Raw genomic sequence first — 72,089 nt, forward strand, 5'->3', positions numbered from 1 at the left:
TTCTCAGCTACAAATGTACATGTCGTTCAGGGTTCTTGTGAGGATCAGGAATATATACATAAATTATCTAGTTTAATTCCTGGTACATAATAGATGCTCAAATGATGGTGTTACTACTCTCATTATTGCTATAATTTTTAGTACATATTTGGCAAATAAACTTATGTTGTCTTAATTTTAGCAAATCACTATCATTTAATACAATTAATTTTGTTTTTAAAAATATCGTTTTATAGTTTTATTTGAATGTCAATCTAATAGAAAAGCCTCATTCTTTAAAAATTTTTTTTTATTGAAATGTATTCAGTTTACAATGTTGTGTTAGTTTCTAGTGTGCAGCACAGTGTAGACATACATATGTTCCTTTTCATATTCTTTTTCATTATAAGCTATCACAAGATAGAGAAGCCTCATTCTTAAAACTTTATTTTTATTCAAAGACTCTTTCTTTTCTAAAATCCCATATTACATAATGATTATCCATACCTATCAGGAGAGTAGAATCAATACTTCTAATATCAAATGCGCTGGCTCAGAGATCACTTACAACTCACTGATTTATATCTAAACTTGGGGAAAAAATTTCCCACTATGATTCTGTTATTTATAGAACTGGCTAAGATTGCAGTGTAACAGAATTTTACCACTATGCCTCAGTAAAATTCTACACTCAATATTTACTTGAATAAGTGGAAGTAAACAAGGTTTTTATATTATCTCAGGTTATGAAAAAGCTTAAGGGACATATATTAGATTTATAGAAAAACAGATGGTATTAGAAATGCATATGGATATCAAATATTGAATATTTGCTTCATTGCCTTGTTTGCACATGTTGATGTTTACTTGTGATGTGATTTACAGAGTTGCATACTCAACAACAATAGTTGTAAAAGTTGCTTTTACAATATGCTTTCAAACTGGAAGAAAAAATCTTACTGATTCTACGATTGATTTGTAAAGAATCATACAAGATATTCATGAGAAATGGAAAAGAAAACTTTAATACATTTGTTCCTATGAAGAGTAAAATTGTAAAGGGATGACTTTTTATAAGTATTTTATAAGTTTAATGCACTTTGAATCAATACACTCTGGATCCAGACAGAGCACACATTTCCCACCTATATGCTTGGCTTTTTAATGGGTGTTTGAAAAATAATATGTGTGATGTTGTAGCTTCCTTTTTTCTGGCCTCACAAAACCTTAATCTTCTCAATTTTTAATTTCCATGAATTATATTATTGTCTACCAACTAGCCAAGCCAGCAGCCAAAGCAGAATCTGTACCTGTTTTGTGTTCCTCACGGTGCCTTCTAAGGAGTCACCAAGTCTCACTGTACTTGATTCTGCATTGTTCCCTAACCCATCAATTTCTTTCTGTCTCCATGGCCAATACATGAGGCCAATTCAGCATCATTTTTCCTAGATTACTGCTACATTTTGGTAATCTCTTTGCCTCTTGTCTTAGTTTTCTCTAATCTATTTTCTTTAATGCCAGCCTTAATGACCTTTCTAGAAAAAAAAAATGATCATGTCATGTTCCTAGTTCATAAAACTTAATTATTCTGAGTGCTAAAATAAAATCCAAACTTCTTAATATGTCTTGTAAGTCCAGAACTATCTGAGCGTTGTTTATATCTCTAGTAGGATCACTTAGCATTCTTCTCCACATACTCTAGTTTTAACTATACCGGATTTCTCTGTTTCTTGAAGGTCTTATGCTTTTTCCTGCGTCCCAGGCTTTACAGTCGTTTCAACAGCTTTATTGAGATGGTCAAACAATTCACCCATTGAAATTGTACAGTTCAGTGGCTTCTAGTGTATTCATAGAATTGTGCAGTCATCAACACAATCAATTTAAGAACATCTTCATCACTCTTAAAAGAACCCCCACATCCATTAGTGGTCGCTCCCTCTCCCCTACTAGTCCCCTCCTCTCCACACCCCCCTGCAGCCACTAATCAACTTTCTATTTAGATTTGCCAACTGTGGACATGTCATAGATGGACTCAAATGTTTATGCTTTGTGTCTGTGTTCTTTCACTTAACATAGTAGTTTCTGTGCTCATCTGCGTTGTTGCAATGAATAAGTACTTCATTTCTTTTTGTTGCCAAATAATATTCCATTGTATGGATATCATAGCACTTTTATTTATCTTTATCAATTGGTGGACTTTCGGATTGTTTCCACTTTTTAGCTCTCATGAAGTATGTTTTTGTGTGGATGTGTATTTTCAGTTCTCTTGAACATACCATTTTCAGTGAAACTGCTGAGTCATACGATAACTCTCCTTCCTCTTTTCAAAAAACTGCCAGGCACTTTTCCAAAGCTGCTGCATCATTTTACATTTCCACCAGAAGTGAAGGATTCCAGGTCTTCCACATCCTTGTCGATACTGATTATTTTTTGTCTTTGCAGTAGTTTCTTTTTTTTCCTGGAAAACGTCTTCTTTTGTGCTAGCCTCCTTGTCTCTTTTCCAGAGGGCTGTACTTCATCCCTTAATTCTTAGTGTGAATGTTACTTCCTCAGAAATTTGTCCCTGACATGCTCAAATATTAGGTGTCTTAAATTGCCGGTTGGCATGACATCATATATTACCAACATTTATTATAACAGTTAGTCCAATCAGATGTCATACCAGTCACATTCTAGCCTTTGTGAGGCACTAGGACTTTTTTTTTTTGCTACTGAATCTGAGCATCTTGAAAAATACCTAATATCTAATCAATGCCCCAAATATTTGCTAAATGATTGATGGAATAAAAATCTGACTCTAAAATCTATTTTTCAAAAAAAAAACTTCTGTAACCAAACTTTTAAACATCAGTTTATTAAAGAGGATCACAATTCCTCCCGTCAGTTACTAATACCTACATTGTTTCGAATTCCTTAAAGGGAAGTTCTAAACATTCCATAGAGCATTCTTATGCATTAGCTTCTGCAGTGTTTTTTTCAGCAAAAGAGCCAAGATAACCCCAACTGTCCTTTCTTCACTCTTGGAGCTGTACAAATTATGCTTTTCAGTATTGTTGGACAAGATCTGGTACCAAGCAGCAGATGCTCTGGTCCCCTCTGAGGGCTCGCCGAAACTTCGTGGATGAGATGTCATTGGTGATCCACTTAATCACCAGGTGAATGTTGTTCTGATGTTTACACAGCACGTCAGCTTCATAGATGAAACCACTGAATCCTTTTACAATCAGGGCCTAAGTCTCTTTCTAGTGACACCGTCTACAAAGCTCCCCTCGCAAGTTCCCACCTCCATCCTCTGATTCGTGGACCATTGTGATCCAAGGTAGTAGCCGTTTTCAGAATGGGACCAGGACTTTCATACATTGAGACTGGCTGTCTTTTCCTCACTCTCATCTACATATTCTGCTTGTTGTACAAGAGGGGTGTCGGTGCCACCTTGCTTTTGAAGCAGTCTTGAAAGTTTCTTAGACTTCTCGTATTCAAGCAATGATGATGCTTGAATATCCAGACGCTGTTCAAGACGAATTTTAAAATGTCACTTTGTACAAGTGTCTTATAGAGAATTTTCATGTTACTGTGTCAAGGGATTAGTTGTGATTACCATAGTAAAGAGAGATGGCAAGAGCAGATACTGTGAACCACGAACAAGGAAGGCGGGCAGCTTAGCAGTGATCTGTAATCCATCCCAGCGATAATTTGCGCCTTTACTTTTTGCTGTCGTTACAAAGCCCTTTATCCATGATGATGATCTAAAAACGGAAGGTGGTCGCCTGTTCTCATCGCTTTTCCTTGACTCTGCTCTGTTATGCATCCTGTTACCCTCTTGGTAGTTTTAATTTATAATGGTTTTCTGCTATCACCTGGGTTTTGAAATATTGAAACTTTTATGACAGAAATACAATTACTCTCAGTGCACGTAGTAAACAGTAAGAATAGAGACTGATGCAAAAGAGTCCACGGATAAAAGAAGACAGAAACAAAACAAAAATTGCCACCTCCTACATCCTGAAGGCCGATACAGCCCAACCTCTGTTCTGTTTGGGACCCAGCATGTTGAGAATGCTCTGTGAATTTTTTTACGACAGCAGTCTCATAAGTGCACAGTGCCTATGCTTTAAATATTCCTGGTTTAGTCATTCTTATCATATTTTATGGCTAAAATTACTTCCCCTTAGATTAAAAGTAAATCTTCTTTGATTGAAAAACTATTAAATCTTTATTTTTCAGCAGTTTGTACTTACTGGCACATTGAAAATGAAAGAAAACAGTGTGTTCCTTCCTTTGCTCTCATAAATGGTAATTAGATTATTTGCTAAGAAATTACTTTTCAGAATTAGCTCTCTTCGTGGTTATTATTTTTCCCTTTGACGGGACTTAACTGATTTAATGTGCTTCCCACTACCTTTGGCAACCATATAGAAATTCCATGGTGGGATGAGTCAATGTTTGCACGAGGAGAACTTTCAGAATTATAGACAGATAGATGAATGTCAGAAGATTGGAAGTCTAGGGGAACAAAGCTTCCTCTTAAATTACCTTTGTTCTTCCTATAGTGCTACAGTTTCATTCTGCAGTGCGACAGGAAGTGGAGTTCTGTGAGCTGCCTAAACTGCAGGTGGGATGCCACGGGTATGGGGACAGTGACAGCGCAGTACTGATGTGTCTCTTTGTCAGCGGTAAAGCTGAATCAGGGCAGCCTGTGTGCTGGGCCACCTAGCTCTTCCCTGCTGCTACTTGCCCTCGGGGGAAATTGTGAGTATAAAGTATATTCTTACAGAAATCTGAAACTTATGTAGGCTTTGTGTGTGTACGTGTGGCTGTGAAAATAAATTGCCTCTGTGTCTTCCACACGGAGCCTTCTTGACCTGACCACCTTTTGTCCTTTTTATCTCCCAGACACGTGAAGTCCCTTGAAGAGCTGCCAGTGTCGTAACCATGAAAGAGCAACGAGTCCCTCTGTGCTCCTGAAAACGCTCGCTCTTCGTCCTGGGACCGAGCAGCCACGCTGGGCCCGGCGCCCGCACGGCCCTGCCTCGCCCCAGCCCTGCGCCGGCTGACGGAGGCCCCCGGCTTGTCCCCGAGCAGCTGGCGCTGCAGAAGTGTCCAGGTGCTCGCAGGCACGCCTGCTTTTGCTGCGCTTTGCTTTACTGCATTTCGCAGACTTTTGTTTTGTTTTTTAATTTTTTGTTGAAGTGTAGTTGATTTACAATGTTGGTTTCAGGTGTCCAGCAAACTGATTCAGTCACACATATGCACACATGTATGTATTTTTTCTTCTCAGATTATTTTCCATTATATATTATTACAAGAAATTATAGTTCCCTATGCTATAGAGTAGGTCCTTGTTTGCTTTATATGTAGTAACGTGTGTCTGTGAATCCCAAACCCCTAATTTATCCCTCCCTGGCATTTCCCCTTTGGTAGCCACAGTTTGTTTTCCATGTCTGTGAGTCTGTTTTGGGTTTGTAAATAGAATTTGTATCATTTTTTTTTTAGATTCCACATGTAAGTGATATCATGTGATATTTATCTTTCTCTGACTTCACTCACTGTGATCATCTCTAGGTCCATCCACGTTGCAGATACTGCATTTTTTACCAATTGAAGGTTTGTCACCAACAGCAATCCACCAGCGCTGTTTTCTCAGCCATCTCACATTTTAACTAAGGTGTGTACATTGTTTTCTTAGACATAATGCTACTGCACACTTTATCGACTACAATATAGAGTAAACATAACTTTTATACACACCAGGAAACCAGAAAATTGTGACTTGCTTTATGGTGATACTCACTTCACTGTGGTGTCTGGACCTGACCCACAGTATCTCCAAGGTCTGCTTGTGTAGGAATGTAAGTATAAAGCCGGCTCCAGCAGTGCAGGCAGCGTGAAGCTGTGAGCACCGGGTCTCCTCCTCAGAGCTGGCGGCAGTCCCCAAATTCTGATCTTTTTCATGTCTTCTGTGGATTAACAACTTGGCTTGCAGATAGACAGGGCTATAAAAATACAGATAACTTCTTGTACACGTTCTCCTCCTGTGCCCATTTCACTCTCTAACTCTTCAGCATAACTCAAAATATATTACGCTAGCGTGTGAAAGATTTTGTGGGTTTGGATGGGAGTAAGAAGTAAATCTTAGTGTTATTTACCTTCTCGCTGTGATACTTTTTTTTGACTGCCAAGGAAAGGTGTGGGTGACATTTGAAGTACGGGTGGCTGATTTGGAAGAAGCCTTCTTTTACATAATTCTAGCGGCTTTTAAAAGTACGAGTGGGTTTTGCACAGCAGGTGGTGAATGGCAGCTGTTTGGGCAGAATACGGATGAGAATACAGACACCTCCACATTATAAAAGTTTCAAAAACAAAACATGTTGGGTCTGATAGATGACAGTGCATATGAAATTACCTGTCCTTTTTTTTTTTTCTTTCTGCTTTTTTTTTTTTAAGTGTTGGTTACATTTCTTCTGTAGTTTTAATTTAAGACAATGTATTTTAGGTAAAATTAACAATTTAAATTTTACCTAAATAAACGCTTTCATCAATGGTAGGATTGTAGCTTTAAATGTTTTAAACTTCGTATTTCTCATTTGTCAGTTTGGTTAGGAAAGTAATGAGAAGGGGACATTGTAGTTGGAAAAACTCTGAATCTTAGTCTGGATCTGACTTCTAATCCAATTTCAACCACTATCACCTTAACATAGTTAAAATAGGAGTGGATATTTAAAATAATTTTGAAGATAAAGTCTTGAAAAAGTCAATTTCTGCTTTTCAGCCCAGACATTCATTCATTTACTCATTCATTGAAACTTTTTTCAGTTTCTACTGTGTGAGACCCTATCCTGGATACAAAAGAGAATAAACCATACTTGGAATCTTCAATGAGGCTTTTATATGGGAGGATGACAGAATAATATAAATAATCATGGATATAGAGAGAGAGAGGATAATTGCATCAGAATGTTATCTCTGTGTTTTCAGAATTTAGAGGATGTCTGTCAGGACTTGGAAATATGAAGAAGGGAGAGGTCACTGTATTGATCTTGACAAATGTCTACTGTTACTACAAAAGAAAAGAGATGAGGAGACTCAAGGAATGATATGAGAAAAACTTTGGAGAATAAGAAGTACTGAGTATGTGCAGAGGACCACATAATTTTCAGCTCAGAGTCAGGGAGTATTTAGCAGAGAGCAATGTTGAGATACGGCTGGAAAAGAATTTAAGGGCTCCACCAACACACAGAGAAACAAAAATCAAGAGATGTCGAGTAGGCTAGGCAAAAAATTTTCTTGACAATAAAATAAAAGAGCTTCCCTGTTCTAAGTACTATGAACCTCGAACATAGTGGATATTAAGCAAACGTTGCTGGTATAAAGGTCTTATCTCATTTTGTTCCCCAAGCAATTAAATGAAGTAAGAATATTTCTCAAACAACCAAAAATAGAACCACCATGTGATCCAGCAGCTCCACTCTTGGGTATATATCAGAAGTTAAAAAAACACTAATTCAAAAAGATAGTGCACCCCAGTGTTCATAGCAGCATTGTTTACAATTGCCAAGAAATGGAAGCAACCTGTGTCCCATCAACAGACGAATAGATGAAGATGTGGTAAATACATATGCGATGGAATATTAGCCGTAAAAAAGAATGAAATTTTGCAACAACGTGAATGGACATGGATGTTTTTTGCTTGATGAAATAAGTCAGAGAAGGACAGACACTCTGCTATCAATTATATGTGGAATCTTAAAAAAAAAGCACAAAAAGTGTGTATAACAAAATGGAAACAGACTCACAAATATAGAGAACTGGTTATGAGTGCAGAGAGGGATGTCTGCTGACATAGTTCAAGTATATTTTATGTTAAATAGAAGTGTGCGTATTTTGTATTAAATAGGCTACTCAATGAACTATGTGACTCGGGAAAATCTCTTGTTAGGTCTAAGCACTCGGCTTACAAATGAAATACTGAAATGCAGACCAACATACCTTACCCAACACGTCCACCTTCACCCATGAAAAGAACCCCAGTGCTTCCGTAAAGTTTTTTATTTCTAAATAAATGAATTCTGTGTTCATGCAGTTGATATTCATTGAGTGTCAGCATGTCAGGCACTGTGACAAGCTTTTCACATATGTTGTATCATTTAAATGTGATTCATGCTAAAATGATACAGTCGAAATGGCAGTGTCTGTACGCTAGCTGCGGCCAGGGAGCACGGCGGGCGCAGTCGGGCCGAAGTCCTTTAGGAGGGTGTCTCCCTTCCCTGGGAAGAGGCCCTTTGCAGTCTTCCATCTGTCCTTCTGTTCTTTCGATCAGGCAAGCAGACATCAAGCCAGCAGCTGCTGCGGCACACTGCAGTCACGGGGACGAAGGCATACACGAAGAAAACAGAGCATTAAAAAGACCGAAGGAGCCTTGCCCACAGATGTCCTCTTCAGCCTCCCGAGTAGCCTGCTGATCAAGAGAGAGAAATGAAGCTGGTTTAGCCACTGTTAATTTTTGACAAATAATACCATCACACACAGAGAACACAGTGAAGGGCTAGCACAAAACATGAGCGGCTCGCAACGCTAGTGTGTGCTGCTGTTTGGCCAAACTGTGTTCATGCCCTTCAGGAAGTCAGGTGTCGTGGAGAGACAGGCGGGCAGGATGTTACGACTGTGATTACTGTCAGCAGAGTTTCACATACACGTTTTTTTCTCATGTGTGATTCTTCTGTACTGGCTCCTGGAGTTTGAAGGATTAACCTTAGGAGAAGTCCTTTGCCTTTTCTACCACCTTTTAACCCCCTCCTCATCCTCCTGTAATGTGCGTCTCATAGTGGATGAGACAAACTTTTGGTCGCAGGATAGAGAAAGAAAATGTAAAAAAAAAAAAAAAAAACAGTAAAAAAAAATGCAACTTTACATGAGAAATTTGCTCCCTAAATTCATGTTTGCTTGTTTGTTTTTGTGTATGTGTTTTCAGAGGTCCTAGAATTATTTAAAAAGTTAGTAATTTTAGTGTCCATTAAGGAAGTTGTTCAAAAGTTCAGACGCCTAGTGTCTTGAAAGCTGCTTATAAAACAGTTTTGACTGTGTTTTAACAAAACTCCAAGTGACAATGACAGTAGATGTTTCTAGAAATGTCAACTGCTTTCTGGTCTAGATTCACTCCATAGCACCAATAATAGTTTCTAATTGACATTTTACTTTTCTGTTTCAAGCTAAAGACAGACGGGTGTGTGATATGAAAAGCAAGTGTTTTCTCAGTGCTCGTTTTCAAATCAAATTATTGTCAGGTTCCATTGGACTTTTTGAAGAGGTCTGCGTCTATTCTTTATTTCTAGCACTAAGTATTGCCTAATGTATTTTTTTTAAATGGAGGAAGATATTTGAACTAATGAAGTAACTAAAAATTAAGTCCATTCTTAAATAAATAGGACACTATGGCAATATATTTGGATAAGGGTGATTCTATAAATAAGATCATGTAAATGCCTTTTGTTAATGGTAATCTTCTTTAGCATTTGCCAAGTCTGCTTCCTTCAAGAGGCTTAAAAAGTGCTTTTTAATATCCGTCTACTGCTTCACAGTAGCTCTGTGTAAAATGAGGCGGATCTCCTCTCTAAAAATGTCATTGCAAAAAGAATTTTCTCTCTGGGAATAAATGACCTAACATTGAATAAATAGCCCCCAAAAATCTATTGCTTCCTTTGTCTGCCTGAGAGTGTACAGTCAGATCAATGTCCCATTGAACTTTGCACTGGTGTGAAATCATCTGATGTATTTGGTCAATTTGGGGTGTAACATTTTAAGAATAAGTAGTCGATCATGTCTAATGTATCAGTTCGTGTATCTTCTTATATGTTCATCATATATAATAGTTGTTCAATAAATATTTAACACCTGATTTAGTATCAGATGACTGTATAAATGCCATAGAAGGTGGTATGTGGCGATGATAGGACACTGTGCTTCACACATATGCCCTCAGTAAATGCAGTTATTAATTTGATTATTATTCAAGATTATTAGAAAAGAAAAATACTATAGAAAAGCCAAAAGGACATGAATAAATACATTTACTTAACTAGTATTTTTACTGCTTTATGTTAGAACTCGTCTGGAGTAGCACCCATCCCAGAGGAGTACAAAATCGAATTCAGAAAGAACTTCTAATTCAAAGTCATTTCTGTGTAGCAGTGCTTATTGTAGTGCTGCCCGGCTTCTCAGCATAGTGACTAAGAAAACCCAGGGTTGGCGGGGGCGGTGCGGGGGGAACACTCAAAATCTTAAAATGACCATAAAAGCTAAAACAGAAGCAAACCACAACTGGATAAAATCTGCATTGTATTTGAGAAAGCAGATAGTGAATGAAAAGCATGTGTCCCAGGTTTTATTTAACAACATAACCGAACTTTGACCTCATGGAAAAGAAGCTAATGCAAATCCTACAAGAAAATGCTTCGTTTCTCTCAAAGCTGGATTTTGTCTCTCCCACCGGCCATCTGGGCGATGCCCACTCCGGCTCTCAAGGGCTGACTGTGAAGTAGCTACAGGACCATGTCTTTTCTCCATCTCTTATCGCCAGGTCCCCTGCCCCCAGTACTGATTGTCCCCTCCGAACAGACTTGATTCATGTGGGCAGAGACTACAAAGCCCAACAAAGCACTCGGAACCTGGACTGCATGGCAGAGTTGCTCCAGCAGGTGGAGGTGGCGTGGAAAGAGAGGGGAAGCTGCGGGAGGCACAGGGGCATTGTAAGAGGTTTCACACTCAGGATCCAAATGCTACCAGAAGACATGTGGGAGCAGGACTTGCCATGCAACGTGTGGTTTAAAGGCAGTATAGCCACTCAGATCAGCAGAGAAACAGGATCATGGCTCTAAATTAATATTTTGTAGAATCTTTCGTAAAATTTCAAGACTCTACTACATGCTCGATAGGGTTCAAGAAAATCAGACTTCTTTGTCAAGAAATGTAGAGAATTATTAGTTATTTCCATTGAAAGGGAACAGAGTAGAGATCAGTTGCATGACCCTGAGAGAGACTTTAATTCCACGGCACTTTTATTAAAATAATTTGATTTGAAGATAAAAAAGCAACAGATCAACAGATGTTTGCCACACTCTTGTGAATAAAAAATGCAATCTGAAAAAGAATCCTGTTCAAATAAACACGGGACATAGCCAATGAAGAAACATGTGTTGGTTGCCATGGTTAAAAAAAAATACTAGTGTAAGTCTGGTGAGATGCAAAGAGATAATCAACATAAATATAAAACTAACTTAGAATTACTTGATTAGTAGAACTGCATAGAGAATCGTGTTAATAGTTGACAACTTAGCACTGATAAACATCTTCTAAAAGCAGTGAATGTGTTACGGAGGCAATACAGAGTATTGCGAACTCTAAGGATTTTACTATCCTGCAGGATTGTTTCTTTATGTCTGTCAGGATGAGAGTATATTGGTTGACGTCATCAAAAAAGTTTGTTGTAATGGTTGAGCTATTTCCTATAATAATTACTTTTTTGGCCTTGACGTTGGATTTAAAAGCTTGAATTATAAATATTTCCTATTATAGTTTTTTCTTATTCCACGTGCATACCTCATGCAAATTAACTATCTTATAGCCTTGCCCTGACCTTTACCTCATTGAAGGAAATTAAATTGTAGAATGAATCTGCTTTGGCGAATCATTCTCAGAAAACATTTTTTTCCTCTACATTGTTGAAGTTTAAGAGAAGCCTTTAGTATGCCAAGTCATCAATCTTATTATATAATGAAATAAAAATCTAGATCATTGGTAAAATATTAAAATAGTTTGTTTTTCTGAGGATGAAGATGAAATAGCAACTTTCCAAATATTGGTGTATAGCAGAAAAGAAAGAAGTGCCTGTAACAGTTAGCTCTTCATGTTGTCAGGATTTGAGGGTGCTTTTCATATGGTATACGGGCACATTTGACACTTTTCTTGGCTGCTTGAAATCAGTGAAATACATATTGGGACAAAGACATTCGATCCTGTAGACATCTGAAAATCTTCAATTTGTACAATTTTAACCACTAGTAGTCATTCTAGCATTTATTCTATAGATGTATTGAAATCTTGGAAGCAAATCTGTATAGCATATGTAAAATAATAAAGAGAAACAGTAGGCCTTTTAAATGAAACACAAGAATAAATCAGCAGCTCCAATTAGGTCTTATAAAAATTATTCAACCAAATATCTAAAAATTGAGGTAGTTCTATTTAAGAATGAATTAAGAGATTAACTCGTCTACTATATGACATGTATCCTAAGAGTTAAAGCCAAAGACAGAAGTACCTGAACTTAGCATTTTTATAATTGAATAGTTATTAGATGAAATATGCAATTTTAATATGAAAAATATTATCTCAATACTTCCAAAAATCAGGAAATCAAGAAATGAGTAAAATTTTAATACTCTTAAGAATTATGACTATCAATTCTTAGTATTATTTTTGACTTTTTAAGGGTTTTGTTATAATATGTTCTACTTACTATTAAAATCTAATTACATAGACTTCAGAATTTTCTAAGACAGTCCTTTGGATCCTGTAAGTGTGAATTTTGATGTAATAACTGCTAATAAAATTATATTAAAAAAAGGATTATGACTAACAAATTCAAATACTATGCCAATAAACATAATTTACTTCATTTTTTCATAAAATAAAATTCTCTGAATTTTCTCTGCTTCAAAAATTACCATTCAATTAAATGGTAGTATCTGTAGCATTTTATAAGTAAAATTAAATTAAAAACAATTAAATGTAAAATAGTTTGCATTTTTTGAATAATTATGACTGTGTGTGTGTATATATATATACACTAACACACATATTTATAATATCAGCAAAAAGAAATTTGAAGGAAAGAGTCTAGTTTCATGTTGAGGTCTGATTAAGGTTTCATTTCCAGTAAAACAAACAGACGCCTTTTTGGCAGAGCACTGTGCTTGGTATACTCACCAGGTGGTGTGTTTTATTACAGGAGGCTCCTGATACTTAGCAGGCAGTAAGGAATTATTATCGATGAGATGAACAGGTAAATGGTGCTGGTTGATGTGTGAGTCATGTTTTTACTCAAATTCTTTATTTTGCTCTAAATTATTCTGCAGATGACTTCATTATTTCTGACTTACGAAATGTGAAAGGTTGATGAAACATGATCTCTAAATTTCCTTCCAGCACTAGTGTTCAGTGATGAAATAAAATTTAAGAAATCTGCTAATTGTGTAAGGCAGATTCCTAGTAATGAAGTGGGCTTCCCTTCTCAGAACAATGTCATGCCTTTGAATAGAAAATTTCAAATCTTGCTGATCTTTTCTTGTTCAAGAGCATCCCACAATGCGTTATTTGTAATAAAATACTACCTTTTGGGAGCCACTGTTACATCGATCTCATCTTTGTTTTTTTTTTTTTTTTTTTTGGACTTCCTTTGGTTCCTCAACTTTATCTTCATACCTTCATAATCCAATAATTATTTTGGACTTACCTCAAGTATATCATCACCTGTCATTTTTGAGATCTGGCTGTATTCTACTCATGGCTTCATTGCTCTAGTTCATTACTGATATCAGTAAAATTAACAGACTTTTTTCAAATATTAATACTACTTTTAAAATACAACTTTTTGTAATCAATAGATAGAATTTTCTGACAATTAGTATTCATGTTCATAACCCGTTATTCAAATGATGAGAATTTAAAGTAGATTTTTAAAAGATGAGAAGGAAATACACATGTATGCTAAAATACTTATTTCTGGATTGAAAGATTGGAGGGTTTTTTTTCCAGTTTATTCTCTTCATATATTTATTTGTCATTAAGTCATATGTAGAATAAAATATGGGTTCTTTTTGATATGACTATGATACAGTGCTTTTAAAAAATATGGTATGATATTAGAGATTGTGGTTCAGATGATCATGGTTTTCATTTTTCTGTAATGCATTCTTTTTTGTCCAGAATGTGTACATTGTTTTTGTTGCCGATGTATATGTCCTTGAAATGAAGGGATTTCCGCCAGGTAACCTTTACTGTTAACTTTACTATCACTTGGACATGTCTCAAACATTTGCTGGGAAACTAGCTGAGAAATATTATATGTGCTGTGATAATTACTCAACTCTGCCTTGAGAGGTGCATTTTCTGACTCAGCCACTTAAGAAAACGGAGGCCCCTAAATTACTCTGAAGTTTCTAAAGCCTTCAGAGATTTGGTACAAAAAATGAGAAGATGAAGATTAAATGATTTCTTTCCTCAGATACTGACAGTTGCTAGAATAAACAATCAATATTTGCAATATTCAGGAATAAAAAAATTCTTTTCACATACTTTTTAAAGCACAGAATTTCTGTTTTATTGATTTTTCTCTAATTACTTTTTATCCATTATTTATAACCTAAATTTTCTAATCAAAATCCTTTGGGAAGAATAAACAGTCATATCACCCCAAACATTTACCTAAGGATGTTCTTCAGTGAGGGAGAAACAGTGAAATTATGTGACAGAAAATGCACTTAACCCAATAGACTGAAGAATAATTATAATTATTATTTATTATCTTTAAACTCAATCTATGTATGTATGTATGTGTATATATATATATTACCCTGAAATCTTCTTTTATTTATAAATTCTTGGGAAAAAAGCCGCCTAGAGAAAAAAAAACAAACAAAAATCAGAATAGAAGAAAATACACCTAAAATTGGCTAGCAAAAAGTAAATTAATGGATGAAATTGCAAGGTTACTGTTTCCTTCATGATCATGTGAGTTTTTTAGAGAATGTATTTATTGTATTTCACAATAGAAATGCTTATGAAAAATACAGATAAATAAATTTTATAGATTGAATCATGACTTTTCAGTAAATTTACTTCATAGTTTCAGGTATCGTCTATCTGGCTTTTTGGTTAATACTCATCTGTCTTTTGATGCTCTGCTTTTGACTTTCCTGTCAAAAACTTACTTCCAGAGGCTCTCTGTTAAGTAATTTTCTGTGAATAAAGCCTAAATACATTTCTGGGAGCTCGTACTTAAAGGGAACCTGTAATGAATCACAGTATAATAGGAATGACACCCATTTATATAGTCTATGTGATCGGTTCAGGTTTCCAGGGATTGGCATTTTAAGGTAGGTTTCAATGGAAAGGAAGCAATTCAGTACCTAATCTCGTATTATAAAATGCACTCAGACATACTGTGAAGACAAAAGGTGTGACTCTGGTATCGCACTCCATCGTGTGAGACCGTCTTGCCATTTTTTAGAGGTAGGTGACACAAGATAGATACATGTGAGTGTTTTGCACGTTATGTTGAAATGACTGGCTTATGTGCTTGCCTCCAGTGGGAACACCATGGGTGTAATAACCTCAGGGACAGACTTTATGCTGTGTTACTCATCTTTGCACTCCTTCCACCCAGTACGGTGACTGGAGCCCACGTGAAGCTACAGCAAATGTTGATTGAGCCGCTGGGGTTCTGTAGGATTCCATAAGCATGAATTAGGCATAAGATATTCCAAGCTATGGGTTACTAAATACTCGTATCATTAATATTCATTTGACCTCATTTGAGTTCATGTTTAAATATTCCAACTTCTCTGCATGTAACAATAGTGTAATGTTCAGAAAATAACTGAGGGGTTTCACTTATCCGTGGCAATCTTTCCAAATGTTTTTTATTCACTTCCTTGCTCTAGTAAATAGAGTCTATTAATCACAATTTTGTTATTTGTGGTAGCTCCAATTTAATAACGTTTTAATCTTCATTTTCCCCACAATTATTATTTATTTCCTGCCAGCAGGTAAAGATATTGGAGGTGAGACTGTAAACAGACTATCTGAAAGTCAATGCTGTTGTTTATAGTAAATCTATAATGAAGTATTTCCTTTGGTTATTACTTCTAAAGTGACATTTCTACTATCGAAAATTTAATTAGAAAACAAAGTTCCACATAAATGTGTGAATTTTCTGTAAAATGATTATCTTATCTTCTTGATAATGCCTTTTAATTGATACTGCCTTTTAATTTTATAAAAATGAAATATTTTACCACTGATGCTGTTAATTTCTCTGTTTCTCAAGTGATATGATTTTTTGAACATTCCTAATAGTTATGTGGGTTTTTTTTTTAACTCCTTGAAGGATCTATCTACAATGCGTTGATTTATAAGGCAAAAACAATGAAATGAAATTAACAGCAACAAAAAAACCTTAATTAAAATGTGTTTGTATACGTGTGTATGCTTTTAGTTAGTTTTGCTTTCATTTTATAAAATACAGGCAAAGTTTAAGTGAGTGGGTCTATTACTTTTGTCTTAAATGAGATTAGCTACTCAAGTCCTAGCTGCAAAAGATAAGTGATCTTTGCGTCATCAGTCATAGAGGGGTTTGCCGTTTGGGATAAATATGAAGAATTGTCTTGTTTAAAGCATGGCTTTCAGTTGCATGTCGTAGACGGCATACTTTATCAGAGAATGTCCCAGGAAGAAAGTTTCTTCCTCTTCCTCTTCCTCTTCCTCCCTTTCACTCCTGTTTGACTCACTTCTGAATGTCCAATAGCTAACAGTGCAAATCAAACACACCACGTTCGATAAATATTTGTTCACTCAATCAGCGTGTTACAGAGAACGGATTTGGATATGCTATCTTACCTTCTACTTTCGTTATTGAAAAGGCTTCAGGTGATGTAGATGAACCAATTTGTCAAATTACCAAGGGTTTTGGTTTTTGTTTTCATTTTCAGACAGCTGATAACTAAAGAGCAAGGCAAGTAAATATAAGGCCAGTTAATACGACACAGTGAAAATAAATTTAACGCGTTTAAATTTAGTTAATGCTGTAGTTAAGTCTGTGTGTATTTCGGGGGTTGTCTATTTTCAATATTCTTTGTCCTCTTTTTTTCTCCTGAAGAAGGGCTACACTACACATAACTAAGAAGTTAACCTTTTTTCAGCTTTGTCTTTGGAAAATAATTTAAGCATTTAATGTGCCAATATTTTTCCTTTAGCTAAATGTCATTATTTACAAAATTTTGTATGCAGTGCAAAAATACAAAAGATTTGGTGAGAGCTGTAGCTGCCGCCATATTTTATTCAAGAAATCTCGTTATTCTCAAGGGACATTTGTTTGGTTTGTAACCCAGACATTACTAGAAAATTTATATTATAATTAAAATGTGATACTTAAATACAGGGAATACTTTTCATAATCCTGTCCATGTACTAAAGTCAATTAATCTAACTTGGTACTTTACAAATATTTTAAAATTTAATCATCTTAAGAACACTGCAAATGTTTTATTCCAAGATTACAAATGAAAAATTGAAGTTCAGAATATTTAAGTAACTTTCCCAACATACTGCATTTGATAAGTGGCAGAGTCAGGATTCAAATAAAAATACGCCACATTTGAAAGCCTTTACTTTTCGCTGAAATGCTGTCCTACCTTGCCCATGTTGCTTTCTGTTGCTTCCATTTGATTCCAAGGTCCTTCGTTGAGCTTCTATTATATATAAAATAAGGTGTTTACTTTTGTCTGTGGGCTTCACGACACCTCAAATTATCTAATTCAACCCAAGTCTCTCTTTAAAGACATTCTGTTCTTATACATGTGACTGGCCAAAAAAAGTAAGATATTTCCTGTAATTTTTTTCTCCTTTGAGAAAGTACTGTGTACTTCCAAGATTTTTGTAAAATCGTTCACTATTCCTAGACCAATATCCCGTATTAACTTTTAGTCTAAAAATGTCCTTCATTAACTGTAATTATTTGCCTCTCTTTTTTGTTTGGGCATCAACCAAGAGGTGCTTTGGAAAACATCAAGTCAATAAATCAACGGAATCCATAAATGTGAGCCCTATAAAGAAAATTAGAAATCCGGAGTCCTTATCTTGGAAAATAAATATGTATGGTAAGGGTGCTTTGAGGGGAAATGGATTTCTGAGGATCAGGCATCTGATCAGGGAGCCGGGCGCTGAGATGCTCAGGCTTTTGTTATATATTTCGGCCCATTCCTTCAGCAAGTGTGCATTACTGTCTGCATGTTTTTACTTGACTTCTTTCTCTTTTCCAGTTGTTGACTTTGTTTTCTGTATCCGGCTACTTATCTCCCTCACTGACACAAGCTCCTTGAATTCAGGGATTAACTTCATCAAAAAAAGTCCAGGTATGTTTTTGAAGGGTCTCATTGAATATTTCAAAATTTAAACATGATATTGGATGCTTTTGAAGAGTATTACAAATGAAAAAGCTACGTACTAGCTCTTTGTGGTCCTAGGAAGATGCTGTTAAAATCAGCCTGTGATTTTTTTTTTCTCCAATGAGATCAGAAAGCTTGGATCAGGTCTTAACTCTGTGTATAAAGCAGTCAAACTCTTTGAAAAGAGACTGCCACAAAAAAGGGAAAATATGAATCAGCCAAATTAGAAATAAAAAATACTTTCTTAATTGATCTTTGAAATGCATGCTGTGTTGTATTCATATTCACAACAGGTATCAGGATTTGATTTAGCATTAAGATTAGTGACAAAAGACCTCGATGAATACTTTCTCCTCCAAAATCATTCTAAAAGAAGAAAGTATGTCTTTGTCTAATTGGAGGACAGGAAGGATAATCAATCACCAGTGAGAGCACTTAGTGGTCAAATAAACACTAACTGTACAGGTGAAAAAATTTATAATATTTATTACTACTGGTCATCTACAGTTTTTATACTTTACATTTCAACGAAGATAACATTTACCAAAGCAAAACGTATGGCATCTTTAAATACAGACATTTACAGACCATGCAACACACATCTGAAAGTAAGTATTTCCCTAAAAGTGGAGACATACATACTTATTAGCATCATCATCTTTGAATAAGATCGTAGTAAATGATTCCGTGAGACGTGGAATAGGAAGTCATCCGTGGAGGAACACTTCCTGAATGCGAGCCAGTGCGGCCGATCCCTGAGTGTCCACGGCCTTGGATTCCCGATTTCTTTTCTTCATCTCATTCCAAAAATGAAGGCTCGTTACTTTGGGGATGTACCTCCTCTGGTCATCATCCCAGTGACTGACTGCCCACTATTTTAGCAGCAGGTTCTCCTGACGGATGAGAAGATGCTCGCCTCAGTCCTCACCTGGAGCTGTTGCACCATCTGCTCATGTTTCTGTGGCCCGCAGACATGGTTCTGTGTATCCAGGTAAGTCCATGCTCACTGAAGAATGAGCCCAAGTGTGGATCCACCCTCCGTGATCAGCCCAGGTTATGTCTAACTTGGAAGTTCTGTAGAGATGAATGTGTCCTCTCAAAGGTTGCTGTTACTGGCTTATATCTGGAAGTGATACATTGCTATTCATGAGCCAGGGTTAGTAATCCAAGAACAAATGATCATCCACTCCCTTTATAAGAAGTGGATCACTTCTCCAGTCTCTGTAACTGAGCTGGAGAGAAGTTTCATCATTACAGAAAATATCCAAATGTATCAATGTCTGAGCATTATAATGTTTACATCTAGAAAAAAAAAAACAAACTAGATATTTGGCTTTACTGTTGACAATTTTGCAAAAGCCTAACCTTTACTTAACTTTACAAGCTTATACAACATTGCTGTTATTTCTTTACTGCCTTTTAATTAAGCAGTAAGTTTTTTTGACTATGAATGAAATAAAGTCAAATGGAAACTTTTACAGACTATATTGGCAGATACAGTATACAGTGCTAGAATAAAAGTTTTGGTTTACATTTTTAAAATCATTTCAAATGACATACTTTATTTTAAAAGGCATACCCATTTGTTAGCATAAAGATGCTGTATCTCAGAAGCAGATGTGTAAGTATGCCAGCAAAATGAGCAAAATTGATTTTTCTTTATAACCAAATGGACACATCTGAATTTACATCCTGGAATTCATTGTAGGTAAATGAACGTGATCGTCTTCTAAGATTTGTTGGCCTCTGAGGTCTTCCTTCTATCAAGTCTAAATAGATGTCAGATTTCAGAAACCGCGTGTAACTGTCTTGTTCCATGAGCTGGTACACTCTGCTCTGTGCCACATCAAAACTGTGGAGGGTGGGTTGGGTGATGCTCCTGGCGATGATTTCTTTGGTGTGAAAATCAAGGTTAACCTGAAGAAGAAGAATAATTTAAAAAGTGTAATTGTGGTCAATCTTCTTAAGTAAACACCTTTGAGAAACAGAAGTTCAGGACTGACTCAGTGTTGGAGGGGGCACACTGCACCTGGGTGCCTGGTGCTTTTCCTGTTGCGGGTCTGGCGATCCAGTCATCTACTCGGGGCTGACATCTCATGTGGTTCTTCTCTCCCTAGGCTACTGATCTCTCTCACTCTCTGCTAATTTAGGACCATAGAACATTGTAATGGTAAGTATCACAGAGATCATTAGACCAACTCATTTTCAAAGTGGAAACTCAACTGCATCAAATTATATTGAGTGAGAGCAAACAGCATGTTGGGGGCATGCTTGGGGGATTTCAGTGTGAGCGTTCTGCTTTATCCAGTACTCTTTTCATTATACTGTGTCTTTCCTACAAGCAAACCTGTGCTGAAAATGCTTATGTTTTAAAGATACAAAATTCTTTAGTGCCTTTTATCACAGCACTGATGATGTATTTAGTTTTGATGGTGATAAGTTTTCAGTGTTCAGGTAAGTTTCTTCCTTCTCCCTGGTAGGTGACACCACACGAACAGCCTTTGTTTACCTGTGTATGAGGGTGGCCTTGGGGAAGACAGAATAGTACATTAAAACCGAAAACAGACTGAAACATACTGAAACAAGGAAAATAACTGTCATTTCATGGGGGATGATATCTACATAGGCAATGCTGCCTCAAGGATAACACCAATTTATGGTGAGACAGAACTCTGAGCAGTGACGGACTGCCGTCCTACTGCCTCAATGAAAGGACGTTATTTATTGAACACAAGATGAAGACATAAAAACTATCTGATTTGTCTTCAATGATAGTCATGTAATATTTGCTAGTTTGACAGCCATTTTAACAATTGTTTCACACAGTTACTTCATACTGAGCTTGCAGTCAAAGAAAATCACTTTTGTTTTTTCACTTGAAGCATCGCCTGATTAGGTTTACTTTGTCTTTCTATTATGAAATTTTCATTTTAGTCTCTCGTAAGATGTAGAGATAATTATTTCTGGGCAAGCAAAACTTTGTTCAGGTAGATGAGCCAACATTAAAATGGTGTATAATACAAACTTTTTTATTTCTCTTACTTTCATCAAGTTTAAAAATCTTTAGTTTCTATGGGAGGTTACTTGTGCTAAAGTGATTAATATGATCAGTGAATGAATCTGAATATTGCAATTCATTGTATTTACTCTTCATCTAGAATAAAAACACCCTGAGGAGTGACTTCAGTTATCCCTTTCCTTCCATGGCAGTATCTTGTGATGCATCCTGTTTGTGTATAGAAGTGAGTGCACAAGCAGACCTCAGAGACAGCGCGAGTTCAGTTCCAGACCCCCGCAATAAAGGGAATATTGCCATGAAGAGAATCACACAACATGTTTGGTTTCCCAGTGCATAGAAGAGTTATGTTTACACTGTGTTCTAGCATAGTAAGTGTGCAATAGCATTATGACTGAAAAAAATGTACATACCTTAATTCAATAACACTTTATTGCCAAAAAATGCTAGCCATCATCTGAGCCTGCGGTGAGCCATAGCAGTAACATCAAAGATTACTGATCACAGATTATCCATAGCAAATATAATAATGAAAAAGTAAGGCATATTGTGAGAATCACGAAAACATGATACAGAGACAGGAAGTGAGCCAATGCTGTTGGGAAAATGGCACCAACAGACTTGCTCAAGGCAGGGCTGTCACAAACCCTCAATTTGTTAAAAACACGATGCGAAATGCAGTAAAGTGAAGGACAATGAAACGTGGTCTGCTCGTAAATAAGCACCATTGTTGCTTCAACAGAATTCTGACCTTCCCAGTAGAGTGTACGGGCATACCAATTTGATGAAGACATATTCTCTCAAAAAGTTTTCAAACCGATGTAAATTTTTACAACCATCTTTACCTCCTGTGGAGCGTCATTCTGTATAAACTTCTCATATATTGATTTTGCTTTACGAATTATTTGTTGAGGGTCTTGGCTTTTCTTGAAATCTTCACAGGCTATCCAAAATTCAATGTTTTCCTCACTGAATTCGGTTTTAAGAAATCTGGTAAAAGTCTTCAGTCCATCTACCGAGAAAAGAAGTGATGTATTTTAACTATAAAATATGAATGCTGAGAAAATGTGTCACTTGATATTCAAGTATAACCACGAGTGTCAGCAGAACAGGCATAACTTCCCTCTAATACGCTGGAATCTGCACAGCTTGTATAGTACACACGAAGGACTGAATATAAATTAGCTGAAATCTCCATGGTTATGGAGGTTGAGTATCATTCCTGCTGAAGTGAGGCTGGTGTCATACTTAGACCTGACTAACAGGGACCTGTAATCTGGACCCTGCTTTAGGTCTCTCTCAGCCACGCCTCTCCCCTGGGTGTATGTGGTGGGGCTATTCCACAGAACCAGAAAGTCATTCCAGCTTGAGGATCTCTCATTATCTTTACCCAGAAGCTTCTAGAATGCCTACCATTCAATGAAGCCATCCACTCAACAACTTAACCCACAACTCTGGCATCCTTGGGGCTCCCCAATTTTCTTCTCAGCCCACACCCAGTTGATAATCAAATTTTGTCTACACTGTCTGTTTCATGTACCATACATCTGTCTTTTTCGTACAATCTGGAATTACTTTTATTCAAACCAGAATTATCTTTTACGTAGACTATTATAACAACCTTCTGACTGGTGACTCTGACACCAGGCTTCCCTTGCTTTCTGCCCACCCTCCACTCTCCTAGCTTATTATTCATATTTCAGACAGTACTATCTCTCTAGAGTACAAATTTAATTATGTTTCTTCACTGTTTAAAAATTTCCAATAATGTCCTTAATCTCTCTCCACTATCTTTTTCACACTCTAAGCCCCAAGCATGCATGCACCATGTTCCCACATCGCTTCACATTAGCTCCTGTTGGAAACATTTTATCTTCCTACTCCAGTTGTATCAGTCTACTTTCTATAGTCCAATCTGTGTCATACATTCAGGTTTAAAATTAAAAATTATTTTATTGGGAAAGATTTCATCAACCTCCCAGGACTAAGCTGGGTGCCCTTCATACATGACTTCCTAGTACCCTGGGTAACACTTACAATATTTTGCTACGTTGCTCATTTTTGCTTCTCATGTTATACTGGGAGATTCATGAGATGGAAACCCTTGGCTAGTTGTACTCAAAAAATCCCAGCATGAAGAAATCAATCAATATTTACTTACTGAAAGAAATAATCAATAATTGAATACATGAGAAAAAATACAAAATTTCATTAAAAATACAAAAGTTCTAGGAAACTTTTTTGTGTTTAATGGAATATTAGTTCTATAATATTTTTAAAAGAAATCATCAGAGCCAGTAAGCATAAAAAGGCAATAAACAAACAAAAACCCCGTAAAAAATCTTGTCCTATTTTACTATGGACACCAAGGATATAAAATTAATAATATACTAGTTCATTTAAGAAGTCAATCCTTATCTTAGCCTGATGCTATTAAACATTTAATTAATGTTCTAATTTCAAGCTTGTCTAGCACAAATTTTATTATGATTTGGCTGCTTCTTTGAGCACACAGAGAGAGAAACGGCCAGTGACAGTTTTATTTCTGTGTCTTTATTATTAAGCTGGAACTCAGCCTCATTTTTTGCCAACACAAGCCTTCTCCTGAGAGTTGTGTCCTTCTTGGCATGCTAACGAATGACAACGTCAGTATCATAACCTGCAAGGTTAGAGTTTGGGGGAAGTGCCAGCCTATGTGGCTTCAGATAAGCTGACAAACTCCTAGAAGTACACTGCTCTCTGTTGGGTATCACTGTGGGTATCAAGCATATTTGTAATTCTTTGGCCAACTATTTTATTAAATAAGTTTGTTTTCATCCTGTACTACCCACTGAGCAACTCATTAGTTTATTGGAAAATATATTTATTGAGTCCTGACTACCTCCTGGACAGTCTTCTAAGTACTGGTGGTCCAGTAGTACACGGAAGACAAAATCTTTGATGTTTTCAGAGTCCTGCCTTAAATGGAAAGAAATATTGCAATTAAACTATAAAGGAGAGGAGAGCCATGACAGTAATAGGAAGTAAATCGGCCCTCTGGCTACAAATAACTATAAAGCTGGACAAAATATCAAGACAGTAGTTTTCGCAGAGCACAACTGGCAACAGAGACGGGAAGCAGTGTGAGAAGAGAAGCAATGACGAGAGCCCTAGGGTCTGCTCTGGCTTTTTACCTGAGGACACAGATAAGACTGGAATGCATGCACATGGAGCCAACGCAAAGTGGAAAATCTTAAGTTGAGGAGACAGAGATGAGCTTGGGGATCATAATTTGTTTGGAGTTTGTAGGTTAGGGTACTGAAAAGAAAAGAAAGAAAGAAAAAAGAAAAGAAAGATGCAGAGGGTGCCCAGAAGTCTGCATGCAGGTTCCCCGCAGATCTTTGGCTGAGGGGCAGGCTGTACACGGGTAGGGCAAACCCTGTGAAGCCTGGAAGGGTAGAGCTGCTCTGGGTATGAAATGTAAATGGAGAAAAGAGAGTTTGCATAGGTCTGGGAGACTTTGGAGTTCTGGCCCAGCCATAGTGGAGATAACCAACAAAGACTATGTTTTTGGTATAAATACTATGCCTAAAGGCAAGGTTTTTGTCCTCATACTAGGATAAATTGGAAAGAGATTGATTTTAAAGCTCAAACTGATCAGAAAGAATCAAGAGGATCTACTAGTGATTTAACTGACTGCCAGAAAAATAATCTAACACTCTTTAAAGGAAGACAACATAATCCAGACTCCTATGTCTTCTTCCATGCTCACATGCAATAAAAATGTATTAGGCATGCAAGAAATTCTTAAAGTGACTCATTATCAATAATAAAAGCAGTCAATAGAAACTGACCACAAGGTATCCAAAATGTTAGAAACAACACACAGGACATTGTAAAAGCTATTATTAATATGTTGAAAAATGTAAAGGTTAAAAAAAGATATACTGAGTGAATAGATGGAAAAACTCAGCAGAGAAATTGAAACTATAAAAAACAATCAAATGGAATTTCTAAAACTAAAATGGAAAATACCTGAAGTAAAAAATTCATTGGGTAGGCATGACAACTGATTCAAGACTGCCGAAGAAGAGATGAATAGATTAGAAGACAGTTGGATAGAAATTATTTTAATCTAAGGATAGCAGGAAAGGAGGGGGAAAAATTCACAATTATAGTTGTAGTTGTAATTTTAATTCTGTTCACTCATAAATTTATAGAACAAGGAGACTATATAAAATCAGTGAGAATATATAAATAAGTGAGAATATATAAAACTTGAACATTATTAACCAAATTGAACTAATTGACAATTATACAACATTCTACTAAACATGTCTTTTCAAGTGCACATGGAAGATTATTCAAAATAGACCACATGCTAGGATGTAAAGTTAATCTAAATAAATTTCAAAAGATTGATTTCTTGCAGAGTTGTCCTTTGCCCCTAAGGGTTTTAATAAAAAATAAATACTAGTAACATAGCTATAAAAGAAACAACACACATAAATAATTTGGAAATAAAACAACAGACATAAATATAGGTCAAAGAAGAAATCACAAGAGAAATTAGAAAATATTTACAATCAAATTATAATAAAAATACAGCACAGCAAAATTTGTGGGATGCAGTTTAAATCGTATTTAGAGGGAAATTTATCACACAAAGTGTTATATTAGTAGAAAAGCCTATGTTTCCACCTCAAGTTTGAAAAACAAGAGCAAATTAAAGCCACAGTAAGAAGAAGGAAAAAAAAATTACAAAAAAATAGCTGAAGTCTATATAAAAGAAAGCAAACCATGAAGAAAATTAACAAAGTCAAAAGTTGGTTCTTTGAAAATATTAATAAAATAGAACCCCTAGTAAGGCTGTTTCATAATAGGAAGCGAGTCAATGATATTACCATAGATCTAGGAGATATTATACAGATAGTAAGTAAATATTATGAACGAATTTGTGCCAGTAAATATAATTTAAATAAAATGGGGGGAAATTGTTTAAAAACAAAAGCCTACCCAAACTGACACTGAAGAGGAAAATCTGTAACTCTAATTTAATTAACAAATATAGTTTATATTAAACATACCCTCCACCCTCCAAAAAAAATCTTTGGGCCCAGATTTGTTGCATTTCATCAAAAATTTAAGAAAAAAGTATTCTAATCTTATACAACTTTTTTTTCCAGAAAGTAGTGGAGGGATGAATACTTTTCTTCTCATTTTAAGAGGCTCAGATAACTCTAATACCAAAACCTGACAAATAGAGCAGCAACACCCCCCTCCCCGAAATACAGGTTAAGAAGGAACGAAAAAAGGAAAGAAAATTCTAGACCCAGTGATCACAGACAGATGTAAAGATTCTGAACAAAATATTAAAGACTTAAATCCAAAAATTTGAAGAAGGAGAAGCAGATTCTAGCATTGTGGTTAAAATTTTTTTAAATTCTGAAATAAATGATAGCTTTCTTTGCTTAACTTAACATAAAGAATTAGTAGTCATAAATGATGTAACAACCTACAGACAATCCCTAGGGGTTGGAGGGTAGGATCTCTCCAACCACCACCACCACCACCACCACCACCACCACGACGAAGGAAGAGCCATGTGGACCTCCTCTACGCCACTGCCCCTTCCATGGGCATTTTCATGTGGGTAAGGGGAGATTCTGCCATTTCTTTTCCTCGGTAGGATCGGTAGTTTGATCCTGAGCACCAGGTGTTAGCGGTTAAAGGTTAGTGAGAAACTAGGAGAACAAGCAAAGGTTAACCTCAGCAAGAGTCTGAGAAGGTATGGTAGGCCTGACGTGCAACCCAGAACTTGTCTGCAGTGATTAGATGCTGGTAAAATAATTCCTAGTCAAACAACCATCTTAAGGAGGACTAGGTGTTAACTGGTTCCTGAATAAGTCAACAAATTCCAGTCACTGAGAAGAAGGAAGAATGATCACTGTGGGTGATATTTAACCACTCTTATTTCTATAGCACAGTGAGTGATTTTTCAAGATGTATTTCTCATGTTGTGTAGTGTGATTTGCTCAGAATGTAGCAGAGAAATATACATGGATGATTCTTGGAAGCATTTTGATAGATAGAAGATTTTCCCTAAATAATTAAAAATGTATATATTTCAGAGTAAAGTTAATGATCTGTCTCTGCTTTTATTAATTTTGAACCAAAATAGCTGCCAAAGTGAATGGCGGGGAGCCAGACATGCCGGTTTTACCCCGGCTTGTTAACCCACCAGGACTCCTAGGAGTTACCGTTCCTTAGTGTGTTCTGATTTGATTTTACTTCTCACAACTCCTTTTGCCTGCGTGGCTCAGTACCTGAACTTGTGAAAAAGCAGCTCAAGTCATTGCTGTTGCCCAAGATTACAGTCCTTTAATTTTTGAAAACTCTACTGCAGCAGCATCCCCTCGAGACTTCAGGTAAAACTGGAGCCTCAGGCTGATGACTTTAGCAAATAGGCTGAACAAGCGTCGTTTGGCTCCTGATTGGCAACAGCTTGAAAACTTCTTTTCCTATTTACGCAACTAGAAAGATGTTGTTACTGCATCATCTCTGGTTTTACTTTTTGGCCCCTTTTTTTCCCCTTCTATAATGATCCTGGAAGGAAACAAGGAAACTAAGGCAAAATGTGCCTTTCAATCCCTAGATTGAAATTGAAGTCGAATTTGAAATGTGGGCAATGTTTAGATGTGTGAAAGTGAAACCACAACAAAAACAACCATCCGTAGACCAATTGACTTGAACCAAACTTTAGGCAGTTACAACGTCATGCCCCAGCCTCTGGCCAGAACTTTAAAACAAACATTGAGAATTTCCCCTTGATGAATTTTTAGTGTAACAGAAAACCACTGCTTAGCACCCTTACTTACTTCCCCTTTCAAATTTCTAAGATGTTTGTCCTTTTTCCCCCCAATTAACATCCACTATTCACTGGACTGAATTTTAACTTACATATATTATACACATATTAATATAGATGTTTCTCTTAATGTATCCCTAGTAACAATTTTTAGAACTGATAGATTTTTGTATTTTTAATAGAATTCTGATTTTTTATTTGCCTTGATAGCTGCTATAAAATAGATTTCTGAAGAGAATTCTTTGACTAGATATTAAGAAACAATTGGAAGCAAGACAACAAAATGATTGTGGATTTCAATGCGTAACGCTTGATACTTCTTTAAATCTATTTCTGTCAGTTAAGAGTATAAAAATGGCAACCTTAATTTAAAAAAAAAGCAAAAGCATTCATCTGGAAATGTGCGCTTTGCTGATATTAAAGGCCCATCACTGGGTGTTATTGCTCTGTGTGTTCCTGATGTAGGTCCTGCCTCTTAAACGCTCCCACAATAAGAGACATTGTTCTCGCTTGCTTCTCTGTTACTATGTAAATGGAAATTACAGCAAAGATAGCAAATAAAATGCCTGCAATCTTAACCACAGAACAGTCTGTTCCAGGTCAGATCTAGATTGGAAAGAGGAAATTAAGAATACGTTTTATTGGGTTTATGAACAGTTACTTGGACCCCAGTGAAGGGAAATGCTTTTTTGATTTCATTTGATTCTATCCATATGTCATGTATAAGCATGGATTGATCAGGTTTTAAATACCAAATTATTTCTAAAGCAAAGTGATAAATTACTGTGACAGTTTTAGGAGGATTTGGCTATGACTTTTCCTATTAATAAACCTGAATTATAATACAAAATTTTTGTATTGACACCTAAAAGGGATCATTCAGTTTCTTGGCATCTGAAATTGTTACTTATAAAAATAACTTCCTTCCTCTATTTTTAATTATGTATGAAACACCTAGTGTGCACCTGAGGTCTGTGCTATATACTAAAAATGCAATAATATTAATTACAATAGTTAGAAGTTTCGAGTGTTTGCTGAAGTCTTGGCACATCACCATATGTCTTTTATTGGAGCAGTTCCACTTAATTTTCACATCAGCCCTAAGGAGTAAGTCCTTTTCAACCCATTTATACAGATGAAGAAGCTGAGGTTCAGAGACTTAATTTGCCCTGAATCTTACAGCTGGTAAAAGACAGCACAGAGGTTTGAGTCCAGGTTTATTTTGTTTGCAGTTCTAGAACCTTTATCATTAAACTGCCACAAAACAAGTGCTTACTGGTGAGGAATATGGAGGTTAGCGGACCAGACAGGCATGTACATACCAAGGACATAGGAAGGACGATTGCAGAGGTGACTAATTCTTTTGGGAGCAGCAGAGGAATATCATTTTACTATAATCACTTTATCATGATAAAAATCTTCCCGAAATTATTATAAACACTACTTAAATAGTCCTTGCCTAATTCACAAAGCACGAGTGAGTGTTGACTGTGTACCAGCTGTTGCACTTTGGAATTTCATGCTATAGCCCTTTGTTCCCGCGCTCAGTCTTGAGCCTGATACAGTCACAGTGAAGTTACAGCACGAGCATCAGGAAGGGCACTGCGTGCGCTAAAAACGCTCTGATGAGTTGATCAAAGGAAACAGATTTTTGTTAACACAATATGAATATAATAGGAAAGAATAAATACTGATTCAAGAAACAAATTAATGATGAATGAGAAGGCAATTCATGTATTTAAAAGTTTAGGTAAATTACTTTTGAAAAAATAATCTGCAGTGTTGTGCAGGATTATCTCAGCACATCAGTTACTTCCTGTTTCTCTTACTTTGGGCAGCTGCGTTAAGTCAGGTCACAATGGAACCATTTCTCATGTAGAGGCAGCAACTTACTAAACAGCCCTTTAGAGGCAGCAGTCGTGAAGGCAGCTGCCAAAAGTGCTTGATGGAACCTGGGATTAGAATTCACACTGGAAGGAGCTGGCTCCATGTGTCATACAAATATGAGATACTTGTAATTGCATGTTTCTAAATTGAAACTCTGGCATCTGTTGGAGTATTTTTCTGATGCCAAGAAACCAAATGAAACAAAAAGTCAAGAAACTCTGAAGTTGGAAACCCAAGTACATAGTAATATCCTAAGTACTAGGTTTCACTGCTTCGCCTTTGATATTTGGCATCATTGTTTTTGACTTGCCACAGAATGTTGTGGTTACTATTGCAGTAATGAGTTCTTTATGTGGTCCATTTATTAAGACTGGGTTTTACTTATTTTTATTCTTCAGACAGGTTAGGAAATTGGGTGTTCGACATAGGTCAGCTTGATTCAGAAATTTAACTTTGCAGAACCCTGGAATCCCTGATCTTGCAGAAAATTGGTAACTGAAAATTGGGAAGGGCAACTTGAAAAAGTGTAAGGAGAAGTGCTCATTTCCTTCCCCAAAAGAAAAGTACGCATTTCCTTGCAGCCTTTACTCAGTCAGTAATAAGTATTTTCCACAGTATAATCAGATCGTGTTTTTAAGTCAAGTGGGTGCAATGCCTTACACATTCTACTTCTATCTTAACCTATTATGAATTATTCTCAAAGTTAAGCTTAGTATAGTCACAATTTAGGGTGCAAAAAAATCCAAGCAAACAGTCATTAATAAAAACTACAAATATTGAAATCATTTGCAATGACTGGAATAAAGGATGTACAGGAAAATAAACAGTTATATAGTAGTTGGAAGATTTTCTTATTGGCAGAGACTCCATAAGAAATAACATTCTCTTTCAAATCTTCAATTACCAGCTCTGTGAGATGGTTAGAAAATCTCTTACTGTGGTCAGTCGCCCTTCCAAATTCTAGGTGTGTGCCTAGAAAATCCTACAGAACTTTTGATACAGTTTAATAGCAACTAAATATGTCCAAACTCTCACCTGTTATCTTCTCCAAATCTTCCGCCTCTATTTCTGATCTCTACAAGGAACTGTTATCTTCCTATTAATATGGAATAAAATCTAGGGATATTTGCTTTATCCTTTTTCTTCCTCTCCCATTTCTTCATCATCTCAGTTTACAATGTATGTACACATTCAGTCAGTCACCAAGTTCATCCATTTTCTTTCCAAAGTAGCCCTTACCTTGAGGTTAGCTTTATATTTTTAACAGCCTTGCAAGTAGTCCTTATTATATGCATAGAATTCTGCCTTTCTAGCCATCAGAGCCAGCTTTCCAAAAAACTCTTCCAAAGTTTGTCCCCAGTTTGATTTTCCAATGTGTTTGTTCACTGCTCTGCCTCAGCAAAAGGGAACTGCTTGCGTTCCTCGTGCACCCAAATCACTTATTTCTCTAGCCCTTTTCTTGCCTTTTTCTACACTCAGGAACAGCCTTTTCCTCTGCCTGCTGAAACCTTGCACACATCTATACAGTCTCGTTTAATGATTTTCTAAAGCCTATGTGAAACATTGCAAGTTCTATAGACATTTTAAAAATGATTTATCCAATTGTTTTCAAAATTATACCTTTTCAGCAGCATTGTTTTACTTTCAGAACTATCTTACACAGAACCATATACATATATGTATACAAACACAAATGTGTGAGTATAATATACATATATAAGATTTTATTGAAATTGATTTGCTAGGTTGATATTGACAAAATTTATTTTTATAAAGTCAATTAGTAAAAAGACTGACTAAATCTGAAATTGATGATTATAAATTACAGCTATGGTCTGATACTGGTTTTTGTTGTATTCTTGCTTATTGTTTTTATTCAACAACACTTAGAAATTACCGATATACAGCTTTAAATGATAGATTTGAATGGTTCATTTTGCAATTTCAGACAAATCTGTCAATAAACAGGGGCAGCAGGGAAAATTATCCTAATATCTGCATAGAAACAAATAAGGAACAGAAGCTAAATTATTGATGGACTGCATTGTGTCAAATTTACTTCATAACATATTTGAGTTTTTTAAAATAAACATTTAATTTTAGAATAGATTTAGAGTTACAGAAAAACTATGACAACAGTACAGAGCTTCCGTACACCTCACCCCCAGTGCCCTCCTATTGCTAATATCTTACGTTAGTAAGGTACATATGTTACAATTAATAAACAAATACCGACACATTATTACTAACGGAAATCCATACTTTGATTATATTCCTTTAGATTTTATATTCTTCTGTGCTTTTTTATAATTTTAAAAGACTTCAGTTACATTTTAGGAATGAAATTTGAATATAATAGTGGAATTATCAAAACACTCCAGGGATGCTGTGTGGTTTCTCTGGAACACAGCAAAAATAGTGTTCTTTTTGTTTCAGTCTCATCTGTCTATTGTCTGTCACCCTAAGCCACCCTTTCTTTTTTAAATTATGTTTTTCAATAAAGAATTACTTTCTTCTTAGTTCACTAAATCAATCGCACTGTTTAAAGCCCCATGCGTACGTTGGCTTTCTGCTTGGATGATCTCTTTCTCTCTTTGTCCAGCTAGTGAATTGTTGATTAATCCCCTAAAATCTAGCATAAGAACCACCTCCTCTATGACTCCATTCCTAAAGATGCTACTAATTATTCTACAGTGATTTTAGTATCAGCCATTTTTGTCAAATACTCAAATTTCCATTGTATTTCATTTGACTTACCACCTCATTTCCCATTTGACTAAATTTAATACAATATCCATTTCCTTTGTATAGACAAAGCATACAGAATTTGAGAAACTTACACATTTAACTAAAGGGAAATTCTATAAAATTTCATACAGCAAAGGTCTTTCTTGAAGTGTGTGTGTGTTTGTGTGTATGTGGGTGTGTATGTGTGCATGAATATAGTAACTTTTCTTTTTTTTCTTCTTGGCCTAGAGTCAAGTCATTAGAAATGAGCTGAATTTAACCATTGCAACCATAAGACTTTTTTAGGTGACTATTTTTAAGCTTTATAATTTACTGTTACTAAGATTTATAATTTTAAAAATGATTGGATTTGGGGGATTGATTAAAATAATGCTATTAACATATTTTTTTTAATTCAGTATAGTTTAATTAGCACTTTGATCATACACAGTAACAATGATGTCCAAGTGGGTTGGTGCTGATTTTGGGGGATTCATATTACCCACTTTTGATTCAGATTGCTGCTGCTTTTCCCATCTTTAATATTTCCACCAGTGGACAGCCAAGAGACAGCAGCTGACTCAATTTTTTTTGTTTAGTCTTGACTGCTTTTAAAGCAACATGGTTTTAGAATGTCAGGGGAGCTTTTCTTGTAGGACTGATGACCTTCCTAAATCTTTCTCTCTGAATGGGTCGTGAGAGTATGATGAAATTATTATGTATCAATTTATGAAATTGGAGAAAGAAATCCAGCTTGTATATTTCTTTCTATTGAAATTTAACCCTGTAAGTGATGGTTACACAGTTGGGAGTAGGCTAGAAAACAGAAAAAAGATTATGAAACTTATTGTTGATAATTAATATTTTTTGTAATAGTGGAAACTGTTTACATTTGTGTAGTTATTGGTTTCTTAATCATCATCTCATCTAATCCTGACAGAAATTTATTTCTAGTGGAGCTAGAGACATCGTTATCTCCATTTACAGTTGAGGAAACTGAATGTGAAAGTGATTAGGAAGCTTAACTGAGATGATACAACCACTCTGTTACAGAAGAGAACCAGAACTTAAATCTCAAAAGGCACCCAGGACTAACTTTTTCCGAGCAACACATGGCGTTGTATTATTCAAGCACTTAATACTTACCAGGTGATGTGTCAGGTTTGGGGATCCAGAGACGAAAAGACATGTTTCCTTAGGGAAAAAAAATGAATTCTACTTCTTTTTTTCCCTTGCTCTGAGGCTGAAGGGCTGACTTGTGACCAAATGTTGGAAATGATAGGAGATTTTAAAAAAAAATGTTTGGGGGAGGCATGAATTAGGGAGGACTTTTACACAGGTTATTGTAGTTAGTCATAAGAACTGACAAATGCCTGAACCAAGACAGTGGCAGCAGAGATAATGAGAATGGAGCAGGTTTGACATGTATTTGGTAAGAATTTTAATAGTTGAGAAATGACTGAATATTGAGAATGAAGCTAAGTGAGGAGTTAAAGAACGCTGTTATTCTCCAAAATAGGGAGAGATGGAGTATTATGGTGAAATGCGGATGGAGTAACACTTTGTATTTTTTCAGCATAAACTTCCTTCCTTACCACTATCCTCTGTTGATTACATCCTTTCCTAAATTTAAGCCTTGATTTCTCTACCCATATTTTTCTTTCTCTGCATCAGGATTACAGTTCAGAGGCCAATCTATGTTCATTGGAAGAGGGGAGATTTTCAGGGGTAGTCTGCACAGATAGGAATCTTCTGTCAGTAAAGTCAGGGGAACATGAACTGGTCACCAGAGCCTTAGAGATGGATAGACAATTAGCGAAGAGAAAAATACAGGACGTGAAGACAGACAAGAAAAGCTGGTGTTGCATCATATGGTGCACAGTACGTGAGACTGAATTACAAGCCCTGTACTCCCAGCTGCCCCAGTGATGGGAGCCCCTGCTTCCCGCAGACACCTCAGTGTGAGAAAAACCAGTCAGTAGCATTGATGAACTCAGAGAAGGAGGTAAGGACAGAAAACCTGGAGACACAAATGAAAGCTGTGGGCTTGAGGAAGCTTGCGGCTATTTGGTAGTAATGAAGTCTTGCTTCTTAAGCAGACTCTGCCTGGCTTCGTTTGGAAAACAATGAACCCTGTGGTTGACCTAGCCTCATCGCTTATTCAGTTCAACTTGTCAGTTTTGCTACCAGCAGGAGATTGTGAACTGAATAAAGACAAAAAACAAACAAACAAACAAACAAAAAACTTACTCACCTGCTGCCTTATAAATTGACTATAAAGAGCCTGTCCTCTAACCCACGCTTTACTGGAGTGTTGGACAAACAGGAACTCAGTATTTGTCTTCACCATCCATCTCATCTACAAAGCTCCACCTCAAATACCCACCTAATTCTCAACTCTTCTGCAAAATTCTGATGACTGATAGGAAGAGTGAAGCATTTGTAAAATTAAAAATATGTATATTTTCATGAAGGTTTCCTAAATGTCCATCAAAAGAACTACTTTAGATTTTAGATCTCTTAATAAAAATAACATGGATAATCTGGGATTTAATAAAACCAAGGGTCTCATTCAAAAACTAAAAATTGCTGAAAATTGGAAACTATTAACCCAGCACAAAGAAATATTTCATCCACAATAAGTAATTCTTAATAAAATAACAATAATTTAAAAAATACTTTTATTAGTTGACCATTCTATTATTATGTAGTTTTTTCTGTTGATAAGAAACTCAGATTGCTGTAAATTACCAATCAGACTAAAGTTTGATGACAGCCTGTCTTCAGGTAGTTAAATGCATACTTCATATAATTTTCCATTAAGGAATAAAGTATTTGGGAAAAGTAGCACTAACCTTTATGGGAAAGCAGTTTGTCAAATGATTCACCCCATATCACTGCTTCTTCAGGGGAGATTCTGTTCAAGAAAGAAAATGTTTTATTACATAGTGTGCAAAAAAATCTATTTAGGAATCTGCTCTAATATATGCTATCATACTGCTCTTTTCAGTCATATTTCACAGGGTTTCTCTTTTGATTATTATATAATCAAAATTGTATTTACATTGGAAACTTCAAAAACATTGGTCAGCTTTCTTCTGGATTTTCCCTATCAAACAATGTATTAAAATAACATTAAATATTTTCTCGTGAGTGTATGAATTATTTTATTTTCTAAGGAAAAATTAATCATGTGCTTAAAAACAAAGAAAAAGAAATCAATTATCTTTCTTACTTCAGCAAATAGAAGAACCTAAACCGACAATATCTTTCAGCCAAACTTTTTTTTAACTGCAGTTTCCTTGAAACTCTTACCACAATATGCAACAATTTTTTTTTAAACAGATAGAGGAAGTTTGACTAATGAAGTTTTAAAGGGGTAAGAAATATAAAACATTTTTAATACAACAAATATTTTAGACATGATAATTTAGAGTTGTATATATTTGTCTTGGATCTTTTATTGGTCATATTTCAAATTTGGAAGAATCTGTAATATACTAGTATATAAGGCTATTCCATTTTCTGTTTAAATTAAAGAAATGGCTAAAACATACGAAATATCTCTTTTTGTGCTTTATTTGATATTCTGTCTAGGGCATTTTTTCCCAAACTACCGAGGAAAGAGATGAACAGCACTTCTGAATGACAATATTACATTGTGAAAACTCTTAAATTAATGAGTATTTCATCAGTTTATAAGGAGTAAAATATATTATTTTAAATTGACAGGTATATAATTTTGAAAGGGCATCTTTAAATTTTTATGAGATTATTTAATTCAGGCTATTAAATTGGTTTCATTTTATAGAATATTTCTAGTTTTTTTGAAACAAGATCTCTAACCTTCCTTATATTACTGTGTAATTTACAATAAAATGGAAATCTCTAATTTCCTCTTTCTTAAATCTTTAATGATAGGATCAGCAAAATCTACCCCCGAATAATTAAAAGTTATTCACCTTGTTTCTTTGGCCAAGTGCCCAGAACTATTAGAGAGGATATCTTGTTGAAACTCAAGTTTCTGCACAAGAAGACTTAGCCTATTTCTTTTTTCCTTATCCCTGTAATGAAAAAGCATTAGCTTCAGGACAACTTGGATGACAATTAAAATCCTTCTGACCATCAAACAGGCCGGGGTTGGTGATCACCTGGACAGCCTTCTCACTCACCCTCCACTCTCAACACACGATGGTTTTCTTAAGAATTTCATTTAAGTACTATGTTTGTGGAAGAATTAAGATAGCATATGTGAAGCATACTTGTTTTTACCCTAGTGTCTATAAAGTATTTGAGATTATATTTCAGTAAATATTATTACTAGTTCTTCTGTGTGGTTAAAATTGTGATACTTTAAAAAAAATTAATACACTTAAGGTTTAACAGTTATTTACTCCTAGTAAGTAGACTTTTTTTTTAAAACATGTAACAGTACAACCAATATATTTTCAAACAGATATTTTACAAACAAGTGCTAACAAATACTCAATGTCAATCACACTTTTAAAGTATAAGGCTGATTTTTAAAATTATGATTTTACCTGATTTTGGCTTCTTTGCTTGTATCTCCTTTTCCTGAACCATGTATTAACTTGAAAAAAGTTTTTTCTTTTGGTTCGCACATATTTAATTGAGAAAAGAAAACCAGTGATGTTTCCATCTTCTCTTTCTAAAATGAAGAGATGTCTAATTTATTACATCTTTCACTTGTTAAGGCTATTCCAAGGATATACATGGTGGAGTAAAAAGTTATCTCAGTTCCGTCAGCAACACTTTAAAAAAAAAAAATCGAGAGCTGTGTTTCTGCCTCGGCAAAAATTTAGAACTGAGGAACTAAAGTATAATTCGGTCCTGAGTTGTTTGGGGAAATGATACTACAAATTTGCAAAATGACTCTTGGTCTCTAAGATAAAGACTGGTGTTACCACAATGCAACTTCTCTTTCTAGTTTGTGCAACCAGAGTGATACTTTAATAGGCTCAAATGACTCTGTCATTTCCCACAGGAACTTTTTGGAAAGGACTTTAACGTGTGTAGTGTGTGTTAAGATGTGTTGTGGCAAAGTGCTACATCAATCACTAGGAGATATTTCCCCTGGTTCTTAAAAAAAGTACTTTTCCTTATTTTAATTACATTGAATGAGGTAAATTATATCTAGTTGATGTAATGCTATGTAATGTTAATCACATTTGCTTAACACACCATATCAAAATAAGAAGATAGATCATAGAGTTTCCTAGTGGAAAGGGACCATAAGAAGCATTTAATTCAATAATTACTAAGCACAGGCCCATGGACTGATTTTAGGCATTTATGAAACTTCTACCAGTCCATAATGAAAATGGGAAAAAAAGATAATATGTAATTTTTTTCTTGAACTATATTTTAATTTTCTTTAATATGAAGGACTTCCTTATTTTGAATTTGCCCTTCTGCCTTTTTTATTGTTAATATGTTGTTTTTAATGGAATATTTTAACTAGAGATGGCAGCTTGTGTGTTTATGTTCTTATTAAAAAACAAATGGCAACTTCAACCTTCACTTATTTTACTGTTTCTTGCAACCCACATATCTAAGAAATACTGATCTAAGCCATAACTCACATTAAAAAAACAAACAAACAAAAAAAACCAATCAGGCATGATAGATCTTTAGTGATTTATTCTTACAAAGTCCCAGAGGTCAGTAGAAGGAAAGCCTGAAATTATCAGAGCTTTGATCTCCAGTAGTGAATGTTTAATTCCTCTAAAATTGTATATATTAAAAAAAAAGTTAACAAATCTAAAAGAAAATTTATTTTATTTTCCATCTTTTTGAATCCTTGACTTTAAGAAAACAGTCATTCTTAGGGATTTTTCAGGATCCTTCCTAGGGATACTAGAAAGGAGCTCAAAATATTTGCTGAATTGAAATTAAAGAGTATTTAGTATATGTTTATACACACACACACACACACACACACACACACCCTGATTCCTTTTTTTTCACCCCCTGATTCTTTAACGTTTACTTTGAACATATTTTTAAGTTCACCTTAACTGTTAAAAAATTACAGGTGAGGGCATTTAATGGCAAGTCTAGCTGGAACCAGATGTTGACAATGCAGATTACGCTTCCTCCATGAAGTCCCCTAGTATTTATTAGCACTCACGATATGTGCATATAAGGTTTAATTTTGTAAAGGTGAATGAGGGCAAGGACAGAAGAGCATGGACATCATCTGGTCCCTAAGACTGTATTTGAATTACTATATCCAGAGGAGTGAGAAACAGGAATTTACGATTTTTAATAAGATTTGCTGAAACTGTATGCGAGATATGCTATTGACAAGCTGATCAAACTATGGAGAGAGAGACTGTGAAAATATGGACGCACATAAAGTCCATGAAAGACCTGTATGAAGGTCTGGAGGAGAATGGGGAGACGTGGACATACTCTGCCTGTGCAGACAGTGGAAGCAGGAGAGGAAAGGGTGGGCGCTGCACGATGACTTCAGCTGATTATCATCCTTCGGAGCACAATTAGCCTTCAGCTTTCAGGATATTTTCACAAGATAGAATTCTGCGGTGGCAGTTGCTTTTTTCTGTTTTTTTTTTTTTTTTTTTTTTTTTGTGTGTGTGTGTGTGTGTGTGTGTGTTTTTCCTTTCAGCACGTTTAAGATGTTGCCTTTTTGTCTTCTGGTGTCCATTACCCCTGATGAAAAGTCAGTGGTAATTTGCATCACAGTTCTTATGCTCTAATGTGTCTTTTTTCTGTAGCTACTTTCCAGATTTTTTTTTAATCTCTGATTTTTAAAAATTTGATTAAGATATGAACGGTAGTCATTCATTCTGTGTGGGACTTGTTGAGCTTGGATTTGTGGGTTTAAATTTTTCATTCAAGTTGGAAACTTTTGGGCACTGACTCTACTTTTTTTTTTTTCTTTCTCTCATTTTCAGAGACTCCAATTACAGGTATGTTTGACCCCTTGACATTGTTGCACTAGTCAGTTAGGAACTATTGAAGTTTTCAGCCTCTTTTCTCTCTGTTCCTGAAACATTTTTCATTGCTCTGTCTCCATAGACATTTTCACTGATCTTTTTTTCCTTAGGGCCTAATCTCTTGTTAGGTTTATTTAGCAATTAAAAAAAAAATCAGCACCAGAAATTGCACTTTTTAATAGTTTTCATTTTTCTCACCACTATGTTCTTTTTTGAAAGTACTTGAACATATTTAAAGTACCTGTATTGAAGTTCTCTTCTGAAAATTCATCTCTGTGATTCTGGGTCTGTTTTATACCGATTTTTCTCCTGATGATGGCACATTTTTCTACTCTTACATATTTAATAATTATTTATTGATGCTGAACATTTCGAATTTAATGATGTTAAACATCAGGACTTTTGTAGTCTTTTAATGATGATGTAGTTGGTCTTGGCTAACAGTCATCTGAGTATCAGGTTTGTCTTTAAAGACTTCCATTTAAACTTTGTTATGGTGGGTCTAGAATAGCCTTAATTACTAAGATAAAAAGATTCTTAAATTTCTAATGAAATCTCAGGGTGTTCATTAAAGCTTTTCTATTCTGGATGTTAGGTACTTGAATGTCTCTTAGCCCTGTGGGAGATCTAGAAATTGTTAACTTACAGCTCATGGTAGGTGTCCTTTGCCAATACTCATAGAGTTTTATGTGGCCTGTGAGCTGCTTGGTATTCAGCCAGACTCAAAGGTACCCTCAGATTTCCTGAGCTCTTTCTAAGTACTTTGTCTTGCAAATTTCAGCCCTCTTGCTCTCACTGACTGCAGATCACTATTTCCTCAAAACAGTAATTTTGGCTCTATTTAAGGAATACTCCATAATCTTCTCAGTCTCCAAATGAGATTTACCTTTCTCCCCTGCAATGACATCTTTGAAGAAGGCTGTTGAAGTTGTATGACTCCCTTCAAATGTCTCTCTTCTGTTGAGGATCACAGGTCCATGTTGCCGCTTTTCAGTGTCTGAAAACAGTTGTATTATATATTTTTCCAGTTTTCAAGTTGTTTATGGCAAAAAATGTGTTGTATCAGTTAATCCATCATGATCATGGTCATCTTTTACCTGATACATATATATATATGTGTGTGTGTGTGTGTGTGTGTATGTGTGTGTATATATATATATATATATATATATATATATATATATATATATATATATAATATGTATAAATATATATTATATATAAATAACATCTATAAATTATGAATGTGTATTTTATATATATATTATTATATGTGTGTGTGTGTGTGTATATATATATATACAGTTACCTTATTGAATTCTATTATGGCTATTATTATTCACAGGATTACTCATAGTTTTTCAGTTAGTTTCTTAAATTTCTCAATAGATTCTTTACAGACATTGTGTTTCAACAACCCCTTTCCAGTTGTTACACTCTCATTTATTTTCCAGTGTAATATTATTGGTTTATAACTTCAGTACAGAGAGTTGATGGCTGGAATCTTTGTCCTCTTTTCCTTGGCATTAGCCCACTAAAATGAGGCTCAGTTTCAGACTTTCTTTTGTAAATGTGTGCATTTATATGATATGTTCCTTATTCTCTTCTTTTGTTAGTACAACCCTTTGTATGGAATTTGGATTCGATACATTTCTGTTGTTTATGTTCATGTAAAATTAGTTTTCTTGTCTATTTTGAATGAGCCAGGATTCAAGAAAACTTTGCTAGTAGCTTTAGTTTACTTAATTTCATGATTACATTGGTGACAGTTTTAGGATTATTATTCTGAGACTAATTCTAAAAATGAATAATTAATGGATGTTTTTATTTATCATTCCCTGTGTCCTTAAGAAACAGAATTCTTAGTGTGGAATAAGGGTCATAGAGATGAAAAAGGAGGAGTTTAGTAAAATCTCTAATCTTGAGGTTTGATTGAAAATATTAGTGAAAACCTAGGAAGTTGTCACTGGGTTGGCTATTGTTCTGGTGTTTTATGTTGGAAGGAGCTTGGGTATGTATTTTTCCTACCTATACATATTCCCTACCTCTTTCCACTCTGAAGACCTGAATACAGTGACTGATGCTTTAGTAATGAGACCCAGATTATGATCCTGAAATGTCATGCCCTCACTGAAAGCTACTTAGGTTTAGCGGTGATATTGCTGAGGTCTGAGACAGGAAACGTACAAGCTGAGAATGGCGAATCTTATCATGTCAGTAAGAAAGTAAGCTATCAAAGACCAGTGGAGTCAATTCAGGATTGTCCAAGGGCCAGCTTGGCCAGTTGACCGCTAACCGAAATGAGACCACTTGAATTTCAGTAATTGTAATAATCAGAGCAGGTTGGATGGATCGAACTTATTTACATCTGTGGGTGTGTTGTGATATTGAAAAGAGTTATCTACCTTCAGAGGATTATGGAAGTTAACCCATTATCATGAAAACTGGTTATAAAGGGAAAAATTAAGCAGTTATCCTATATTATTAACTCAACCACAGGTAACCAGTGAATGAGTGGAAGTATTTATATACTAAAGTATTCTAACTAACAAACACAAGTGAAGTAACAGAATTCAAATCTCAGCTTTTTAAACCAACGAAAAATGGTTAGATACAGGTGTTAAGCTTCAGTGGTTGCTAAGATCACAAAAAGAGATAGCAGAAATTGCGTGTTTCCTAGAGCCTTGCCATATTCTACTTACAATTTTCCAAAGAGATCAAATCTGAGTTTGATCTAGTCTCTGGACCCAGCTGCCATTTTGCAGGAATGACAGAAGACAGAGAAACATGTTGAACTGCACCATGAAGGTCCAGACGTGGGGGACAATTACAGCCCAATTCTTCAACTGCTTAACTGAAAGGAAGAGAAGGAGATTGAAGTAAGTGGGAATAGAACTGTCTCTGGGGATTGAATGAAAAATGTAAATTTGTAAGCCAAATATGTCTTCTTAATTAAAGGACTAACTGACCAATTATTTCTACTTGAGAGTCTGAATGCTTGATTTGATCTCAGAAACACTCATGTTCTATCTTTCTGGGGAGAGGATGTAGCTCAGTAATAGAATGCATGCTTAGCATGCACGAGATCCTGGATTCAATCCCCAGTACCTCCATTATAAACAAGCAAACAAACAAAACCAAACAAACCTAATTACCTCCACACTACCTCCAAAAAGTGTTAACTCTGAATTCTGTGATCAGTGAATATACACTTGAAAAACGGTAGCAAATGAAGGCATTTAGAAAATATGTACCTTTTTTAACAAAATAATTGGCCCCTTCTTTCTAGACACCTCCATTCTCCTGTCCATTTGAAAACAATAATTGATCTTTAAATATTAAGCTTAAGCATTGCACTCTCTCCTTCAAAACCATTTACAACTTAACTAGGCAGAACTGAATATCTCATCCCCTGGGCTCTGCTATAACCAATATGTAATTTCATAAAAAATAATTCAAGGTTCTGTTGCTCATTTTGTCACCTGGTTTTTTTTTCCTCCTTGACTCTAGCCTCTGACTACAGAAAAAGTTTCTTACTCATTTTTGTAAATGTAGCACACAGCATTCTGCCAGCAACACAGATTATAATTTTTAAAAAGCATGAAAACGAAACAAAACAAATGTATGCCATAAAGAATTACTAAAATGCTAACACCCTTGTAACCATGACTCAGATCGAAAAATTGTGCTTTGCCAGCCACCCAGAAGCTCCATCCATGTGTCCCACCACAATTATAAACCCTCTGTCTCCCCATGAGTAACTATTATGCTGAATTTCATAATGATCACTTCATTTTTAGTTTTATAACCCAGATATGCATGCTTTTATTTTTTCCCCTTTTTAAACTTAGTATGACTTTTAAGTCTCTTTTAATAGGTCCCTCATCAGTCCTTTTCTCTCCTTGCAATTTATCTATTGACAAACTAGGCTGTAGTTTTTCTCATCATCTAGACCTTGCTGATTACACATTCATGGTGCAGTTCACCATGTTCCTCGGCTTCTGAATAATACTTGCAGGTAATATTAAAGCAAGTATGATGAGTACTTCAGGAATTAAAGGCATAACTATCTATGGTCAAACCTAGATACATTGTAATTGTGTGATAAATTACCTCTTACCATGTCGAAGGACTTGCCAAAAGGAGCTTTACATGCTGAGCAAAACTATTTTTCTTTCCTTTTCATACAGTAATATATTTTAATTTTTATGTCATTGTCAAATATAAAACTTAATTCAGTATATCGAAAGGGATTGAAAAACTTGCTTTTGTAAATTCATGGAATCAAAGCTGTGGATAAATTTCAACCTGCAGTTGAGGGAATCAGGAATGAGAAAAATCACGTAGCTTGTTCACTGTCAGCATGTTCCCGGCAGCGTTGCAACTGGAATCTGGTTTTTATAACTCCCAGCCTTCCCTACGCTCATCTGTAAGTGACTGAAAGCTTTGGGCTGGGACAATGTTCTCTGGGCTCATGTTCTATGTATAGCATCCGTCTCTTTGGTTGTGACTTGACTCCTACAAGGTTCCTTTTCCTTTCCCGCAGGAGCTTTAACCTGCAAGCGGATAAAATCTACCATTAACCTGCCTCTCTTCCAGGATCTAGTCCCTAGATAAGTCTCCTCTCTCTGCTCTATTATTATGTGGTTCAATGGTGGTGTTGCTCACCTGCAGTCCTGTAAAGGCTTCTTTTCTAATGTTTAATTGCTACTTTTGCTAGGACTCAAATAATACATTGTAAGTTTTTTAATTTGATCAGGAATGTATTTTTAGTAAACTTTTTATTTTAGAAGGAGTATAGATTTATAGAAATGTTACAGAGGTAATACAGGAGTTGTCATATAATCTCTCTCTAGTTTCTGCCATTGTTAACATCTTATGTATTCATGGTGCATTTGTCAAAACTAAAATATCAACATTGGTTTGTCACTATGAACTAAACAAGACTTTACTTCAATTTCACTTTTTTCCACTAATGACATATTTCTATTCCAGGATCCTCTAGAGGATCCCACATGGCAGTTACTAGTCATGTCTCATTAGTGCCCTTTGTCTGTGACACTGTCTCAGTCTTTCCCTGTTTTTCATGACCTTGGCAGTTTTAAGGGGTACTGGTCAGGTATTTTGTAGAATATCTCTCAATTTGTATTTTTCTGATGTTTCAACCACGACTCCACTGAGGTCATGGGTTTGGGAGATGATAAGCAAATAAGTGCAGGGCCTTTCATCACATCACGTCAGTGGGAACACACCAGCAACGTGACTTACTGTTGGTGGTGCTGACCTGAGCTCCTGGCTGAGGTGGAGCTTCCCAGTCTTCTCCACTGAAAAGTTATTTTTCTGACCTTTTCATGTGCTATTCTTGGGAAGCAACTCACTAAGTTCAGTCCAAACCTAAGGGGGAGGAGGGCAGAATTAAGTTGTTTTTAGCTCTTTTGTAAGGAAGATTTATCTCTTTTCTTCTATTTATTTATTCAGTAATTTATTTTATCAGTGTAAGCTTGAGTATATTTATATTTTGAGTTAAAACTATCATCACAGTATTTATTTTGATATTCAGTTGCTCCAGCTTTTATCATTGAAATCAGATCCTTGTTGCAAACTTTTTAAGAGATAAAAGGCTCTTCTCAACTATCACTATGGGAAGGAAAAGAATTGTTGGGTATTGATAAATTCCAAAAAGAAAAATTTAAATTACTGTGATGGATTTTGCTAGTGAAAAAAAAAAAATCTTTGGAGACAGGGAGGGTATATAGCTCATGGTAGAGCATATGCTTAGCACAAGGTCCTGGGTTCAATCCCCAGTACCTCTGTTAAATGAATGAATAAACAAACCAACCAACCTAGTTACCTCCCTACCCACCCAAAAATCTTTGGAAAATATCACACAGTCCCCATGCACTTTAACACTCAATTTTAAAATTAGCAATGTTTTGCCACACTTTCTTATCTTTTTTGTCCTTATTTTGGAAATTTGATTAAATATTTGAAATCAAATTGCAGACATTAATATTTCTTTTTAAATATTTCAGTATGTCTTTATAAAGAATGTTTTCTAGATAACCACAGTGCCATTATCATAACTAAAAAAATACCTTAGTATCTACTAAACTCAGTCCATATTCAAATTTCTTTTATTGCTCAAAAATCTCTTCATATAGTTTGTCTTAATCAGCATCCAAAAATATGTCCACACTTTACAATTATTAGTTATGCCTCTTAAACCACTTTTAGTATAAAACATCTCTTATGTCCCCCTCCTCCAACTTTTCATTTTATCTACCACTCAAAAGAAATGGGTCACATACGGATTTGTGTCTATTAGCTGTATTCTTTTAAATTGAAAGTCAGAACTAAAACCTTTCAGTGTCAACTTTTTTGGTATGAATGCTTCACCAGTGGTGGTGTTCCTCTCTCTTGCAGTGCACCACATCAGGAAGAGAATGGTGACTGATTGGAGAGCCTAAGAGAGTTCAGTGGGTAGAGATGGTAACAAAATGACTCCTGCATTGTATCATTGTGTTTTTCCCCCAGTGATGAGCTTGGGATGTACTCATACCATGTAAATATTCAGTTCCTCATCAACTATTCACATATCTAAAGCATATCTTCATTATCATTGTCCAAATCTGTCATGTAAGTAGCAGGGCACAGTGATATTTTCTCATTCTATAATTCCTTCCTTTCAAATTCCATGGGTTTTTCTGTAAAGAATAGTTATGTCCTTATTGACCAGAACTTTTTGGTTATTCTGAAATACAATTCGTTTGAAGAACCTGACTGGTACTTAAATGTGTCCCTTTTGTAATTACTGTGATTTACTTGATAGTAATGAGTGGTTCCCCTAGCACCCGTGATAGTTTGTGAACTTACTTGTTCTCTTTTTGAGTATCATTGTAAACTCATGGGGTTTTATATATTCAATATTTTAATTATCATTTACAGTTATTTTTCTTCTTGATGCCCGAATTGTCTTATCTTTGTCCTGTGAGATCAACTTCCAAGTGGCTCCTGTGCCATTTAGGGCTAACCCATTAGTCCTTTTATTGCTTCCTGGCTTTCTAGTACATGCCCACCTACTAGAGCATATTTCTTGCCTCAGCTCTAGACTCAGTTGTATCTCCAAGGAGCCTTAACTCATTTTAATTAGAAACGGTATTTAGAATCCAAAATGAAAGCATTATGGTGCTCTTTGCTGCAGAGTTGTCATTGCTTTTAGAGTAAAATACACATTTTGAAAAGAAAGAAAGTTCATACTTCTTTAATTTTATGTATTTTTCACACTGAAAAGTATCTCCTAAATATTTTCCTATTTGCTATATCCTACAAGGTACACAAAATAATTCCTAAATAGCAGTAACAATATTACATCTAAAACAAAGCTGCTGGATAACATCTACATTTTTTTCTTGCTGTTCTTTTTGTCCTTACAGTATATCATACTGAGGAGTTATATGCAAAATAAAGGGTTCTTAATTTTTTTTTCTCTTGTTCTTATGTGACTAAGTTACTATGAGTTAAAATTATATATTAAGATGTAAATGAGGGAAATATTGATTCTTTTCCTGCCATCCTTCCCTTTCCTTTCTGTATATATATATATAAAATCTGTCCAGACAAATGTATATACACACACACACACATAATTTTTTCCAGTGTTTCTTTTTGTAAATATAAACATGTATGTTCATAAAGTTCCCCCATTTTACAATACAAAGTAACACATTCTGTCTGTATGCCACATCTTACAATTCAAAATGTTCCATGTGTATTAAAACATTCTATAAACCTTACTCTTCACCTTACATTTACTTAACAAATATATACAGATCACTCCACCCCAGAAAATACAGATTTCCCTTATTTATTTTCCCATTCTATTGTGTATCTCAGAGTCAGTGATCCAATCACTTGCTAACATAAATAGGGCTGTAGTCAATAGCCCTGTTGTTATATCATTTCCTTTTCGTACTAGTGTATTTTGGGGATAGATACGGTATTCTGTGCTCCCCACACCAACAAACAATTGTTAGGGCTTCAGCTGATTGTTCCATAATTCAACTCAGTTCTGACAGTATCTACCCAGAGAGAGCATCAGATTCCAAAGGTTGAGGGCTTAATCCTACAAGACTGGCCCCAACCCCCTTCAGATGTCAGTTACAAGCCCAGGTACTTCTGATGGACTGGCTATAGTTTGGAGGTTCCAACAACCCCTTCCTTGACTTCAGACACTAGACTTCTGATCGACTAGCTATATAGCACAGGCTTCCATGACCCTCTCCTTGGGCTCAATTAAGTTGATAGAGCAGCTCACAGAACTCTGAGAAACATTTTACTTACTAGATGACTAGTGAATTATGAAAGGATGTAACTCAGGAAGAGCCAGATGGGAAAAGATGCCTAGCGTAAGGCGTGGGGATAGGGTGCAGGCCTTCCACACCGTCTCCAGGTGTGTCACTCTCCCCAGATCTCCACGTGTTCTCTCTACACCCCTTCCTTTTGGGCTTTTGTGAAGCCTTCCTTACATAGGCCTGGCCAGTTAAAGCTTGACCATTGGCAATTGATTCAACCTTCAGCCCTGCTTCCTGCACTTAGGCAATTCCAAGGGTTTTGGGAGCTGTGAGGGAGGAACCCTGGACAAAGACCCAGTAATAAGAGAAATGGTCATCTGAAGAACCAAATGCATATTTCTTATAAATCACAGTATCACACATGGGTTTGCTGAAATTAATGGTAAACACTGTGTTGAAAATTTCCCTCTTAAGGGTATAGTATTCTGCATTTTCACCAACAATGAAGATGAATGCTTGTTACCTTGCAGCCTTACCAACAAATTGCACTTTCAAGCTTTTGGATTTTTACTGAGAGGTTTAAACTGGTCCCTCATTACTTTTCTAAAATTTTTGTTTTAGTGTGTGTAGGTTAATTTTTAATTAACTTTTTATTTTGAAATAACTAAACACAGAAAAGTTGTAACATAATAAAGTCAGTTACAGATACCCTTCACTTTGCTACTCTTAAGGTTAATATTTTACATGATAGTAAACTTACCAATACAAGGAATAATGATACAATATTGTATTTTTAACAACTTCAGTGAGACAGCTTTGATACATAAAAAATTATATACATTTAAGGTGTACAATTTGATGTTTTGATACATGTATACATGGATACTAGAGAGGTAAGTGCACCCAGAGAGATACAGCAACCAAGATGTGGAGAAGCTGCTGGAACCATAAACTTATAGGACATTTAAGTAGTAACTTTGGCAAATTCCTGAAGTTGAGTGGAGGCTAGTGGGAGGGTGAAAAACTCTTGGGAGCCACAGCTTTAGGAGAACCCCACATTTTTATGGGCTTTCCTTCCAGGAACCCACCAGGTTTTTATGGTCAAAGTCCAAGAAAGATTCCCCTCCTGGCTCTGGCAGAGAGAAGGATAGAGTAACCATTATGAAACATGCTCAGAGCCTTCTTCATAACAAAGGTATACTTTCTCAGGGAAAGGGTTTGCCAGATCCCAATTCTGAAACTTCATCTGGCTGAAGGAAGGGAACCCACTTAAGCTTTCCTATCTTAAAAGTGGTGGGAAAACCACAAGCATCTAGAATCGGGGCTTCAAGGAAATTGACTTGAGAATGTTATATACAGATAAAGGAGTTGGGGGACTGAAGGCAGAAAGGCTGCAGAAACACTTGTGAAGGTCATAACTCCAAGACACAGGCCCATCAAATGATTGAGATTTAATCAGAGGATCATAGAATGTTCCTCTTTGCCCCTACCTTACCACCACACCACAAAGCTTTGGTATAATAAAAGTAGATAATAGCTGAAAGAATTGTGACATACAAATTCTATGAGCAGGGATACTTAGCAAAGCACAAAGTCAAGCGTGGAGATCCAAACAAGGACACTGGAAAAACAAATTTAGACTCTCCCACTGTCTCATTGTATGAGAAGTTGAATGTGAGTTTCCCCTCTACAGAATAAAAGCTCTTCATGGAGAAAGACCATATTGTTTAATCTTGGCTCCTTCTGCTCGGCAAATCAATAAGATGTCAGCAAAGTTTTTTGAGTGAAGGCACAGGTAAAGAAAATAAGCACGTTATCATATTATGAGAATTTATAAAGGAACAACAAGAAATCCAGGGGCTTAAAATCTTAATTTAAACATATTTATTATTTCCTTGAAAATACCCACTTACAAATGTTAATATTTCTTCCAGTGTACATAGTTCACATTTACTATAGATGAGTGGCTAAATCAGAGGTGGCCAGCGATGATTAAGTACATATTACAGTTGTAGGCATCTCTGTTGGAAATATCCAGTAATTTTGTTATTTTTAATTTCATGAACATTTCACACGGAGTCCTGGAGTGTTTCTGTAATGAGACTCCCTCCTAACTCCACATGCTCCATATTCACTCACATCACTTTTTTTTTTTAGTGTCGCATTTTTATTTTAACTTAATTAGGAATGTGCATTTACAGAAGAAATGACACAAGTGGTGCAGCCACCCCAGGACCAAGACAGTAGCTTCTCCCCTAAGCTGTGTTGCAAACTCCAGTATAAATCCCCACCAAATGTAAAAGCCCAACTTCAATTCTTCATCAAAAGGTGCTGGTGAATGTTGTCAGACGCCTTCTGATATAGATCCCCAATCCAATGGACAGCAGATGAGAGAGCAGAAGAGACAGAAAAAAAGAACTGCTAGAAACTGCAGAGAAAATGTCCCCATCTTCGTAATACTCGTGTTCCTCATGCTGAGTGTGCTGGGGCACCTCAGGTGTTTGAAGAGGAACTCCTTGGGTGGGGCAGGGATCTTTTCTGGGCGATTTGACCAACTGCATATCTGGTCTGATTTCTTCAAGATGCTTTGCATGTCTTTCCTTCTCTCCACATGAACTTCCTTGGACTGAGCTGTTTTCTCCTCCAATACTACGTGAGTCTCTTTCAGAAGCGCTGTAAGCATCTGGTGGGTCTGTGTGCGAGGCGCGTGGTCAAAGCGCGAATCCTCCGAGTGACTCCCTCCAGATTCAAACTGGGCATCCAGCAGGGGTTTTTCCACGTTGCCGTCATAAATAGAAACAGCCTGGACCAATGCTCCCGTTCCCACAGTTCCCAAAGAGTAATCCTGCCTGAGGGCCACGCCGGCGCTTCTCCTGCAGCCCAGGGTCTCTTTCCGCAACGTGACACCTGGGCCACGGCGCTTCAGCGGCAGGGCGGCGTGGACGCCTGCGTCGGGTCGACGTCGGGGTCAGGGTCTGCGTCGGGGTCGCTATATGCGTCGTGGTCGGGGTCTGCATAGGGGTTAAAGTCGGCGCAGGAGTCGACGTTTGCGTTTGGGTCGACGTCGGGGTCAGGGTCTGCGTCGGGTCGACGTCGGGGTCGGGGTCTGCGTCGGGTCGACGTCAGAGTCGGGGTCGATGTCAGGGTCGCTGTCTGCGTCAGCGTCGGGGCCTGCATAGGGGTTGGAGTCTGCGCAGGAGTCGACGTCTGCGTTTGGGTCGACGTCGGGGTCAGCAGGTGCTTGGAGGCTGGAGCGGGAGCCGGAGCTTCGAGGAAGCTGGAGCGTTGGTCCCAGCGGCTGGCACGTCCTCGGCCCACCGCCCTGAGTGAGTCTCAGCACACGCGCCACTCTTTTTGAAAAGGTAAAGACAGCTGTTGCTTTGGTGATGTTTTTACATTTCCTCTGTGGTCATGACTGTCCGTGCTGATATTTATCAGCAGTTACCTGTGACTCCAAGTTTCCTTCCATGATGGGTCTCTATGTAGTCATTCTTAGGAAGCGGGTGACAGAAACGACCTTTGGGAAACAGACCTAATGCAAAGCTTCTTTGGTCAGTTTTACTTTGCTCTTTGAACCTGGCAACGCTCATACCCACCTTGCCTAAGCATTTGTCAGAAAAGGTTGGTTGGTTTGCTTTATTTTGTTGAATACTAGAGTATAGATGGCTAAAATGAGTTGTGTCTGGGATATGGTGCTGATGTAAACATGGAAAGAGTTTCCATTGAAAGGAAACCCTTAATCCAAATAACCTGTGTATCTAGGAGAGAGACAGACAGGTAGACAGACTGTCTTCAGAAACCCACTTAAAGTATTGCTTATTAGATTTCTAATGAAGACAGGAGACTCTCAAATTCTAGGAATTCACAGAAATAAAACTAAAAGTAATATATATATATAATACATAAATTATATACTTTGTATTTTAAACTGCTTTTTCGTTTCATGTTTAAACGTGGCTCACCTGAAGTTCATAAAAATGATTTAATTATGAGAAATTGACATTTTCTTTCCACCTTTGTCTAAGAACCTAAGAGAAAGAATATTTCAAGTCACATTAGCACTTGGTTCACTGGGAAGTTAGATTTTTGAGCAGGGATGGTTCAGGGCGTTTTTTTCATGATGGGATGAAATATTCTTTCAGGCCCTTTAATTCTCCTGCTCTTTTTTTGTGCCCATCAAGCAAACTTGGTCTTTCGAGTACCTCAGTTGCCTTGACATTGAGAAAGAAGTGTTTTTGACAGAAGACACAGGAAGGAAGTGCCCTGGTTTTGAGCACATGAGCTTTAGTGTGACTGTAGAAGTCCATCTTCAAGGCCCAGCCACCTGGACTGTACTGTCAAAACTGGGCTCCTGACAAAATGGGCATCCAACCTGGGGCTGAAGGCTGTGTCGGTTACCAGCTAACCTCCCTCTGAGTTGTCTCTTCTTTCCAAACTAGGGCTGGCTGCTTTTGTGTTTTTTTTCTCCCTCATAAATCAATAAGAAAAACAAATTCAAATGTAAATCAAATGACTAGCCCTTTCTAACCTTGAGTGTGTGGACCTTTTTAGTAACAAAGTTATAGTTACTTACAGCCTCTACTGTCTTCCCCAGAATAAATTCTTTATCTTCTAACTACCCCACCCCTAGGGACTTCTCCTCCAAGTCCTAAAATCTCCTCTGAATTACTCACACTTGCCATGAATCATGTGGTCTCATGAGGCGTTCTGACCACCTCTGTGCAGAATCAGTGCTGTGATGAGCAAGTCAGGGGCCAGGTGGTCCTGAAGTGTCCTGAATTGAACTCCATGGGCCTCGGTACTTTGTTCATCACCATCAGCCTGATGCACCCATGCAGATTTCTGCCGCCTCCTTCCTGGCTCAGATGTCCTTTTCTGAGGAAAAGCAGAGATCTCTTGCCATTATATCATGTTTAGTTCCACAACAAAAGTCATTATGCGTCAGCATTTATGCTGGGAAAAGGTTCAGTGACAGTATATAATTTTGAAGGTAAATGTGGTTTGAGTCCACATATATTTCGTTGTTACAGTTGTCTTCTGTGGTCTCTCTGATGCCTAAATTTTAGAGTTCAGATCTCTAATAAAAATGTAAATGTGGAAAGAAGAGGACTTTTTGGTCTCTACAATCCATTCATGTCCTTCACCTCTTCACTCCTGGTTAAAAAAAAAAGTGATTCTTTCAATATAATGACATATTAAAGTTATTCTCTAAGTCACAGAGTGCATGGTAAACACTCTGAAAATATAACTAATTTTCCCATCAGTAGCAAGCCTTCCAGACAGTGTTTTCAAAGTATTTTGAACAGTTTTTTTTTATATCAATATAATTTTACACCAAGCGAATTGTGATACTTTGAGCATTCATTGATCGAGAAATATATCATAACAGAAACTACTGTGACTCTACTAATGCTTTAATATGTATGAACATTATTCATTATGACACACATGTTTCTGACAGTGGAACATACAAGTGTATGATATTCTACATGTTTATTTTATATACATGGCTTTGTAACACATAGATAATCAGGTTCACAGTCCCCGTTGTAGTAACTTGGCACTTCAGAAATCTATGGTAAACCCAGATTACAAACTACTTCCTAAAAAGTCAAAAACCTCCCAAATTTATCTTCTCAATTTCCATTAACAACACAATTTTTAGTTAAAATATTTCAGAGCACTGCAAAATACAGTTACCAAACATTTTGACATTAAAAAAAAAACAAGAATCTAGAATCTACAAGAAAAAATTATTGAAAATTCTGAAACAGAAATGTGCAAATAAATTGATTTTTCATCCCTGTCTCTAGTAGTTGTCTAGTATAAGACATGTAATTTGAAATCATTTAATTCACAGAATTCAGATATGCTCATTACATAATTGATAATTTAACCCACAGTCTCTCAGAACAAATTCTAAAAGCTCTTGAGCCAAATGCATATTCAAATTTTACTTCTGATTTAGGCTTGGAAGAAATAGGATGCCTACTTAAGATAAACTGCAGTTCCATACAAGTGAAGAATATTTTGTAGACATTTATGATAACATTAAACTCTCTACCTAAAGCCTGAAGTACATTATTTCATTGAGTAGTTGTCTATGCTGGAGAGACCACTGTGATAACTTTTAGAAAAATAGAATGAATGCATTTGGTGAGATATATAAAATTCAGTTATAACAGATAAATACTGTACTTCGTCTATTGTCATAGCCTTTCATTTAATTTTTCTGTTTCTTCTTTGAATTTTTGGTATAGCTACTAAATAGTAGCTGGAATATTTACTAGAAAAATACTAGAATATAATATTAATACTAGAATATTTATTAGAAAAAATAAGAGAAATAAAAAATTTAAACAATCATAACATTTAAAAAAACTTCCTGTTTGCTTATTGAGAATTATTAAAACCAAATAATGTGGAGAATAAATCATGTACCTAAAATAATGGCTAAAATGAGACTGTGGGAAATTTAGGTTGGTAATCTGAAAAGGTCAGTATTATATGATTTGGCTAAAAAAATAAATCTATTCACCTTGTTCCACTCATTTTATTAGATAATGCTCTTAGAATTTTTATCTCTCAGTTAAGATTTGGCCAAGGACTCCTAAAATTTTAATTAGTTCCCCAAGTTTACTTCAATGATACATTTAAAGTTGTTTTTAATGGAATATGTATTGAATAATTCACTATATGCTTTTCTGTTCAGATGACTGTGTTGTGAATTTACTTCAAAACAACTCTGATCTGGATTTAAGATCATCAGAGCCTAACAATGCAGAAATGATATTATCAGTTTATAGTTCCATGATGGTTAAAGTTTCCTCAAATCTGACGGAGAAGAGGGATTATATAAGAAAAAGATACCGGCATATTTCCATTGCTAAGGGCTAAGGACACAGAACATTTACAGATTAAATAGGGCGTAAATTTTAGTTTATGTGCCTATTATAGCCACTGTTGACAGGAAACAGGATGTGCACAGTGTGAAACATGACTTGCAGAGTCAGTTGAGGCTTGCTCTCTGAAATTTACCAAGTCCACTGCCGTTAACAGCCTGGGCAGTAGGGGCCTACACAAAATATTTTGGCTTTATTTACATAGCTAAACAATGTGTTAAGAATTTATCACGTATCACTCACTTTTTATAATTATTGAATCTTCTCTCAAAAAATGTTAATCTCTAAAAGTCAATTATATCTAGGCAGAGCATATTATTTTTCATGGGGAGTTAAATAAATTTCTGAAGTGAATTTCTGGCACATAAGAAAATCTGCCTTGGTAAATTAGAAATCATAAGATATTTAAGGATGCTGTGATGGAAATATTTTCTTACTGTGTCTTTTGTAAATGATATTGTTTGACTTGAGAGGGACTTTTCACTTCTTCCTTTGAAAACTAGGTAGAACATAGGTTAGCCTAAATCAGATATTAAGATCTCTGACAAAATGAAAACAGATCATGTTTTCCATTGGTTAGATGTTAATGATTGATGTTTAATTCAAGAGAAGCAGTGATGGGTGGGTAGGTTCTAGTCTCAGTCTTGTTAGCTGTGTCACCTGCAGGTCTCTTAGCCTCACTCTGCTTCAGTTTGCTCATTTTATGAATGATGATAATAATAGTACATATCTCAAGAGGTTGTCTTGAGGATTAAATGGATTAATACAGGATAATAAATGGATAAAACATTGCCTGCATCTTCTAAGTGCTTTTGGAAAAAACGTATTGACTCATTTCTTTTTACAAGTGCCTGTACACACCAGGCACTTTGCTGGAGTTTCAAATGGGAGTGAGTCATGGGCCCTGTTCTCAGAGGGCTTACCCTGCAGTGAGGGAGAAGTGACCTGCCATAGGTCATCTCCGTGTAATGTGTTCAGGGTTATATGTGAAATCCATGCCTGTTGCTATGGCAGAAGTTTGTGGATTTCTCAAAGAAAATACCTGAGCTGCTGCTTGTAGGTTCGAAGTTGTCCAAGTGAAGAAGCTGGCAAGGGCATTTGGTTTAGAAAATAGCATGAAAGCAGACACAGAAGGATGAAATAAAATGAGGTATGCAGGGAGCTTGTAGTAATTCAGTATCAGAGAGCTTAATCACCTACACCGCTACATGACCCTCTCCCCTTGCCTTGGTTTGTTCGAAAGAAGTCAGATGTTTTTATGTTGGTTATAGATTCAGCAGATCAGCACAGTGCTTACCATTCCTTTTAAGTTAAGTTAAACTAACCTGGGAACAAGGACTTGAGAACAGTACTTACTGAGTTTTGAACTTCTGTTGACAGTCCCTTTAACGACATTATATTGTGACTGTTTCATGTAAGTTCTGTTTATTGCTTTGTGATCTTAAATGCAAATCCTTTGACAGAGATTACTCTCTCTGTATTTCCCATCAGCATTTTTAAACATGTTCTTTAATCACATTAAATAATTTCTTAGGGTGGAGGTAATTTACATAGGAAATTCATACGTAAATCAATTGGAGTAAGGCTGAACATGTTTGCTAAAATATACTTAGTTTTATCAGACTAGTTACATATATTTGATTTTATTATGTTTAATATCTAAAATAGCTGCTGTTGACTTCCTAGAAAAAGTGTTATTTTACTTTCATGTGCATGTGTGGTGTGTGTATACATATGTGTCTTGGAATGCTTGTTAATGTGTGCATCTACAGAGAGATACACACTATTACTACTTTGAAAGATACTTCAGTTTTTGGGTATTTCTCACAGTTTTAAAAAACTAAGGAGATACTATTTTCACTGATCAGTTGTTGAGAGCCAACTAAATCCTAGACTTTGACCAGGAATGGCATACATTTTCTAAATTCTCATCATGTGGAGGAGGAAGCTGCTATCTGAGTCTGCCAACCTAGAGACACTCCATGTTGCTAAGATGTAGGCTGGAGAGCTGCCAGAGTGTCAGGACCCAGGTAGCTGGGCACAGTCCCTGATGGAGTTTTTACAAGAAGGAAATGGAGCTTCCTTATAAAGATTCTTCTTTCAGGAATTTCAGGGCAATTAACCACATAGGCAAAGTTCAAGTATAGTTTCTTTCTAAAGTACATATAAGGTAATGTAAAGGGCCTGTTACACAAACAGCACACAGACACAAGTACAGATTACAGTGGCTGTGGATTTCGTGACATTAAAAAAAGGGAACCTCAGTAAGCTCATTTCCCAGGCGTATAATTTATGATCTGACCTGGGCTCTGCTGATGACAAACAAAAGCATCTTGACCTACCTTAAATTGTTGAAGTAATTTTTTTAAACAATACGATTGCTTGTCTTTTCTTTGTCATTGTTGGACGAATTAAAACTTCACATGAAACAGAAGTTGTCTTTACATGCTTAGTGTTTATTTACATGCTTAGATTCAAAGAGAAAGACTACTGTGCAACCAACGGCTCTTTTCCACTCCATGTTCTCTAATGCATGTAGACTTTCTTAATCATTTTTGTAAGAGGCCTTACTGCTTTTAGCCTGATATTCTAATGTAAGTAATTTGTACTTTTAGTGGGAAGTTAGGAGTCAATGAAGACTTCACTTGTGTGGAGTCTGTGTCTCCTTTGACTCAAGTCAGTATTTATAGAACTTGCTTTGCTTTGTTCATCTTCCTGCCATAAAACCATCCAAATTCTTCAGAAAAGTCCATTTATCCATTAAATGTTCAAGATGTATCTCACCTATTAACTAATTGGATATATGAAATGTACTGTATATTTATATATTCACCTTTATCTGTGTACTTGTTTTTCTGTAATTCCTGACCCTAGGATTGTCTTTTTCGCATAGTGGAGCACCACCATGTTACCTTATAGCCATGGCCCAGGCTATCTGGGAGAGCAGAAGGGAGCATCCAGGATGCTAGGATGGTTGGAAAAGGGGATCCCATTAACGTATTCACGTACCAGGGTTAACACTCAGTGGCAGACAGCCTTAGCTGTGGGGAGATGTTTTACCTTGCAGTTGTCGCATTTCAAGGCTGCTGGAGAAGAGATCATCTTTGTTCCTTCCTCTCGCACCTGGAATTCCTAAAGCTCTTTGTACCCTTCCAGAACCTGATGGAACTAACTGACCTGGGCCAGAAGCTGAAGAAAAGAATAAGTCAGATCCTGGGGGAAGGACAGAGGAGTTAAGAGACTTAGGGTATCCTGAGTGAAGTGGAGTGGGGGAGAGACAGAGAGAGAGATGTACTGGGTTCCCTTTTATGTCAGTTGAAAAGACAGATTAAAAACTGATAGTCAGACATTTATACGTGTGACATATGTGTCTATTTTTTATTAAATAAAAATAAAGATCAAGAAGATGTTGCATCTGTTGTGCATCGGTGATATGTCAGTCATTTTGCATATATTTTCACATGTAATCTTGAAACAAATTTGAAAGAAATGCAGCACAATCAGCTCCAGTTTGCAGATGAGCAGTGTGCTGAGAGAGGTTTCCTAGTGTTCCCTCTGTGGACGCCTCAGTGAAGGAGTGAGAATTCCCACACCAGTCTCTCTAGCTCAACTGATTGCTCGGATTCAAACTCTTAGAAATAATTTTTTTGGTAGATAAACTTAAAGTTATTAAAATGTTCTTATGTTATAAAGGTGTTATTTTCCTGAAGGCAATAATTTTAATTTTCTTTCTTTTCCCCAAATCCCACTCCTTTCAGATCTGTTTCATTTGTACCAATGAAATTACCAATATGTTTTTGCTAGACTAGCAGGTTTAAATGCAAGTTAAATGACTTGGAATTAAAAGATATTCATGAACATTTCCTGAGGTATTTTAAAATTGCATAAACTTTCAGTACTTTATGGATTTGTGAGAAGGTATCACATTCACCAAGCTGTGCTGTTTTAGGAAAACAAAATCTCTTCCCTCTTAACCTTCTTCTCACATTAAAAAAAAAAAAAGCCTTCTTAAAGACTCCCATTGTCAGCTTATGTCCTGCCTTTCTGTTGTAAAAAAAAAATGCTGAGGAAAAAGCAAGAACAATACTATGTGTAATGTATAAGTGTCAACTTGTTCAGTTGCTTCTTAGCGCTCTCACAAGATCCAAGGACTTCTAATTGCTGTCTTCTGATGGTCTCAAGTCTTCATGTAGGAAAAGTCATGCTCAAATCACCCATGCAGTTCCAGAAATTCTTCTGTATTTTCTGATTTTGTTAATTTAAACCCTTCATAAAATCATTCTCTTATATGAGGAATTAACTGAAACTAATTTCAAAACAAAGTTAATCATAAACGTATGTACAGCTTTGATAGTTGGCTGTACACAAATCTTAAGCAATAATATATTTATTTACTTTACATTATACTGGTGAATCTTTCCAGGATTCTCTGCAAAATGAATATATCATTTTCTTATAGCTCTGGCTGGCCACATGGGTATTCTTTTTTTATCATAGTATGCCTGATGCCTGCAATGAGGGTAATTACTCTGTATCTCGATTTGCCCCTCTTATCAGGTGTGTCTCAATGTATATTTTTCATGTGCATGAATAATATGAATAGATCGTTTGAATGATTTATTTCAAACTAGTGGCTCTTCATATGTGATTACTTCTTATTACATAGTTAATATATTTAGTCTACAGCAAAATAGAAAATTCAGACATGAAAAGTGAATAAGTTACCCATATTTTTTCCACTTCAAGTTACCAAGGTTTTTTTTAGTTTTGTTTTCTTTTTTTATTGAAGTATAGTTGATTTACCAAGTTTTAATATTTGACTGTGTTCCTTTGTGTTTTTTTCTCTAGCATTTAAAAAGGGAGATTATACTGTATATATTTCTGTAAATGTTTTCTATTAACAATGTACTAGAGACATCTTTCTAGGTCAGTAAGTATGGTTTGATATCATTTTAATATTTGTGTTGTAGCCCATTATATAATTATAGTGGGATCCATATAGCTCACCTCTTTACTGGAGCGTAAGAACCTTTTCCAAGTCTTTTTCTCAATTTTTCTGACCAAGGCGCTCGTTTTATCTTTCAGCTCCAGCGCTGCCTTTTCAACCATAATTTAGTTTATAAGAAAGCTGTTGCATTGCTTTTTAACTTCATTTTCTTTTTGGATAGAATGCCGTTTCTCCCTCTTGGCTCTTGGGCATGCTTTACTCAACTATGACTCCGTCCTGCCCAGACTCCTGCTCCTCTTCACTGTTCCTGTGGGCGTGGTTCCAATCATAAAGGGGGTCTTGTTACCTAAGGGGTCACATTGCTGCACATAAAAGTAGTATTTTTATGAAAATCTAAATATACAATCATTTTTTATTTAGTGTTACCTATTCTGTCATGCTCTGGGCCATCATGAGCCATCCTTTCGTACGTCCCTGCTGCTCCTAGCCCTGCAGACTTGTATATAGATTGTCAGTGTAGAATGAATTCAGTGAACATTGCTGCCTGCTATGAGGAGAATTGGCCCCATGCTTTCAGATTTGGAGTTTCTTCTTGAAACCAGTGTTTCTTTTTTTTGTCCACAGCTTCTGCACTTTTTCAGTTTATCTGTTTCAATCAGCAGTTACAGATGTTTCTCTTTGTGGCTGCAAGTCAGCTGCTCTGGATTGTCTCTTTGCAGGGCCCTCGGTAACCCCTGGCATAAGTCACGTGTAGACTACGTGGTCTGTATTCTCTATCCTTGGTATAGATCAGTGAAAAAAAATGACGGATTAGAAAACCCCTCCTTATCTGAAAGAAGAGAAATGGGAAGTAAACATGTAAATAATTTTAGATAACAAAAACTATTAAGAAATTTAATCAGGGAGATGGGGCACTTGATCTCAAATAGGGCAGGAAATGCCTCTCTTAAAAAGTGATGTTTAAGCTGAGAAAAAACCAGCCATGCACATGCCTGGAGGAAAGCACCCAGGCAGAGGGTACAACAAGTGTAAAGGTCCAGTGAGCACGACGGGTCATTCGCTGGGAGTAAGGTACAGGGGGGAAGTAATGTGACTTTTTAACAATAAGTGAAAAAAAGCTTAAGAAATAAGCTCATGCTGTGCATCAAAATAGGGATGTGGATGACAGAGTGAGGTCAAGTAGAAAACAGATCTTTGGGGTTGATAAGGCTAAGAAATTGAGAAGCCAGGATATTGGGCAGAAAATCTTCATGGGTACTATCTTCTGTAAGAATGGTGACAAGGGCATTGGTAGGGAGATGTGTCAGAATTGTATCTGACTGGTAAACCAGAGATCCCAAGGCTTCTCCTTACATCTCACAGGCAGAGCGTGGTCCTGTTGCTGCGCTACATAAGGAAGGAGTCTCTGTGCTAAGAGGGAAGGAGAGAACAGTGTTTGGGAGGTATTAAGCCCTTGTCTCATGGTCTTTACTATTAAATATGAAACTTCAGAAGAGTCTTCTACACGTTTATCTTTAGGCTTCATGAAAGAAAAGTACTGGTTCCTGTCTTGATATAGATTTCTCTCTTCTTCAGAGCTAATGACTGAAATGTGGTAGATGACATGGTACCTGTTAGGTAAACAAAGGAATCAATGAAAAAAATAACTAGATGATTATTACTTATCAAGCATAAAAAAAAATCTCTACTTCAAATTTCCAGCATTCTGGCAATTCACATTATAGTGTTTCTATACAATGCACATACACAGAATATAGTTTGATGCGTGGACAGAGCATAGACAAACTAGGTTAAATGCTAGCTCTGTTACTAATGTCTCATATGACCAAAGGCAAGTTCTGTAACCTCAGAGGTCCCACATGCCATGCAGCAAGAATGCAGTCAAGGGTTTGGCTGCTGCATCCATTGTTAAAACCTCTTGATGGATTAAGGTGATAGGATGTATATCTATCTGACTGGGCAAAGTGGCTCAGGGAAAAAAAAATCTAAAGTGTGACTGTCCCATGGGGCCGAAGAGGAATAAGGTACCTATGGTTATGTCAAAAGAGGGGCACATTTCAAAATTAATGCTGACTGAAGCTCATGGCACATGGGACTGGCTGGAATTGAATAGATTTGAAACTAGCTTTTGAGAGTTACGCTGACAAAGGAACCACTAACCTGGGCTAAAATCATCTGTGATTATTGGAAATTTTCCTCTTGGGTCTGCAACTTCCTACAGACAGGAAGCAGATTGAAAGAGTTGATCAGCCCCTGAGGACAAAAGAATCCTCCATGTCCATTTGAGGTGTGCCAGGATAACAGAGAAGAAATCTTTGGAGGCAGAACTAAGAATCAAAGAGGTCAAAAACCAATACTTCCCGAGCATGGAAGCAGGGTCTATTTGAGATACTTTTATCACAAACAGTATAGGGTCTTGAAACTGGATTGCCCACCAGATTTCAGAATTGCTGTGGACCAGTAACATCTGTATACCTTCCTTTCTTTCCATTTTTGAATGGCAGTGCTTTTTTTGATTGTCCTGTTTTTGTAGAATCATTGTAGACTTTTTGGAGGTGGAGCACACAGTTTTCTGATTTATCTACGGATCAAAGGAGGGTCCTGTCTTGATCTGCTGTAGTGCCTACTGCTCATCACTTAGAGGTCATGGATTTGAAGTTTGGGTCTTGACTTTATAGGACTTAGAAGTTATTTCCTTTTGGCAGGGCTGGAGATGTCTGTTGACTTGGAAATGAAAATGAACCAAGTAGATGAACAGAAAGCAGACTGTCTATTATTAATTCCATTCACTAAGTATTTCTGTCTCGCTGCATTCCAGGTTTACAGTAGTAGTGTATTTCCTAGGTCACTGTTGTTGAGTGCTGCCAAGTAACTAGTTACGGCCAGTGAGCTATGGGCAGAAGTGACGTAATTCTAGGGCTGAGCATTTAATTGATAGTGCAACAAACTTCAGAACTTTCTATCCTATCCAGATTCAGACATAATGATGGTGTACTTCTCAGTAGCAGTTGGGAACTTCAGAAAGGAAAGACCACAAATAAATCAAAAAATTCTAAAGTGGAGATGATGTAACTATGAAGTTAGAGATGGGGGAGAGATTGGGAGTGAGAAAGAACAAAGGAAATGAAACAGAAAATACTGAATTCACTTGGAGTGGGAGAGGACAGGTGGGCAGTGGTCAGGCAGTATTCCCAGCTGCTAGGACCAATTGTAATGAGGGTGGCTCTGTTGGTATGGGACCTAGAGAGACTCATGAGCTGAGTCCCATATTGTGCCCCTCGATTAACATGTAATGCAAGATGAAAAGTGTACCGTTTTAGGCTTTAGTCACTGAGATTTGGAAGTTACTTGTTACCACAGCATAATGTAACCCATCCTTAATGACACAAAAAGGAAGCCTCAATTACTTCTTCAAATACATCTTATAGGGAAAGATGTCAGAGACTCTACCTATTAGTTAGAATCTTTCAAAATTCAGATGAAATTTTGATATTTAATTTTAAATTTGTTTTCACAAGAAAATATTATCATCCTGTTAAAAGTTCCACAGTGAAATACTTCTTATATATTATTAAATTTAAATGAAGGGGAAGTTGGTAGTGCTGGAATTAACATAGCAACTGCTTGTTGATGTAAGTGATTCTATTTATAATGTTAAGAAAGATTAGCTTAAATATTCCAATGTAAGTTGAAGTGCTGAAAGTTCAAATTACATGTTTTGAATGAATTTACCTGTGAATTAAGTCTACTACTCATAGGAAATGTTTTAGCAATTTATCAAAAATCGCATGAATATTCATTGTAAGTTTACTTCTACTAAAAACCTTAATTGTGCCAACACTCTCATGATAATATGATTGTGATGAAGAACCAACATAGCATCATTTTATTCATCACCAGAGAAAAAACCTGTTTGTCTCATCAAGAAGTTCTAAGGCAAAAATAATTTTTAGAAACTTTATGTAAAGGAAAGATCATGATAGTTGAGTTGAAATAAAGCATTTTGCAAAAATAGCATCTTCCTTAGTTAAATCCTTATAAAAATCATGTTTTGGTGATTTTACTTTTAAATAAGTGTAGTATATTTTAAAACTACATAATGTTTATAATATAATTATATTAATATATTAGTACATATATTACATTAACATCTACTGTATATTATATATTGATTTTGTTATAGTTAATGCTATAATAATTGTTATATTAATAGAATATTAAATTAATGTAACATTTATTATATTGCAACTTAGAAATAATGTGGTTCTCTAAATAAGACACTTTATTTGCAAGGCCTGTCTGTCATTTTCTGGCTTAGTGACCTTAAGAAGTTAATTTAACCTCTTCTTCTTCTTTAAACCTTTGTAAATGGGGTAGTAACTTACTGAGTGTTATAAATTAAAACAGTTTTTACCTAGTTGTGTAGGTAGTATTTGCTTAAAAAAAAAAAAAAAAAGAAGAACCAGATGTTACATTAGTTCAAAAAAAGCGAATTTACAATAGAGAATAATGACTGATTGTACAAGTGATGCAGAACCTGGTGAAGAAATAAGTGTAAAGTGACAGTAACAGAAGCGAATCCACCAGAACTGGGAGACTCAGATTCTGAACTCTAACCATACCTATAGCTGCAGATAAAAACACCAGGAACAGGTATGTTTGGAAACCTCTAAGTGGAGAGATACTAGAGAGGATTAAAAGCAAAACCTCCCACACTTTATAGTAAATATAATGGAGAAGTCAGGTGGGGATAACAGAATGGAAATGATAAAGGCAAAAATAAGCCAGGGAAAGGGCAAGGAAGAGAGTGCAGGTGAGCAGGAGCAGGGAAGGACCTAGACAGTGACTTTAGAGCCCTGTTGTGGGGTAATTTATTGTGAATACTCATGCTGCCAGATTGTTTGTTCGACTTTTTATTTCCTTAAGTGTAGAGCCAGTGACAGTAGGTTGTGTTTGAAATCACAGGAAGTAAGGAGGTCTGTTAGCACTTAAGATCTACTGAAAGAATGGATTTGTTTTGGAGACTATATAAATTAAAGTGAGAAGGAGAACATGACTATTAAAAGCATTTCAAGGTGTTTTGTCTCTGAAAGTTGATGCTAAATAATGATTCTCATTGAAAATAAACTGTGGGGAGGGGGAAAGGTGATTATTTTTGTGATTTCAGTGGAAGTCTTTCAAGTGAAAGACATATTTGAATAAGGAAATATGATGATATAAGTTGTGACAAGGGAAAATTGGGAAAACCACCTAAAAGATGCTTTACATGTAGGAAGAGAGACTATTGGTGATGTGGGAAATAGCCAAAGATGTAATATGGCAATCTCCACATACTGGGTATAACATGCAGTGGGTAGAGTATACTAAGCAAGGAGAATGAAAGTTAAGAGTATTTAGGTTTTGCACTTAAAGGAGGAGTAAAGGTGTTTAAACTTGTATTTTTGTGAGAAGGATGTTCTCACATCCATGCAAATTATTGAAGACATTGCCACAAAAAATGCTACTGCTAAGAAAGTCAGATGCCCAGAATAAAATAAAATAAAAATTGTTAAAAGTAAATTTTACCTAGATGAATGAGAATAAATGTAGGAGTATTAGAGAAAGGGCTGAGAATGATTATAATGGTAATACTTATAAGACAGATACATACCTCCCATTTATTGAGATGAATGGCTTAGCAGTCAGGAGAATGCGATCTAGAGTCACACTAGGATATGTACCTTGGCTCTGCCACATACTCTCTGATTATGATTTGTCAAATTGCTTAAGGATTAAATTGCTCCCTGGGCCTCGGTTTCCTCACCTATACAATTCGGTTGTAAATACTACTTATAAGATCATGAAACTTAAAGTTGCAGTACCTAGCACAGAAAAAATTTCAAAATAGGTTAGTCAGGTACTATAGCAAAATTTATACATATTTATGTATAAATTTTTGAAGTATCACACAGTGTGTTCCCCTGCTAAGTTTTTTTTTTTAATTTATTTTTTAAGCGAGAAAGGATTAGAGAGGTAGGGATTTAACCATAATGGCTAAACCAAGGAAGGATGACGGAGAATAGAAAAATCTACCTAGAACAAAGAGCCCTTTGTCAATGTGGTAAAGAGTTTACTTTTGTTCAGTGAGAGGTATGGCCTTTGCCCTTGGATCATCGAAGATTATCTAAGCCCTTGAGACATCTTATCTGATAAAGATATTTTTATTTACCAGGGGATCTTGAGTCATGCCAAAGATTATAAAATGTGATATGTGGTGGGGACCTTGGGTCTTCTGTGATCAGCCCAAAGTCCAGAGTTGCCTAAAAAGTATGGTCAGCTCTGTGAGCCGTTGACTAGTTTGTATGACCAAACCCCAGTAAAGACTCTGAACATCAAGGCTTGGGTGAATTTTCCTGGTTGGCAGTGTGTATCATCACACATTATTGCTGGAAAAATTAGCACTGTCTGTGACTCTAGTGGGAGAGGACAACTGGAAACTTCGTGCTTGGAACTTTCCTGGACTCTGTTCCATATGTTTCTTCTCTGGGTTGATTTTAATCTGTATCCCTTCACTATAATGAACTGTAACTGTGAGTATACATATAACAGCTTTTAGTAAGTTCTGTGAGACTTTCTGATGGGTTGTCAAACCTGAGAGTGGTCTTAAGGAACCCCAAACTTGCACTTGGTGTCAAAAGTCTTGGGACCTACTGAATTTGCAATTGGTCTCAGAAGTGAGGGTGATATTGGAAATTCCTGAATTTGCAACTGATGTCAGAAGTGAGGGTGATTTGAGGACTGTTACTAAGGTTTTTCTAGGGGAGATCAGGAAATAAAGAGGTGTTTATTTACTTGGTTATTTCACTATAACAACTAAGCAAACAGGAAAGGTGAAGGAGGTCAAAGAAAATGCCTAGAACAGTGACTTTGTTCAGTTTCAGATTTTAAATTAGACACTGGACTTCTTAGATCTAGAGAGAAAAATCCAAGTTTTCAAGGATGGAGAGGGGTTCTTTGGTACTCCAATAGTTAAGCTTTTCAGCTTGTCACTACAGATCTGCCCCTGCTTGTCTTTTTCATTTTAGTAAGCATCACCTGGACATTGTCTGGTTCCTGAGGGCCACGTTTTGTAATTATCCTTGATTCCTCTCTTTCCTTCGTTTTTCACAACACATCCAACAGCAAGTTCTGTTGATTGTATTACCAAAATATATCCTGAATTTGTTTACTTCTTTATAATTTCGTTACTTCCATATTGAATGTAAATTTCATATTTTTCTTCCAAAACTACAAAAAATTTCCCAGCTGCTTCTATTTTTACCCTCCTCCCCAGTTGTTCTCCAGGCCAGTGATCCTTAAAGTCAGGTCCACAGACTTCAGGGGGTCTTTTAGATCAAAGCTATTTGTATAATAGTACTAATATATTACTTGCCTTTTTCACTGTGAACATTTGCACAAATGATGTAAAAGTAACAGTGTGTAAACAGCTTGTGCCTTAGTACAAATGAATCAGTGATACACAACTACTGCTAATTGCCTCCACACACTTGCAGTTGAAATGAAGTCAGTTTAATGTACAAATGTCCATGATAAACTGAAAAAAAAATTAAATGTATTAAACTCCAACTAATAGTTGTACATCTTTTAAATATTCTATGTGACTAAATGGGAGGTAGACACAAAGCACTTCTACATACAAAGGTATGACAGTTGTGTTAAGGCAAAACACTTGTTCAGTTTTTTGTGGTGTGGGATGAATTAGCATCTTATTCATGGAACACCATTTTTTACTTGAAAGAATTACAGATAGGAAAACTGAAGTTATTCAGACATGGGAAGGTATTCAGACATTTTCTAAAATGACTGAAGCAATACTGTCACTTCAAGGGGAACAGCTGACAGTGTTGATTGCCAATGATAAAATTTGAGCTACTGAGAGACAAATTAGAAGTTTGGAAAACTGGACCCACTACCACGAGATTGACAAGTTTCCAATACTTCAGCACTTGTCCAGTGATGTCAGTGGTGATAATAACAAATGGGATTTTTAAAAAATAGTTTCATAAAATTTGTTAGTATGAGAAAGAGAGGCGTAACTCATGTAAGTAATATTTTTCTAATGAATAATATTTGTTTTACCAGCTCATGTATGGGTAAAGTATCTATTCAAATATAGGAGATTCAATAAGAGATTTTATAATAATAAAGTATAAAATGTTCACTAAGAGTTTCAAATTCCAAATTGCAACTAATTTTTAAGAAACTATCACTTGTAAAGTTTTGGTGTAGTATCATAGAATATCCACAGTTATCGAATAGGGTTATTAAAATGCCCCTTCTTTTTCCAACTATGTATCTGTGGGATGCCAGATATTTTCATATAGTTCAACCTCAAAGCACATTGCAGTAGATTTAATGCAGAGGCAGATGTGAGATTATAGCTCTCTTGTGTTAAGACAGACATTTAAGTGATTTGCAGTAACATAAAGCACTGCCAATATTCTCATTCTTTTTATATTCTGAAAAAGTTACTTTTAGTAAAAATCTGTTATTTTTGTTAACATGTAATGATTTTATTTGTTTTAAGTGAATTAATAAAAATGTTACCACATTTCTTAGTTTCAGTTTCTAGTACCATCAATATCAGTGGATACACACTGTGTAAACAAAAGCTCTTTGAGGTCCTTAAAACTTAATTTAAAAGTATATTGAGATCAAAATGTTTAAGAATCATTCCTCTAGGCACTAGCCAGACTGATACTTTAAGATGCCAGTCCCTCCAGTGGTTTCCCATTACACTTAGAGTAAGATTAGACACGTCTCCTTAACAGTCTTCGTATGTTGTGACTGCTGCAACATTTCAGTAAACTCTCCCCTTGGCTGGTTACACTTCAGCCTCCCTGCTTTTCTTTTCTACCTGGAATGGTCTTCATTATCTTTACATGGTTAGCTCCTTCCTATGATTAAAATCTCAGATTAATGTCACCATTATAAGAAGTCTTCCCTGATTCCTCAATATAATGTAATTACTGTATAGGTATTTACCACTCAGTTACTCTCTATATATTTACCCTGGTTTAGCAGAGCACTTAGTAATCTGTGATATTTTCTTAATTTATATTATTTTAAAGTTGTATATTATCTGACTGCATCCTCTAAATGTAAGCTATATTAGAACAAGGATCTTGTCTATCTCATTTATCATTCAGTCCTTGGGGTCTGGAATGGTCCTGGCTGATGGTAGATGCTTAATATATTTTTGATAAATGAGTGAATGATGGCTTGTAGGATTGGCTACATCCAATCAGAGAACAGGGAAAGTTTCAGAGAGGCTCATGGCAGAAAGAAACTCAGTGTTGGGCTGAGGTGTGTTTAAGAGAATGCATGAAGGTAAGAGCAAGGTAGACAACATCAGAAGAGAGAGAACAAGAAAGAAGTTTTGAGACACAATTCTCTCATTCCCTCTTAGATTCTAAATCTGAGGTACAGGGTGGCTGGAAGTATTCAAATAGGTTCTGAGAAATCTAAACATTGTGAGCAGTTTTCTCTCCTTTTCTTTTCTTTCCTTTCCCTCCCTCCGGTCCAGTACGTAGTCTCAGTAGTAATGGAAACGGAAGAGAAGGTAACTTTTTCATAATTTTGACTGTGAAGGATGGTCATGTCATAATAGCTGAAGGGGGAATTATGTAGGTGAATGTTAGGCAACAAGGAATAAAGAAACACATTTATTAGTAGACAGAGAAGAATTGAAACTTAACTCAAGCTCTTAAAGAGTAAAAATACAACTTCATCTAATGGCCTTGTTTATTAACAAAGACTTTTAGGGCTTTTGGAAAAAAATTTTCCCTGCTGATTTTAGTGATGTGTGAGATGAAATGACCAGCACAGTGATACAAAGCGTGTTAACGGTGGCATTTACAGGAGGAGAGGCAGGCCATCCAGACTGTAGCTTCTGACATTATTCAGCATTGATTTAGGAAATTTTTACAAAAATACTGCTACACAGGTTGACAAGAATGTCAGAGATCAAGATTCACTAAGCACAGTGGCATATCATAAAGAGCCAGAAAAAGGCAGACTCTTCGTTGAACTTTGGGGAAAGAAGAAAAATATGAAGAAAGTTCAGAATAATTTTTCTGATTTTTGCAGAAAGCATGTACCATTGGTCAAGTAAGTCAAGATTATTTTTCTGATAATTATGTAAACGTATGCATTTCCAAAATAAACTGCTAGGAAAAAAGCAAAACATATTGTGCTTAAAGTACTATTCACAGGTTTAGAAGAGGAATGAGGAAAGAACTTAAAATAGGGAGATAGATAAAGATGGAATGTCAGCTTAATTCTTTACAGTATCTAGTGCCAAAAGCCTCGCCTCAGAGAGATACAGCCCTGTGTATGTGGTATTAGTTGATAAAAATGGGTCAGCAGTGAATTTCAGACACATTTGAATATTTCAGATGTATATGTATGTGTCAGACAATCTGGACAGAAAGTTTAAAAAAAAGAATGTTTAAATGGGAGAAAAATTAAGATTCAGGAACATGGAGGGGGTAAGCATAGTGTTTTGAGCCACAAAAACTTTTACACACATTTTGGCAAATAATAATGTGCTTTTTAAAGTGGGGAATAAACACTGCAAGATGCACATGCAAAGGCTGGGTTGGGGAGTTTCATCAGAAATCTGGATCTCATACATTTAGTGTTCCTAAGTTCATTTTGCAACAGTTGAAAAGTAGTTTCCAGAGAAGGCATTGATTATTTAGCTAACAAATCCCTTTGATTAGCATATGGACTGGGGGGCAAAAAAAGGAAAATGTGAGATAGCTCATCTTCCCTATAAAAAGGAAGATTAGCTATAGATTAGTGACAAAGACTTTATCCTTGATGAGACTGTGGTCAGTCTCCACTGAGCCCTCTTTCCTGCTGGGCAGTGTCTTGGGCCATCTCTTCAGCCTGCCTAATCCAGTTTTAGCAAAGATTCTAGGTCAGTTTAGTGAGAATCATCCTGACCTTTGATATCTGATCACCCTTGATATTTGATCAAATTTTTCATCCCCCACCCTTGATCACTCTGGCCAGCCTTCAGCAAGAATTCTGTTAAGTTGGTTTAGCAAGAATCCCCCTACACTTGACATCTCTTAGTAATTTTCCATTCACTGGTCCTCTTTATTCTGCTCGTTGACTATCAGTACCCCCTTCTTGTCCTTGTTGTGTTTGGAATTGAGCCTCATCTTTCTCCTCTGTTGAATTAGCACTGACACCCATTGCAATAGTTCTGAATAAAATCTTCCTTACCATTTTAACAAGCGTCAGAATACCTTTTTCTTTGATATTATATACAACTCATTTACTATAGAGTACTTTTTAAAGTGGAGAAGACAGATGATGAAGTAAGTTAAGCTGACAGATAGGAAACTTTGAAGTTTCACTGCTTATATGGAGAATCTATGGGGAAAGGAGTATTTTACTGAAGAGAGATTTTCTATATTATACAGGACGACCTATGAAAAGGACATTTCAGTTTGGAGGATAAAGGTCAAAAGCCTGAGAGGGATAACCTAGAAATAATATTAGACAAATGTCAGCATTCTGTTGAAATAAATGAAGTGAGGATGAAGCCCAGTGATGAGGATGTAAAAAAGGAAGCACCAGAACATCCACCTGCTGTGGAGTGTGTTCTCTGTGAAACTCCTAGTTAAATCCAGAAGTAAAGACTCAACTAGCAGCGTTTCACTCATGAGGAATAAAGTAGTGCTATAAATATTTTAAAGGCATTGATATTAACTTCCGTAGTGTGGTTCGGTGTCTGAATTTGAGTTTATCACTTACCAGGTGGTATGGTAGTATCTTTCAAATGGATTCAGAGACTATTTTCTTTTAAAAGAAATCTAATAAAGCATTTAAGAATTTCCCTCAATTAATTATGTCTTAACTTCACCTTTAAAACTAAGAATTATGTAACATATTTTCAGTATCGTATCTATTTTCTGAGTCTTCTTGTTGTGAAAATTTAATCATTTAACTCAGATCCCTCTAGTGCACATGTTGCCTTGCTGAATAATTTTTATATGCATTGTAATCCGTCATATATTGAGAACACCTACATAATACATTTTCATAAACTTAAAGCTATAAGAATATTATGATAACAGTGAGTTCCTGTGACTTTTGTTGTTCCGTATAACTCCCAAGAGGCAGATACTCTTGAGGAATGGGCTGTTTATGAAAGAACAAAAATAAAATTTCCTTTAAAAAAAAAAAAAAACAGAGGAAAAGCTTTCAAAATAAACTTGAAATTCTTTAGCTTTATGTCCC

The 72,089-nt window shown here is 36.1% G+C and overlaps 1 protein-coding gene and 1 pseudogene across 2 annotated transcripts; both read right to left on the reverse strand.

Moving 5' to 3' along the window:
- Positions 1–18,657: 18,657 nt before the first annotated feature.
- Positions 18,658–37,549, reverse strand: RGS18 (regulator of G protein signaling 18). 2 transcript variants are annotated; one of them, XM_010974028.3, is made up of 5 exons: positions 37,216–37,548; positions 36,637–36,738; positions 35,530–35,591; positions 22,059–22,225; positions 18,658–20,114 (listed from the first exon to the last, which is right to left on the reverse strand). In XM_010974028.3, the coding sequence occupies exons 1-5, from the start codon at positions 37,332–37,334 to the stop codon at positions 19,857–19,859; spliced, it is 708 nt and encodes a 235-aa protein (XP_010972330.1). In that variant the 5' UTR covers positions 37,335–37,548; the 3' UTR covers positions 18,658–19,856. The 2 variants fall into 2 exon arrangements, with proteins under 2 accessions (XP_010972330.1, XP_045365471.1); XM_045509515.2 differs by lacking the exon at positions 36,637–36,738 and having other exon boundaries at positions 37,216–37,549.
- A 12,338-nt stretch (positions 37,550–49,887) lies between these two features.
- On the reverse strand, positions 49,888–50,962 carry LOC105084044 (BCL2/adenovirus E1B 19 kDa protein-interacting protein 3-like; annotated as a pseudogene).
- Between the last annotated feature and the right edge of the window lie 21,127 nt (positions 50,963–72,089).

The sequence above is a fragment of the Camelus bactrianus genome, chromosome 23, assembly GCF_048773025.1.
Source record: "Camelus bactrianus isolate YW-2024 breed Bactrian camel chromosome 23, ASM4877302v1, whole genome shotgun sequence".
In the NCBI taxonomy this organism is placed as follows: domain Eukaryota; kingdom Metazoa; phylum Chordata; class Mammalia; order Artiodactyla; family Camelidae; genus Camelus; species Camelus bactrianus.

Excerpts from the sequence above, each read along its gene's own strand:
- RGS18 (XM_010974028.3), bottom strand. The coding sequence starts at position 37,334 with ATGGAAACATCACTGGTTTTCTTTTCTCAATTAAATATGTGCGAACCA. Across the intron at positions 36,739-37,215 it reads AGCAAAGAAGCCAAAATCAG|GGATAAGGAAAAAAGAAATA; the intron begins GTAAAATCATAA and ends TTTTCATTACAG. Across the intron at positions 22,226-35,529 it reads CAAACTGCTTTCCCATAAAG|ATGGACTGAAGACTTTTACC; the intron begins GTTAGTGCTACT and ends TTTTCTCGGTAG.